At 39.7% G+C, this 72,089-nt stretch overlaps 1 protein-coding gene and 1 non-coding gene across 2 annotated transcripts; both read left to right on the top strand.

Moving 5' to 3' along the window:
- The first annotated feature begins 8,972 nt into the window (after nt 1-8,972).
- LOC133828133 (small nucleolar RNA R71) lies at nt 8,973-9,079 on the top strand. Its single transcript, XR_009890772.1, has one exon. It is a non-coding gene; the product is annotated as a small nucleolar RNA R71 (small nucleolar RNA).
- Nucleotides 9,080-21,126: 12,047 nt separating this feature from the next.
- On the top strand, nt 21,127-40,096 carry LOC133825121 (calmodulin-binding protein 60 D-like). The gene is made up of 8 exons (XM_062258109.1): nt 21,127-21,207; nt 21,705-21,781; nt 36,621-36,674; nt 36,822-37,315; nt 37,411-37,643; nt 38,202-38,643; nt 39,806-39,898; nt 39,997-40,096. The coding sequence occupies exons 1-5, from the start codon at nt 21,127-21,129 to the stop codon at nt 37,455-37,457; spliced, it is 753 nt and encodes a 250-aa protein (XP_062114093.1). The 3' UTR covers nt 37,458-37,643; nt 38,202-38,643; nt 39,806-39,898; nt 39,997-40,096.
- Nucleotides 40,097-72,089: the final 31,993 nt, after the last annotated feature.

Raw genomic sequence — 72,089 nt, forward strand, 5'->3', positions numbered from 1 at the left:
TGATTGCGATCTTCCTTCTCCTCCAAAGCTCTCTCTGAGTTTCTCTCTCTAAAAACGTAAAATAAAACCTAATTTCCGATTCTCCTCTTAATCCCCTTGTATATCTCTCTTAAAATAATCAGAAAAATCTAAAAGAATTCAAAATTTTAACTCGTGCCGCGGCAAGCATTTTCCCTTGCCGCGGCAAGAATTACGAATGGCAACTTCTGGGTTCTCGTGCCGCGGCAAGCATTTTCCTTTGCCGCGGTAAGAATCTCTCTGTTTTACTCGTAGCGGCAAGGATTTTTCCTTGTAGCGGCGAGTTCTCTGCTTGATTATGCTTTCATTCTTTTCGAATTTTTTCTCCTCTTTAACTTTACTCCAATGATTAGAACCCTACAATATTATCATCAAACCAAAAACTCATTAAAATATATACATTATCCTCAAAAATGACGATTCAGTTTAAATGAAACAAATTAGCAAAACGATTCTAACCATCCTCAAACACACTACTTATTAACATAAAACCCTAAAGAATAAGAAATAAACTTTATACAAAAATAGACTTATCAAATTCCCACACACTTAAACTTTGCTAGTCCCATAGGAAACAACTAAACTTTGAACGAAATTGAAAATTAACACAACAGACGGTCTTATTGAATACGATGATTGTCTCAGAGAATTACACTAAAACATTATGCTATAATGACTTTGAATTTCATAACCATCAGATTTTCAACTCCTAAATTGATGAACTACTCGAAATTTATCTTAAACCACGAGTTATAACAATCATACTTACCAGCTCACTTGAATCAAGAATAATCCATACATGTCGTTTTATTCATTCATCATCATCATTTTTTTTCTTTCAAACTTGCCCCTCATCAGAAAAAGAGTATATATATATATATAAAGAACAACCACTCCATAGACATTAACCAATTACTCTCCACTAATATAAACACACAGAATCAAGAATCAAAAGGTCTTTATCAGCTTGTAATGTATGGCTAAGGTGCAGGGTAGATGAGAAGGATACATTTAGGCTCATTTTGCACCATAGCATACCTAATATATACTTTTTTCTATTTCTACTTTGGATCTTCCTTAACAATTCCCGCATACTTTTCATACATTATTGATCTCTCTATTTTCCCCCACACTTATTTTTATGCAAGAAATTTTTCTTTCTTTTTCTCTTTTTCTTTTAACATATTTCTCGGGGATAAATAGGAGATCTTTACACTTATCACCACATCATGTACAGAAACTCTTACTACACTTCTCTTTTTTCTTTCTTTCTTCTCTTTTTTTTTTCACATATAACCTCTCATCCCATAGTAGAAATTTAACTAGCTAGGCCATGGTGCAATGGGTTATCAACACATATAAAGAAAAATAAAGAAGTTTAGGGTTAAGTAATGAGTTCTCAATGAAAAAAAAATATATGGTCAATAAGGCTCAAAAACAGGGAACTAAGGATACATTATTAATATGGTAGGCTTGAATGGCTCAAACGATCCAAAGAAAATTGCCTTTATCATTTCCCTAATTCTGTGCACTTATGATTTCGCCTCAAGCAATCAACCAATGTGTTCTAGAGTGGCGGGGACTAAGTTTGTATATATCTTTTTTTTTTTTTTTCCGACATGCATAAATCATTCCTAAAACAAGTAAGTAGCCAATCTAACTGTAATAAATCGCTATTTAAATCACAAATTCAAGTAATCATCAAAACAAGAGTCAAGCACACGAATCATAATCTATCCATCATCTTCTAGCATTCAAGTTTAGTGTCACTCATAAACTCATCATCGACCATTGCATTCAATAAGACCAGCACAAGACACAAGACCAAACACACAATTATAAACAAACACAGACCAAACAAACAATTTGTTACCCATCCCCCACACTTGAATTAAACATTGTCCTCAATGGTGATAAGTACAAATTGACACAAGAAAATAAAATAAAAGAAATAAAAAGAAAGCAAAAGAAAATAAAAAAAAACAAATGACAAGAAAAATAGGAAAATAAGAAAACTCCCTCATTAATTTCGACTAAAGGTGTCATCCGCATCATATTGGAACTCTTCTGTGTTACCCGCTCCATCATCATCATCATAGTCATTGGTATGGCTAGGCGGCACCGGAACAGATGGAGGGTAAGGTGGCAACCACATTGGGGCCGGTGGATATCCAGACATATCCGCCCCTAAATTGGTTTGCTGCATCCTGAAGCACAAGTCTTGATTGCTAGCAAACTCCATCATTCTTTGATTTTGGGCCACCATCTCTTCATGATATGTTCGAATGTCAAGACGAGCATGATAGAGTTCATTCTCCATAGTGGCAACCCGATCAGTAAGTGTCCTGTTACGGCCAGTGTGAGGCTGAACAGGTGCATGTGAAGAAGATGCAGGTTGCGCAGAAGATGTGGCTGTAGGTTTGTCAAACCGCTGAATAGTATTCCTGTCGATGATATGCATTGGGTTTATTACTTCCTCATTATCATTCCATCGTACACTGGCCTTCTTGCATAGGTCTGTGATTAATGAAGGATGGTAGAACCCATTCTGTGTACTGGACATACTCTTCAGGATTGATGCATGAATGATCTTGCCAACGTCTATAGACTTGTTTGTTACGATGGCGTACAACAAGTTCCCACAAGCCAAGTCCACTGTTCCAAAATGTTTTGTGGGGAACATTTTTGCCCCAACAAAACGGTGCCACGCCTTGAGTTCATAGTCCATATATTTGGACTCCAGTTTATGAGCAGTTTCATTCTCAGTCGTCCTCCACCGCGCCCCTCTAATGCCAATGGCTTGGATAATGGCATTAGGATCCAGATTTGATTCAGAAGCATTGAACTCGTCATTTGGAATATCTGGCAGTCCGTAGTAACGGTTAATGGCAGAGGCAGAATAGGTAACGGGAACACCCCTAACCATTACCTGTAAATTCTTGCGGTCGATTGCATTAGCATAGAACTCACGAACAATCGATACAACCGCGGGCTGTGGTTGGGCACACAGTCTTTGCCAACCCCTCTGCTCGATGATACTCATCAACCTTGGATAAGGATGATGCATGTCTAGATCAAAGCCCCGTTCTGCCACCCATGCCTTCTTCTTATCAATGGCATCCTTGTAGCTTTCAAACGCTTCTTTTGAAGTGAATTTCTTTGCATCATACTTGACTTTGGCTGTGGTAGACGGGCCTGCATGGTCAGTGCGTGATCTCTTGCTCGACATTATATCACAGGCAATAATTAAGGATTAACGCCTTCAAAGTGGTAATGATTAATAATTAATGGCACAGCACAGAGCAGAAGATGTAACACGCTCAAATTTGACTATTCAACTCACTGTGGCCTTTCATCGAACATGTAGAGTGCACAGTTTAAAATTCAGAGATCACAAGGTTATGGCTTGATCAACTACCCCCAAGATGTAAATACACTCAATATACAAGCATTTTCACCACAGAAATCAAAATCAAAGAAGGAGATCCAACAAAACCCGTCCACTCTCAGAGGAATTAGAAGTTGATAAACCTCAATCAAAGCTTGCAAATAGAGAAAAATACCTTGATTCCAACCCAAAGATGATGCAAATGTGCTTGATGATGCTTGATCCCGAGCAAAGCCTACCCAATGAGCATTAGTCGGTAATGAAAGTAATGGGTGGCTAATGATGGTGATTTTGAGGAATGGGTATAGTGGAGGATGGGTATAATGGAGGATGGGTAGATGGGTATGATTGATTGATGAGGAAGATGAGGGATTTAGGAATGGGGTTATTATTTCTAAGGATTGAGAGGAGAGGAATGAAGATGGAGAATAGGGATGGCAAAATCGGTGGGTAGTGTTTAGAAGGTAAGAGGGAGAGTGATGGGTGAGAAAAGGGGAAGAAAAAGGGTATTTAGGCATTTTCTGGGAGTCGTGCCACGGCAGGGACTTTTCCTTGCCGCGGCACAAACCTCTCGGGTTTGGCCTTTCTCTTGCGTGCCGCGGCAAGGCTTTTTCTGTACCGCGGCAAGAATGCCTTTTTTTTTTTCACGTTTTGCACGGTTCAACTAAATACATAAAATTTAAATAAACTAAATGTTCAACTAAAAAAATAATAATAAAAATAAAATGACTAAAACTGAAAAAATAATTAAGATGGCTACATTTAACATCGCTAGCTCGACTTAGAACTTCAATCTTCATCGACATAAACTGGGTCTTCAAGGTACAACATATGAACTTGCTCATCCGCCGCCATTGACTCATAGTAGGGCTTCAATCTCTGACCATTCACCTTAAATAACTTTCCGGTACTTGGACTTACAACTTCGACCGCTCCATGAGGAAAAACCTTGGTAACAATGAACGGACCTAACCAGCGAGACTTCAACTTCCCAGGAAAAAGTTTAAGGCGAGAGTGATACATGAGAACTTTCTGACCTTCCACAAAGCTCTTCTGAAGAATATGTTTGTCATGAAAAGCTTTGGTTTTCTCCTTGTAGATTTTCGAACTCTCATATGCTTCATTGCGTATTTCTTCTAACTCATGCAATTGAAGCATTCTTTGTTGTCCTACAGCAACCATGTCCATGTTACACTTCTTTACAGCCCACCACGCCTTATGCTCTAGCTCAACCGGTAGATGGCAAGGTTTTCCATACACCAACCGATAAGGTGACATACCGATAGGTGTTTTATATGCCGTTCGATACGCCCACAAGGCATCATCAAGCCTTGTACTCCAATCTTTCCGGTTTGGATTTACAGTTTTCTCAAGGATCAATTTGATTTCACGATTAGAAACCTCTGCTTGCCCGTTGGCTTGAGGATGGTACGCAACTGTCACCTTGTGAGTTACACTATAGTGTTGAAACAATGCTTCTATACTCTTGTTACAAAAATGAGTGCCTCGATCACTAAGTATAGCCTTAGGTGTACCAAAACGCACAAAAATGTTGGAGCAAATGAAATCCACTACTGTTTTTGAATTTTCCGTTCTAGTTGCAATCGCTTCCACCCATTTAGACACGTAGTCTACCGCCAATAAAATATATTCATAGCCGAAAGAGGATGGGAATGGTCCCATGAAATCCATACCCCAAACATCAAAGATCGCAAGAATTAAAATAGGAGTTTGGGGCATTTGATCCTTGGCCGTTATGTTACCAACTCGTTGACAACGATCACATGCCTTACAATAAGCATAAGCATCTTTGAAAATTGTGGGCCAATAGAAACCGCTGTCAAATATCTTACGAGCTGTCCTCTTAGGTCCAAAGTGTCCACCACAAGCATAAGCATGACAAAAAGCAAGGATGGAGTGAAATTCAGATTCAGGTACACACCTTCGAATGATTTGATCAGTACAATGCTTCCAAAGATAAGGTTCATCCCATATGTAGTGGCGAGCATCATGCTTGATCTTGTTCCGTTGTGCTTGTGTGAGATCACTTGGTAACTCCTTTGAAGCAAGGTAGTTTACAATGTCGGCATACCAAGGAATAACTTCTTGCATGGCGAGGAGTTGCTCATCCGGAAATTTTTCTTCTATGGGCAAATTATCTTCATCCCGAATAAGACGACTCAAGTGATCTGCCACCGTATTCTCAGAACCCTTTTGATCTTTTATCTCCAAATCGAACTCTTGAAGAAGTAGAATCCACCGGATCAGCCGAGGCTTGGCTTCTTTCTTTGCCAATAGATAGCGAAGAGCAGCATGGTCGGTATAAACAATCACTTTAGTTCCAATCAAGTATGACCGAAACTTTTCCAATGCAAAAATGACCGCCAAGTGCTCTTTTTTAGTGGTGGAATAATTAAGTTGAGCATCATTAAGAGTGCGAGAAGCATAATATATAACATGAGGAAGCTTGTTAACTCGCTGCCCAAGAACAGCGCCCACGACATAGTCACTTGTATCACACATGAGTTCAAATGGTAACTCCCAATTCGATGGCTGAATTATAGGAGCTGTAGTTAGAGACTCTTTTAATAGGTTGAAAGCCACGAAACACTTGTCATTAAATTCGAACTTTACATCTTCTTGGAGAAGGTTTCATAGAGGTGTGGAAATTCTAGAGAAATCCTTTATAAATCTCCGATAAAACCCTGCATGCCCAAGGAATGATCTTACTTCTTTCACACTAGTCGGAGATGGTAGAGAACGAATTAAATCAATCTTTGCCTTATCAACCTCTATTCCCTTGACTGAAATCACATGACCCAAAACTATACCTTGGCTTACCATAAAATGGCATTTTTCCCAGTTGAGCACAAGGTTAGTTTCAATACACCGCTGGAGTACCAAAGTGAGATTATGAAGGCAGCGATCAAATGAGTCACCATAAACACTAAAATCATCCATAAAAACCTCGATGATGTTTTCAATATATTCTGAAAAAATGCTCATCATACATCGCTGAAATGTGGCCGGAGCATTACATAACCCAAACGGCATTTGTCGAAAAGCGAATGTACCAAAAGGGCATGTAAAGGTTGTCTTCTCTTGATCTTCAGGAGCTATAACAATCTGATTATATCCCGAATAACCGTCAAGAAAACAATAATAAGGATGACCCGCTAACCTCTCAAGCATCTGATCAATGAACGGTAATGGAAAGTGATCCTTACGGGTTGTCGCATTCAACTTTCGGTAATCTATACAAACTCGCCACCCGGTTTGCATTCTTTTTGGTACCAGCTCGTTTTCATCATTCTTTACCACTGTGATTCCAGACTTCTTTGGCACTACCTGAACAGGACTCACCCATTGACTGTCTGAAATTGGGTAAATAATACCCACACTAAGGAGCTTCAGTATCTCCTTTTTCACAACCTCTATCATAGGTGGATTCAATCTCCGTTGCGCCTCACGTGTTGGTTTAGACCCTTCTTCAAGTAAAATTCGGTGCATGCACATGGAAGGGCTAATCCCCTTAATATCCGCAATAGACCAACCAATGGCTGTTTTATACTCTCGGAGTACTCTCATTAATTTTTCTTCTTGACCTTGGTTAAGATTTCTTGCAATTATAACAGGAAGTGTCTCGTTCTTCCCCAAGTAAACATATTTGAGATGCTCCGGAAGAGGCTTCAATTCAAGTGTAGGAGCTTGAATAATTGATGGCTGCAATTTCTCATTAGAAATCGGCAAATTAAGAAATGCAACCTTCTTAAAAGTCTTGTCAAAACCACTATTGAGTGTGGTTATGAAATCCATGATCTCATGAGACAAATCTTCATCGGTCAACACAAGATGCTCTCTCAACGCAACCTCCAAATCATCTTCACTATGCAAATCTGAAACTCGTTGAGAAAGAATATCCAACACATCAAGAGAGTAAACAGCATGTACATCACTTGGATACCTCATAGCCTCAAAAATATTAAATCGAATTGTCTCCCCATCAAATTCCATGGTCAACGTACCGTCATGCACATCAATCTTAGTTCTCGCAGTCTTCATGAATGGTCTCCCCAACAAAATTGGAGTGGAGCATGGAATAGATTCATCTTCCATATCAAGAACATAAAAATCAGCCGGAAACACCAATTCATTTACTTGAACTAAAACATCTTCTATTACACCCCTGGGATAAGCATTCGACCGATCAGCAAGTTGAATAATCACCCCTGTCTCTTCAAGTGGACCGAGATTCAATGAAGCATAAATGGAGAATGGCATGACATTGATAGAGGCTCCCAAATCCAACATACACCGCTCAATTCTTTTATTACCAATAGTGCAAGGGATAGTAAAAGTACCAGGATCCTTACACTTTGGTGGAAGCTTCTTTTGTAGAACTGCGGAAACATTCTCCCCCACACTAACTTTTTCATTAGCCCTCAACTTACGCTTATTAGTGCACAACTCTTTCAAAAACTTGGCATAGCGCGGCACTTGTTTAATAGCGTCAAGAAGAGGAATATTCACTTCTACCTTTCGGAATGTATCAAGAATCTCCTTGTCAACCTCTTCCTTTTTAGTCTTTTTCAGTCTGCTTGGGAATGGAGTTGGAATGACAATAGTAGGCTTAGGGCTGAGTTGTGTAGGGGTGGTTGGCTTTGGAGAAACATATTCATTAACTGAGCAATCAACTTGTGGCTTGGATGACAATTTACTGGGAATTGGAGGACTAGGTGGATCATATTGCGTCCCACTGTGCAAAGTTACTGCACTAGCATTCTCCTTGGGATTCATCTCAGGTTGTGAAGGCAATTTATTTGACAGATGAGCCTCCAACCGGTTATATGATGCTGCTAATTGTCCCACCTGATTCTCCAAACTTTTGATGGACGCTTGGGTGGTTTGCTGAAATTGAAGAGTATTTGTAGCAAGTGCATTGATTAAATCCTCAGTAGAAGTTTTGGCACTTGGTTGTGGAGCAGCCTGCGGTGGTTGTGATGGTCTAGGTACATAATTATTTTGAGACCTCTGTTGTGTAGTGAAACCAGGTGGTCTTGCTGCTGTTGGTTGTTGAGCTATTTGTTGATGATTCCCATATCGAAGGTTTGGATGATCACGCCAGCCAGGATTATAAGTTTGTGAAAATGGTTCATAATACATCTGACGTAATTGACCAGGAAAATTTCCCACAGCATTAACACCCTCAGTTTCTCCCTCTACTAGAGTGGGGCACGTATCAGTAGGGTGCCCCACTACTTGACAGATTCCACATGGCCGCACCTGTTGGCCCAAAGCTAGTTGTTGTACCACTGCAGTTAATTGAGCCAATTGTTGACCCAGCTGATTAGCATTAGAGGTGCTCACTTCATTAGCTGATTTGGGCGGTGGAACAGGATCTTGACGAATGCCAAACTGTTGTGAGTTAGCAGCCATATTAGAAATCAAGCTCCTGGCTGCAGCAGGAGTCTTATCAACTAGTGCACCCCCACTGGCTGCATCGATCATACTCCTATCCAGTGATTGTAATCCTTCATAAAAGTACTGAATGAGGAGCTGTTCACTTATCTGATGATGAGGGCAGCTAGCACGCAACCTCTTAAATCTCTCCCAATACTCATACAAAGACTCTCCTGTATACTGCCTTATACCACAGATCTCCTTCCTGATGCTTCCAACTTTAGATGCCGGAAAGTATCGTTCTAGGAACATAGTCTTCATACCATTCCAAGTTTCAACAGTACCAGGTGGAAGATAGTACAACCACTCTTTAGCTGCATCCTTTAGAGAAAAAGGAAAAGCTCGCAGCTTAATCTATTCCTCAGTCACTGCAGCGGGTTTCATACTAGAACAGACAATATGAAACTCCTTCAAATGTTTATTCGGATCCTCACCAGGCAGCCCATGGAAAGAAGGCAATAAGCGGATGAGGCCCGACTTCAGCTCAAAGTTTACATCCAACGGTGGATATTGGATGCATAGTGGTTGTTGGTCAAGATTTGGCGCTGCCAACTCTTTCAATGTCCTTTGCTGAGCCATTGTTCTATAGGATCGAACTGAATCGTCAGAATCAGATTCGTTGTCAGACGGTAATGGCACTTTAACAGGATTTTCTTGCGGAGCAAGACGTTGAAAGAGCGGATTATTAGTAATAATTCTTGAAGATCGAGAAGCTGACGATGACTCAAGATACTGCTTGATTGCTTCCAACCTGTTCTGAGTGTCTTCGTCAGACATATAACTCTGAGATACCAAGAGAAATCAAGTTAGTAAAAGTAAACCAATATGAATAATAAAAAGAATTAAATAGTTCCCCGGCAACGGCTCCAAAAATTTGATGTGTGTCGTATGGTGTACCAAATTTAATAAAGATTTTGATTACACTATCACCAATTAATTTAGTACAATGGCAAATAGAGGTCGAACCCAAGGGAACTATATTCAATTTATTATTCACAAAGTTTAACAAAGTTAAAAGGAAAAGGGGATTTTGAAATTTAAAACTAATAAGACGATTAACAAATAAGGATTTATAACGATTTTTAAAGAACAATTAAGAATTATTCTCCACCTCAAACAATCATGCATGAATATCAATATTGAATATTATTCCGATTCCCAATTAAACTATTAACCCCGTAGATAAAGCTTAAGCAGTCAATTATCCCAATCTCCCTATTACAATCAATCACGGCGAAGCGCTCAATAATTAACTCTTTTTACCAAATAACAAACCTATGAAGCATATGATTCATTTAATTTAGTAAAAGCATTAAGAACAATGGAGATAGGTTAATCTAGGAAATAAATCAATTTAGCATATAATTCATTTAACCTAGGTTCTATCCTTCATCACAATCAACAACATATTTGGCCATATCATCAATTGCAATTTATCACCAATACTTAGAACCCTAAACTATTAGGTGAATAGAAATTCTAAGATGATAATGAAATAATGTAAACCCTAATTAGTTGTACACCCTAACAAGGAATCACAAAATTCATAAGATAAGCATAGAAGAATAGAATCAATTTAATATGAAGGAAATCAAGAAATAATACTCATAACTGAAGTTAAACAATCATGTCTGGGTTTTGAATAACCCTTAACCTAAAAGAAACTAGCCAATAATCTTCATCATGATTAAAAACATAAACATAGATAAAGAATAATAGAGTAGGGGAAGAAGAAAACTATTGAGATGTTGATTGCGATCTTCCTTCTCCTCCAAAGCTCTCTCTGAGTTTCTCTCTCTAAAAACGTAAAATAAAACCTAATTTCCGATTCTTCTCTTAATCCCCTTGTATATCTCTCTTAAAATAATCAGAAAAATCTAAAAGAATTCAAAATTTAAACTCGTGCCGCGGCAAGCATTTTCCCTTGCCGCGGCAAGAATTATGAATGGCAACTTCTGGGTTCTCGTGCCGCGGCAAGCATTTTCCTTTGCCGCGGCAATAATCTCTTTGTTTTACTCGTAGCGGCAAGGATTTTTCCTTGTAGCGGCAAGTACTCTGCTGCCTTGTCTCGTAGCGGCAAGGATTTTTCCTTGTAGCGGTGAGTTCTCTGCTTGATTATGCTTTCATTCTTTTTCGATTTTTTTCTCCTCTTTAACTTTACTCCAATGATTAGAACCCTACAATATTATCATCAAACCAAAAACTCATTAAAATATATACATTATCCTCAAAAATGACGATTCAGTTTAAATGAAACAAATTAGCAAAACGATTCTAACCATCCTCAAACACACTACTTATTAACATAAAACCCTAAAGAATAAGAAATAAACTTTATACAAAAATAGACTTATCATAGATCCTGATACATCTTCGTTGTACCTGGATGAAGTGAGTATGGGATAGTGTGAGACTCATCCAATATCTCACGCCTAATCCTCTCATCTGCTGGAACACATATCCGTCCCTGATATCGGAGCAAACCTGTCTCAGATACTGAATAATCCTTAGCTGTCCTCGCTAAGGCATGCTGCCTAGCTTCCTGCAACTGCACATCTGCCAACTGACCCTCCTTGACCCGCTTTAACAGGGTCGACTGCAAGGTATATTGGCTAACTGGCCCACTACCAGTTCTATCCTTGCCCTGACCATCTCATCAGCCAATTCTCTCGAGATCTGAGTAGAACTATACAACTGCCTTGGGTCCCTCCGGCTCAATGCATCTGCCACCACGTTGGCTTTTCCAAGGTGGTAAAGGATATCCCAATCATAATCTTTAACCAACTCCAACCAACGTCTCTGCCTCATATTCAGATCCTTCTGAGTAAAGAAATACTTCAGACTCTTATGGTCAGTGTATATCTCGCACTTTTCCCCATACAGATAATGTCACCACACCTTTAGTGCGAATACCACTACTGCTAACTCCAAATCGTGAGTCCATACTCCTTCAGCTATCGAGATGCATAGGCTATAACTTTCTCGTTCTGCATTAATACACAGCCTAAACCCATCCTCAACGCGTCACAGTAGACCACAAACTTCCCTTCCTCCGAAGGAAGACTCGACACAGGCGCAGAAATAAGCCGTCGCTTTAACTCCTGAAAGCTGTTCTCACACTTCTCTGACCAGATGAACTTCTGATTCTTCCTTGTCAACTCTGTCATCGGTGAAGAAATCTTCGAGAACCCCTCTACAAACCGCCTATAGTAGCCAGCCAACCCAAGGAAACTCCGCACCTCCGAGGCATTCCTCGGCCTCGGCCAATCCCTAACTGCATCTACCTTGGACGGATCCACCTTAATCCCTTCTGCCCCAACTATATGCCCAACGGAACTCACCTCTAGTAGCCAGAACTCACACTTCTTAAACTTGGCATATAACTGATGCTCCCTCAACCTCTGCAAAACCTGTCGGAGATGCTGCTCGTGTTCTGCCTCTGAACTGGAATATACCAAAATGTCGTCGATGAAGACAATGATGAACTGATCCAAGAAGTCCTTGAACACCCTGTTCATCAGATCCATGAAAGCTGCTGGGGCATTGGTCAGACCAAAAGACATGACCAAGAACTCATAATGCCCAAACCGTGTCCAGAAGGCCGTCTTGGGTATATCCTCATCTTTGATCCTCAGCTGGTGATAACCAGATCGAAGGTCAATCTTTGAGAACACCGTCTTACCTTGCAACTGATCGAACAAGTCATCAATCCTTGGTAGAGGGTACTTATTCTTGATGGTTAACTTGTTCAATTCTCTGTAATCTATGTACATCCTCAAAGTCCCGTCCTTTTTCTTAACAAACAACACTGGAGCGCCCCATGGAGAGTAGCTAGGCCTGATAAATCCCAATTCCAAAAGTTCTTGCAACTGTATCTTCAATTCTTTCAATTTTTCAGGTGCCATTCTGTATGGTGCCCTTGATACTAGTTCGGTCCCCGGTGCCAACTCAATCTCAAACTGAATCTCCCTACGCGGTGGCAACCCTGGTAGATCCTCAGGGAATACATCTAAAAACTCACACACCAATCTGGTCTCTCCCGGCCCTTCCGACATAACTCTAGCGGTATCCACTACACTAGCCAGAAAACCTATGCATCCCCCCTGCAACAAGTCTCTGGCTCTCAATGCTGAAATCATGGGTATGCGGGGTCCAGACACCGCACCCACAAAGACAAAAGGGTTTCTCCCTTAGGCTCAAAAGTAACCATCTTCTTCCTGCAATCAATCGTAGCCCCATATCTAGCCAACCAATCCATCCCTAGAATCATGTCAAAATCCTCCATATCTAGCTCAATCAGATCCACTGAGAGTTCCCTACTATCAACCATCACTAGCAGTGCCCTAACCCATTACCTAGAGACTACCAGTTCTCCTGTAGGCAACAAAGTTCCAAACCCTGCGGTTCGATACTCACTAGGTCTACACAATCTATCAATCACTCTACTAGAAACAAAAGAATGTGTAGCACCAGAATCAATCAATACTGTAAAAGGAAAGCCAGCACTAGAAAGCTGACCTGTCACCACTGAGGGACTAGCCTCAGCCTTTGCCTGAGTCAAGGTGAATACTCGAGCTAGAGTCAAGCTCTCCACCTTTCCCGCTTCACCTTTCTTCACCGTTGGGCAGTCTTTCCTGAGATGCTCTACTGCCCCACACAAAAAGCATGCCTTGGCCCGACACTCGCCCAGATGGCGTCTTCTACACCTCGGGCACTCTGGATAGGTCCGCCATGCCTTACCGCCACCCTGACGGCCACCCTGACCACCCAGACCCCTCCTATCAGGACCAGGAGCGGTCGAAGTGTCAGGAGTCTTTCTCTTGAAGTCACTGGGGCCTCCGCCCCTACCTGTTCCTGAATAACGAGGCACCGCTCTGCTGCCCTCATGCCTCACCGCGCTCTCCTTCCATATCTTGTTCTCCGCTTCCTCAGTGATAAGAGCCTTCTCAACAGCCTGGGCATAAGTTGTCCCTCCAGGTACCGTTGTGATCCTGACATCCCGGGCTATCATAGGATTAAGCCCCCTGATAAAACAATCTTGCCTAGCAGCATCAGTAGGCACAAGATCTAGTGTAAACTTTGCAAGCCTATCAAATTTCAAGGCATACTCAGTAACAGTCATATTGCCCTGAACCAAACTCACAAACTCATTAACCTTTCCAGCTCTGACAGCAACATTATAATACTTCTGGCCAAACAAATCTTTGAAACCTTCCCAAGACAAGGTAGTAACATCCCTGGTCTGCGATGCCACTTCCCACCAGATACGGGCATCCTCCCTCAACATATAAGTGGTGCAGGCCACCCTATCATGCCATTCAATCCTCATGAAATCCAAAATTGTAGTGATCATAGTTAGCCACTGCTCGGCTTTTAACGAATCCGGTCCACCCTCAAAGATTGGGGGTTGCTGCTTCCTGAACCGCTCATACAACGGTTCCCACTTGTTAACAACCTCCCTAGGTTGCATAACCGGTACCATTGTAGGTGGTACAATAGGGGCAGCACTCCCTGATGGAACCTGCTGTTGCAGAATACGGATCTGCTCGTCGTGACTCTGTAGTCGAGCCTGCATATCAGCCATTAACTGCTACCAGTTCTCAGGGACTGTCGGAGGGTTCTGGCCCTGGTCATCATTCTCGACCCCAGACCTAGTGCTGGCTAGTCGTGTAGACTTTCTTGGACGCATAACTATCCAAGTCAATCTGCAAATAACGACTCGGTAGTTAGACCATGATGACAGGGTAAAAGCTTCTCTAAGATTCACCAATGGAGCATAACCAATCACAAATATTTAACATATAAGCATCCATCCACATGCACTGGCTGGTAATAAGCACGCCTCCAATCTCACTACACAATAACTGTAAAACAAGCATTCATCCCTACACTATATACAACTAATCATCCATATATTCATTTACATGCACGGCGATGTTAATAAACATGCCCCAATATTTTCATACAACAGTCAAGGGCCAGGCCCTATCAGTACCCCATGCTTCCTAATAATCCAGTAAATAACAACATTCATAGCTCATCACAAGCACAAAAGCACATAAGCACATATACACATTACCGAACCCTGATTTGAGCTTGTCCCTAGCAGCGAATGTACAAGTCCAGCCTGTCTTCAGGAACCCTTAAACCTAGGACGCTCTGATACCAAGTTGTAATGCTCTGGATAGCCAGGACCGCTACACTGTGTACTTATAAAGTGCAAGACTTGCTAATCAAGTCATCAATTTAAAAATGTGTCATTAGTTTAAGTGACCACGCTGCACCCGTGAGCCAAGGCTCAACAAGAAAACAACATACACAATATATACAGCAATCTCACACAGATATTCTAGTAAGCATGTACAGTTATCAAATCCATGGCATATAAGCATATTTCAAGGTACAAACAACTTCAACCACACTTAGATTATTCAACAATATCATCTGTAGCCAAGTACTGCATTCAATTTACACAAATACTAGGGTTGACGCCTTAGGCCGCACCCTCTGTTTGACCCACTAACTCCGGCCCGCTTAAGCCGAGCTTAGTGCATAATAAGCTGTCCTCGGATACCAGTGTCCGAGCCGTGCCAATTGCACAAGTTAACCGTGGCTCGCTCAGGCCGTTGGTTACAATTTACATGGCATAATACCGCTCTTTCAATCATTTATATTAGGGAGCCCTTAGTCCAGTTCAAATATTCAACCGGGTGTAGTTTCCTTACCTTTAGTCTGTACGGTTATTGAATTACGAGCAATGCCCCTCAAGCACGATCCGTTCCTAAGCCTAAGCCTCTATCACCTAGTCACAACCAAAGTATAAGGTTCCATTAATACTCGAATATAGGTTTCTGGTTACAAAGCTGACTCCCAGGACTCCAAATTCCACCAAGCACGGTGGTGAAATCAATCCCGAGCATACTAGACCACTTTCCCGTGCCTAAAACCCTCAAAAGCTCATGTGTGCAACCAAGGGCTGCGGCCCCTAAAACATAGCCGTGGCCCTTGCCTCAAAATAGAACAAACGCCATCTTAAACAAAACACGCGCCGCGGCCCTTGCTTTGGGCGCTGCGGCGCCCTCCCATGGCCGAGCCTCCTTGGCCCTTTTTCATCCCAGGGCCGCAGCACTCTAGAACAAAGCCGCGACCCTTCCCTTAGTGCCCAGAAAACCCATCATTTTAAAGCCTAAAACCTCAACCAAAACCACCCCTAAGCTTCCTACTTCAACACCCAACATATCCCCAACTCATGCCACACAATTTCAACAGAAATTCAGCTCAATAAACCATAGAAGATTCACCTCCAACCCTTGAGACTCTAAGAACACAAACACCCTGTTATAACCAGTCAAAACTCAAACTCAAATGATTAATTCATGAAACAAAGCCTACCTTCTTGATTGAACTCCTCCCTTAGCAAAAACTCAGCTGATTCCAAGGATTTCCCCTGCTCACTTCCACCTTAATCATCAATTGAACAACACCCTCAATAATCCAGCTGAAGCTTAAGGTTGAATTTTAGAAAAACAGATGGATGAAACCCTTACCTTAGTCTTGATTCAGTCCTGGTTTATTCACTGAGCTAAGCCTCAAGATTTACTCTTGAATCTCACTAGACTTCCAACATTTCTTCAGCTCCAATCCCTAATTCCCTTGACTGCTTCTAATTTAGTTCCTTTTTTTTTTCTTGAGAGTGAGAGTGAGAGTAACCAGCTGAGTAAGAGATTAGGTCGGTTTATTTTTCCCTAAAGGCTTCCTAACTCTTGTTTTACTTGTTAAGCTAATCCCAAGGTTCGGGGTGCCAGAACTGTCCCCGAGGCCAAAACGGTAAAATCCCCCAATATTCCCGCCTAGACATCCTAACCTCAAATATATCTCCATATATTATTTTCATGACCCGATAGTTCAAATCACTACCCGATACCTAAAATACCCCTGACTTGTCTAAAGTCATATCTTAAGTCCCGTTGTGACTTTCCTCGCTATCTGACCCTAGGATTGTCTCGAGTTGCGCTCTATGAACCTGGCCACATAATAATGTGGTTCTCACATATATCACATAAATATTCATATTATCACATAATATCATTAATCACATATGCGCGCATTTAAGTCAATTCACTGTAATCCCAGTTATGCCCTCCTGGCATACTAATCAAGGCCCTTAAGCCTTATTAGAGAATTTGGGTCGTTACATGCGACCATGGTTTCACCCATATCTAGCCCCAAATACTTTCTCTCACCCATCTCATCCTAGTTAATGGGCGATCTGCACTTTCTTCCATATAACTTCTCATAAGGAGCCACTCCAATCGTGGACTGATAACTGTTGTTATATGAAAACTCGATCAATGGGAGATACTTACTCCACGAACCTTCGAAATCAATCACACATGCCCTAAGCATGTCCTCCAATACCTGAATCGTCCTCTCAGACTATCCATCAGTCTGAGGATGAAAAGTTGTGCTAATCTTCAGCTGAGTCCCCATGGCTCTCTGCAGAGCTCCCCAGAACTTAGAGGTAAAGATAGGGTCTCGATCAGATACAATAGACTTTGGAAACCCCATGGAGACGAACTATCTCCCTCACATACAGCTCTGCATACTGCTCCACTGTAAAAGTCGACCTCACTCAAAGAAAATGAGCTGACTTGGTGTATCTATCCACTATCATCCACACTGAGTCATGAAGTCGAACTGTCTTGGGTAATCCTTCCACAAAATCCATCGTAATATCCTCCCATTTCCACTCTAGGATACCCAAAGGCTGAAGCAATCCCACTGATCGCTGATGCTCAGCCTTAACCTGCTGACATGTCAAACACCTGGACACATACTCAACTACATCCTTCTTCATCCCGGGCCACCAATATAATGTCCGTAGATCCTGATACATCTTTTTGGTACCCGAATGAAGTGAGTATGGCATAGTGTGAGACTCATCCAATATCTCACGCTTAATCCTCTCATCTGTCGGAACACATTTCCGTCCCTGATATCGGAGCAAACCTGTCTCAGAAACTGAATAATCCTTAGCTGTCCCCGCTAAGGCATGCTGCCTAGCTTCCTGCAACTGCACATCTGCCAACTGACCCTCCTTGACCCGCTCTAACAGGGTCGACTGCAAGGTGATATTGACTAACTGGCCCACTACCAGTTCTATCCTTGCCCTGACCATCTCATCAGCCAATTCTCTCGAGATCTGAGTAGAACTATACAACTGCCCTGGGCCCCTTCGGCTCAATGCATCTGCCACCACGTTGGCTTTTCCAGGGTGGTAAAGGATATTCCAATCATAATCTTTAACCAACTCCAACCAACGTCTCTGCCTCATATTCAGATCCTTCTGAGTAAAGAAATACTTCAAACTCTTATGCTCAGTGTATATCTCGCACTTTTCCCCATACAGATAATGTCACCACACCTTTAGTGCGAATACCACTACTTCTAACTCCAAATCGTGAGTCGGATACCTCTACTCATACTCCTTCAGCTGTCGAGATGCATAGGCTATAACTTTCTCGTTCTGCATTAATACACAGCCTAAACCCATCCTCGACGCGTCACAGTAGACCATAAACTTCCTTTCCTTCGAAGGAAGACTCAACACAGGCACAGAAATAAGCCGTCACTTCAACTCCTGAAAGTTGTTCTAACACTTCTCTGACCAGATGAACTTCTGATTCTTCCTTGTCAACTCTGTCATCGGTGAACAAATCTTTGAGAACCCCTCTACAAACCGCCTATAGTAGCCAGCCAACCCAAGGAAACTCCACACCTCTGAGGCATTCCTCGGCCTCGGCCAATCCCTAACTGCATCTACCTTAGACAGATCCACCTTAATCCCTTCTGCCCCAACTATATGCCCAAGGAAAGTCACCTCTGGTAGCCAGAACTCACACTTCTTAAACTTGGCGTATAACTGATGCTCCCTCAACCTCTGCAAAACCTGTCAGAGATGCTGCTCGTGTTCTGCCTCTGAATTGGAATATACCAAAATGTCATCGATGAATACAATGAAGAACTGATCCAAGAAGTCCTTGAACACCCTGTTCATCAGATCCATGAAAGCTGCTGGGGCATTAGTCAGACCAAAAGAGATGACCAAGAACTCATAATGCCCATACCATGTCCGGAAGGCCGTCTTCGGTATATCCTCATCTTTGATCGTCAACTTGTGATAACCAGATCGAAGATCAATCTTTGAGAACACCGTCTTACCTTGTAGCTGATCGAACAGGTCATCAATCCTTGGTAGAGGGTACTTATTCTTGATGTAGTGGAGTACGTGGCACTCTGTTTGATGTGTCAACAAACCAAGACGGAGCATCAGCAACCCGCAAGGTTATTGCTACCGCTAGAGATCCCTGAGTGGAAATCGGAAATGGTCACCATGGACTTTGTTATCAGGTTACCACACACTCCGAAGAGGCACGATGCAATTTGGCTTATCTTGGATAGATTGACAAACTCCACTCATTTCCTACCAATTAAGAAACAGACGGTGCAAATAATTTGTCCTACTTGTACATTGCTGATATAGTGCGATTACATGGGCTACCCATTTCTATAGTGTCTGATCGTGATGGATGATTTACCTCCCCGTTTTGGAGAAGAATGCAAATGGGATTGGGAACTAAACTCAAGTTTAGTACGGCCTTTCATCGACAGGCAGATGGCCAGAGCGAACGAACAATTTATACCTTGGAAGATATGTTAAGGGCTTGCGTGCTAGATTTTCATGGTTCCTAGAGTGTAAAACTTCCATTAATTGAGTTCGCCTACAACTATAGCTATCATGACTCGATAAAAATTTCTCCGTATGAGGCACTATATGGAAGAAAGTGTCGATCTCTATTCCACTGGCATGAGACTGGTGAGAGGAAATTCTTTCTTGGGATCAGAAGAGGTAGACCAAGCTACGAAAGACATTAGATCAATCCGTCAAAGGTTGTAGACCTCTATAGATCGACAATGCAAATATGCTGATCATCGTCGAAGACCATTAGAATTTGAAGTTGGGTACAAGTTACTATTAAAAATAGCTCCACTGAGAGGAGTTATGAGGTTCGGGAAAAAGGGCAAGTTGAACCCTAGGTACATAGGATCGCTTGACGTTCTAGAACGCATTAGAAATGTAGCTTACAAACTAGCCCTTCCAACCATGTTCTCTAGAGTTCACAATGTATTCCATGTGTCAACATTATTGAAGTCCGTGAACGACCCCACTCATGTGCTAAGTTATGATGAACTTAGCATAGATCCTCAACTAAGCTATGAGGAAAAACTAGTCGCAATTCTAGATTGGAAAAATAGGGTGCTAAGGAACAAAACAATACCTTTGGTAAAGGTGTAGTGGTGTAACCACGGCATTGAAGAGGCAACCTAGGAGATGGAAGTCGAGATACGGGAGCGGTACTCCCATTTGTTTTGAGTTTCGGGGATGAAACATCTATAAATTGTAGGTATTGTAACATCTCATATTTTGAACACCGTTACTAGCCGGTTGGAGCCGGTGAAGAATTTTGTGAAATATTATTTCGATAAATAATATTATGTGAAATTATTTCACTACACCAAATACCTCTTTCCATAACACAAGAAGATAAGACTATTTAAAAAGTATTATAGTAAGGATGGTTAAAAAGTGGTAAAGTCCAAAACCAAATAAAAAAAAGGCGGCACCTTTAGTAACTCCCGCTAAATTGAAATAGCAAGCATTTTGGTCTCTACTTTTTTCACATGTAAAATAAAATAAAATAAAGAATAAAGAAACCCTTTCTCCCACCCGATCCTTATACTTTCCTTTCTCCCTCTCTCTATCGAATTTTTTTTGCTAGGCCCGAACGACGACGGCAGGGGCTCGGGGAATGGTGGTCGACGGCGGCAAGGGGGTCGGGGTCGGGCTGTTCGGCGGCAGGGGGCTCGGGGCTGGGGTCGACAGCAACGACTGGTGGCTCGGGGCTGGGCTCGACAGCAACGACTGGTGGCTCGAGGCTGGGCTCGACAGCAACGACTGGTGGCTCGAGGGCTGGGCTTGACGGCGGGTGGGGGGGGGGGGGGGGGGGGTCTCGGATCTTGGCTCAACGGCGTAGGGGCTGGGCAGGATGTGGAGGCTTGGGGGCTCGTTGGGGCTGGACGGCGCAGAGGCTTGGTGGCTCGTTGGGGCTGGACGACTCAGAGGCTTGATAGGTATGCGTGCTTCTTTTTCTCATTTGTATTTATATATGGCCTCACTCTCTTTTTGCAATTAACACAAGATGCTTCCCGGAAAAGATGTAGCAGCACTCATGAATGTGAAGACTAGAAGGCTTGCTTGTAGTAGTCGAAATGTGAATGGGGTAAGACTGCTAAACAACTCACATATGTATCTTTTCAGTCATCCCTGTCCATACTTTTTGTACTATGCATTTGTTATTACTTTTAGGATCTCTAAAGCTCTGTTTGATAATTGGATTCTATTGAGAGAGCAGGCAAATCATTTTTTGTTAAATCTTAAACTTTGTGGTAGGAAAATGTAATGTATATTGATAGTATTTAGAATGATTATATTGACTATGAAAGATACAAATTTAGAAATAAAGTTTTATATGGTTAGCTTTCTCTTTCTTTAACTTTAGTTGTTGTTGTTGTCATTGTTTTTTTATTTTTATTTTTGGTTCTGATTGAATTAGTCTTGGGCTTGGTAACTGGACAAGTTGTAATTTAAGATATTTTGTAGCTTAACATAGTTCAGAGTTCGTTCAGCTTAAATATGGGCTTGTTCGGTTCCCTTTGTTATTTATACTTTCTTTTAATGTAGACTCATTTCATTTGACTGAAAATAAATGCCATGCAGTGTTATTGTCGAGGCTCTAAAAGTGGACAGTCTGCAGAAGCTCTGCTCATCTCTGGAACTTTAATCTTCGGAGAGTTGTAAGAATTATGCCTTAATGATTTCCCTTTCTATGTGGTCTAGTTCTTGGAGTGGCTGCTACTATGTTCAATTCCTGTTCCTCACCCTGTACTTGAGTCACATAATAAACTCATAATCATTGTTATCATTGTACTATTTGGCTATTGAGATTCTAGTAATTTATGTAACATTTATTGGAATGTAATGAAAAATATATCTAATCTCACTGACTGATGAGTATAAATGGTACTTATTGTGCAGAAGTCACTAATACCTAGTTGTTATCCAGATTTCCGGATAGCGTTTAGATTGATGACCTCGGGGAAGCAGAATTATCGATGTCTTTCACGGAGGGTGACCAGAGCTCGCGGATGGACAGAAAGGCTTCGCCTCTCCTGTCTAGTATCCGGATTACTCTTCCAAACAAGCACAACACGGAAACTCGTCTACTCTCCCGGACTCCCGAAGGATACCCCTCGGGGAGGCCCCTTCCAGGAGGGGCTCTTCGAGTGGTCTCCGCGGAAACAGTTCCGTGCCCCGCACAGAACAAAACCGAACGGTCGAGTCCGGGAGAAGGCATGTTTGGAATGATATCCGTCTGACACAGGATCCCGCCTGACACGCCCGTCAGGTCAAAGCCGCACACATCTCAGCACGCCTAAGGGTACCTTTTCGCCTACTGTTCCGCTGACAACTTGGAAAAGACGGCTGACTTTGTGTGTTCCCCATACTTTCACGTAAATATACCCACATAGAGTCTGGTAGCCATGCGACTATAGTAATTGTATCCCCTATTTATGGCTGGTGTAATTAAGACTCATGTACGTAGAGAAAAACCCTAATCCGAAACCCTAGCTATAAAGACTCCTTCCTTTTACAAGAAGGGGGAGGGAGATCGGATAGCAAGAGACTCTACCAAAATCTCTCTAGCTTCATCTTCTTTAAGAGAACCCGAGAGAAACATTGTGAGTGGGTGAAGTTCTTATGCACCAGCCATCTTACTGTAATCTTTTCCAAGTATAATAACATCGACTCGTGGACTAGGGCTCGTTAACGCCTGAACCACGTAAAAACACTGTTTGTTTAGTTACATTTCAGTATTTCTACGGTTCTTATCTTTTTATTATTCTGTTAGTTATTCGTTTCCGAAAAACTCGGTAAACATTTTGGTGCTTTCATTGAGAGCTGTAGGAAGTTGTTAGTCAGCTCTTTTTCTGTGTACGTTTTTTGTATTCACTTCGTACTAAAGAGATGGTGACTACGCGAAAATCCGCTGTTGACAAAAATGCTACGGTCAACCCCGATACCGTGATGGAAGATGTGGTGCAGAGCGAACCCTTAGACTACCGAGGTGAAGACCCGACATCCCGCCAGGATCAGGTCAGTACCGAAGATACAACATACTTAGAAGACGAAGAAGAGTATGTCCAAGACGGTTATTACAAGGACGGCTGCTACTATGAGAAGGACCCAGAACTGGTCCAAGTAGCCGAAGAACTGGTGGCCACTAAGGCCAAGCTTGCTAAGCAGGAGCGCGTCTCCGAAAGAATGCAACGCATGATGGAACGCCTCCAAAGTAAGTTCGGAGATCTAGGCGACTCGGACGAGGATACCTCTGTTCGGGGTGGTGCTGATGCCCCCATGCCGGATCCAGCCGCTGCTGGACCATCCAAATCCGCCCCTAACAAGGGCAAAGAAAAAGTTGGAGAGCCTGTGCGCGCTGACGCCCCTGCACCTCCTAAAGGCGTGAATCACCAGGCCGACTGCCCCCCCCGCGCGCAGAAGGTCTCTGGCGCTCCTAAGCCCAGACGCCCTTGAGCCCCAAGGGGGCACTCTGTGCCTAAAGGGCCCGGTGCTAAGGCACCCAGGCCTAGGGGAAGGAACAACCGCCCCAGTGATTCCGTCAATCAGGACGGTCGGGCTGCGAACTCGCACTCCGAAGATAGCTGGTCCACGGTGGACCTAAGAAGAAGGTTGGAGGCCAAGTATGAGAAGGCCAAAGGGGAAAAAGCCCGGCCCCGCGGAGATGACCTCCGAAATCATATTAATGACAAGCTCCGGGGACGTGACCTCCCGGAAAGTGATACGAAGAGGCTCGAGGAACAGATTGCTGCCTTGACCAAGCTGGTCCGGAAGCAAAGTGGGGCCCTGTCAGATTCTGAGGAGGAAGACCCGGAACCATGTATTAGGAGAATCGCGGAAACTTCCCTCCCGGATAACTTCAAAATGCCTCACATAGAATTATATGATGGGAGGACAGACCCGCGTACCCACCTAGCTAAATACAATAAAATGATGCAAGTGGCGCGCGTCAGTGAGGACGCCAAATGCATGTGCTTCTCACTCACCCTTACCAAGTCTGCGGAGGACTGGTGGAAAAGATTAGCTCCCGGATCAATCCACAGTTGGAAGGAGCTACAGTCCGCATTTAGGAGGCAGTTTATTGCTGCCCGCGACCACGACATGGAGGTTGGTTCCCTAACCAACATCAAACAGCAACCCACAGAGAACCTCAAAGCTTTCATTCAGAGAATGATGGAAGCTGCTGCAAAAACCAAGGTCAGCGATGACATGAAGCTGATCGCCCTTCAATCGGGCCTTACTGTCGGCTCCCTGCTATGGGGGGAAATGCAAAGGAGACGGGCAGAAACCCTGTCCGAATTCATGTCAAAAGCTCAGGGAATCATCAACCTTGAGGATGCCTACCAGCAAGCCTTTGGAGTTCCCCCGGCTCCAACCCCTTCCGTGACTGCGCCGAGCTTTGCTTCGCAAGCTCCCGCACCAGTCCTCACGCCTCCAGGAGCCCGATTCACTCCGAGTGTGTATGGGCCTTCAGCGTCTGCTCAGACGCCGGGTCAAACCCATTTCTCTGGGTATGGAGCGGTACAAACCGGATGTAGTATCGCTCCTAGCATGCCGCAGCCGCAAGCGGAAGCCCCGGAACGAAGTTTGAGCCAATCGCGGAGCAAGCGAAGCGGAAGAAACTCCAACCGGGGAGACCATTCAAAGAAACCCCGAAAGGATTATGAGCCCAAGTTCACGGAATATACCAGTTTGATAGACTCGCGAGAGAATGTCTATCGGGCAACCTGTAATATGGTCAACTACAGGAAGCCCCCGAAAGTGTCTCACGGAGGAAGGCGTCCGCGAGACTCCAATAAGAGGTGTGAGTTCCACGGAGACGTGGGGCACACCACGAATGAGTGCCTTCAGCTGAAGGATGAGATCGAGTCCCTGGCAAGAGCGGGACACCTCGGTCAGTGGGTGAGAATACCCATAATCTATCCCGGACAGGGGGTAGTTCACGGAGCTGCATATTCACCGGGACAGAGGGGGGCCGTTAGCGCTCCTGGAGCCGGTCACCCCCAAGCTCCCGGGTCTCAGTTCCCAGCACTTCCTCCTCCACCTGCTCCGGCGCCCATTGCCTTGTTGGCTCCAGGGCCAGGCAACCCATATCCGCCCGGCCTTGCTCCGCCACCCGTTGACGGACACGTCGCCACCATTTCCGGAGGACCACACCTTGCCGGAAGCACCCGCAATTCCCAGAAGAGGTACTTGAAGGAGTTAGAGCACGCCGAGGAGATGTGCGCCTTGGTCCAATCACCTGCTCAACGTCCCCGAATGATGGATCTTCCCATCACCTTCACGGAGGACGATGCTCGACATGTGCACTTCCCCCACAACGATCCCCTCGTGGTGGAAGCCCAGATTGCCAATAAGAAGGTCTCATGGGTCTTGATCGATGACGGAAGCTCCGTGAACATCCTCTTCAAAGCGGCCTTCCACGCGATCGGACTGACCGAGACGGACCTGGCCCCATGCCCCATCCAGCTTCAAGGTTTCAATGGGGACGCACTCATGCCATTAGGCAAAATTCAACTTCCGGTCACCCTCAGAGGAGAAAGCGACGCTTGTGCCTTCAAGCATAGCACATTCGTGGTGGTCGACTGCCCCACGGCGTATAATGCCATCTTAGGCCGACCGGTCCTGATCGATTGTGGAGCCATAACCTCGATACGTCACTTATGCTTGAAGTTTCCCTGCGACGATGGGCGTATTGGCACCCTCCGAGGAGACCAGAGAAGTGCACGGAGCTGTTATAACGTCTCCGTCCGAGCTGTCTACACGGTCCGAGAGACGTTTGCTGCCATTCCTTTGGCGGAAGTATTGCCAGAAACTAGGGATGCTCAGGAGGCATACTTTGACGAACTCGACCCAAGAGTGGGAATCGAGAAAGCAATAGAGCCGATGGAGGAAGTCGAAGAGGTGATCCTCAATCCGGGAGAACCCACCAAGGTCATTCAGGTGGGAAAAAACCTGCCGTCGGCCGTTCGAGATAAGATCGTGGCCACTGTGAAGGATAATCAGGATATCCTGGCATGGTGCCACGCTGATATGACGGGGATTAATCCCAATGTTGCGTGCCACGCACTCAACGTAGACCCAGCTACAACCCCAATTCGCCAAAAGAGGAGGCCGCTGGACCCAGTGAGAGCCGAAGCCGTCAAAGCTGAAGTGGAAAAATTGATGTCCATAGGCTTTCTCCAGGAGTCGCACTATCCCGTGTGGTTGGCCAACCCAGTTCTGGTCCCGAAACCCGATGGGTCCTGGAGAATGTGCATTGACTTCACGGACCTAAACAAGGCCTGCCCGAAATATTGTTTCCCACTCCCGCGAATCGATCAGATGGTGGACGCTACTTCCGGGTACGAACTCTTATCCTTCATGGATGCGTACTCCGGATACAACCAGATCAAGATGCATGTCGCGGACCAGGAACACACCAGCTTCCTCACGGATAAGGGTGTCTACTGTTACGTGGTCATGCCTTTCGGTTTGAAGAATGCTGGGGCGACTTACCAGCGTCTGGTAAACAGAATGTTCAAGGACCAACTGGGGAGGAACATGGAGGTGTACGTGGACGACATGTTGGTAAAGTCCAAGACCTCCGGGGACCACAGTAACGACCTTGAGGAAGCTTTCGCCGTGATCCGAAAGTACGGGATGAAACTAAATCCAAAGAAATGTACTTTCGGGGTCTCGTCTGGGAAGTTCCTCGGTTTTATTGTCAGCTCCCGCGGCGTGGAAGCCAACCCTGAGAAAATAAAGGCGTTCATAGATATGCCTTCCCCCCGGAAGCATAAGGATGTTCAAAGCGTCACCGGAAGGATAGCTGCTCTCAGTCGCTTCGTATCCAAGGCCACCGACAAGTGTATCCCCTTCTTCAATGTTCTGCGAGGGAACAAGAAGTTCGAGTGGACCCCCGAATGCGAAGCGGCCTTCCAACACCTCAAAGAACATCTAACCCGAGCCCCTATTCTGTCCAAGCCGGTCGAAGGAGAGGCGTTGTTCTTATACCTAGCTGTGACTGAGCACGCAGTAAGTGCCGCTCTCGTCCGGGAAGATGGCCGTATCCAACTCCCTGTGTATTACGTAAGCAAGAGGTTATTGGACGCCGAGTCCAGATATTCGATGATCGAGAAACTCTCCCTCTGCTTGCTGATCGCTTCACGGAAGCTGAGGCCATATTTCCAGGCGCACACCATCAAAGTACTCACCAACCACCCTCTCCGACAAGTCCTGCAGAAGCCCGAGTCTTCTGGCAGATTGCTTAAGTGGGCCATGGAACTAAGCCAGTTCGACGTCCACTACCAACCGCGTGTTTCCATAAAAGGTCAAGCTCTCGCGGACTTTATTGTGGAGTGCTCGGGAATGAATGACCTCCCAGAATATCCTGTCCCGGAACATCCCACCTGGAAGGTCTACGTAGACGGAGCCTCAAATGAAAAAGGAGCTGGAGCGGGGGTTATCCTAATATCTCCGCAAGGGCATCAGCTCCAGAGCGCCATCCGTTTCGCATTCCCAGCATCCAACAACGAGGCAGAACACGAAGCCATGTTAGCTGGGTTACGACTGGCCAGAGAAGTCGGAGCCCAAAAAATCGAAGTGTACAGCGACTCCCTACTTGTAGTAAACCAAATATCCGGGGAATACCAGACGAAAGGCGAAAGGATGGCTGCCTACGTGTCTCTCTCCCGCGACCTACTGCAGCATTTCAAAGGCTACAACATCCGCCAGGTCCCCCGGGACCAGAACTCACTTGCGGACACGCTGGCCAAGCTTGCAACGGACCCGGAGATTGAACAGTATGGCTTAGTCCCCATCAGGCACTTAGAAGCCCCCAGTACTGAGACGCGAAGGATAAACGCCATCATCGACCATTCCCACTCCTGGATAGGACCCATCCTCAGATTTCTCACCACCGGAGAACTCCCCACCGATAGAGCTGACGCAAGGAAGCTCCAATATCAAGCTCCCCGCTACGTGGTTATGGATGGAAAGCTTTACCGCAGGGGGTTGTCCATACCCTTCCTTAGGTGTGTTGCCGGAACCGAAGTCAGCACCATCATCCATGAGATTCACGGAGGCTTCTGTGGCGATCATACCTCCGGGCTGAGCCTCTCCAAAAAAATCCTTCGACAAGGATACTTCTGGCCCACCATGAAGAAGGATTGTGTGGATTATGTCAGGAAGTGTGAGCAGTGCCAGAGGTACGCCAAGGTTCCGCGAGCGCCGCCTACAGAAATTACCCTAATGACCAGCCCCTGGCCGTTCGCCGTTTGGGGCATTGACCTAGTAGGTTCCCTCCCCACTGGAAAGGGTGGAGTGAAGTACGCCATAGTCGCGGTAGACTACTTCACCAAATGGGCTGAAGCTGAACCTATGAACACGGTCACATCTAAAAAAGCACTGGATTTTGTCATCAGGAATATAGTGTGTCGTTTTGGGCTTCCGCGGAAAATTGTGTCCGACAACGGAAAGCAGTTTGACAGTGAACACTTCACGAACTTCTATGCTTCGCATGGAATTATCAAAAGCTTTTCCGCAGTCGCCAGACCCCAGGCTAATGGACAAGTGGAAGCTGTAAACAAAATATTAAAGACCACGTTGAAGAAAAAACTCCAAGCATGCAAGGCTCACTGGCCGGAAGAACTTCCGCGAGTACTTTGGGCTTATCGCACGACAGAGAGAACTTCGACGGGGCACACGCCTTATTCCATGACCTTCGGTTGCGAGGCCGTCATCCCAGTAGAAACTATGATCCCCTCTCACAGGCAAGACACCTACGATCCTACCCGGAACCATGCCCTCCTCCAGGAGTCCTTAGACATGATCGAAGAGCTCCGGGAGCAGTCGCAGGTCCAACTGAAAATGTACCAAGGCAAGATAGCCCGACACTTTAACACGAGAGTCCAGAGCCGTGCATTCGAAGTTGGGGACCTTGTCCTACGGAGAGTATTTCCTGCTACGCAGGATCCGGGAGTAGGAGTCCTCGGACCCAACTGGGAAGGCCCCTACGAAGTCCAAGAAAAAGTGGGCCATGGGACGTATCACTTAAAGAAACTCGACGGATCTAAAGTCCCGCGCGCCTGGAACGCGGAGCACCTCCGCCGTTACTACCAGTAGGCCCCGGACCATCCAGTCGGAAGTCCTTGGTGAAAATAACAAAAGTGAAAAATGTGGAAATAATCCTCCCTGATGTAAAACTAACGCCTAGCAGGCTATTTTAACGAAACACGGAGGGATTCACTCCGCTTTTACCGCACTTTTTATCCCTATGTTCAAAGCTGCGTTTTAACAAGTGACCACACGGTCCGGAGACGTCCGGACCCCACGCTCACTTGGGGGGTATACATGGCTAAGGCTTAGCCATACGCCCCTTGAACAAAACGTACACAGAACACCACTTATGTGCTAGCATTGTGTTTGAAGTTTTTAAATTGTTTTGCTCTAATTGTTAAGCTTAGGTTTATTTGTTGCCATGAACATGCTTGCATTACGTGTCATATGTGCATTATGTGCTTAAGTGAAAATTGCCACAGAAATGCCTGCCATTATGTATCATGAGAATTATCTCTTGTGTAGCCCAGCGATGGACAGGACTGGGGGTTGAGGCACGTTCATAGAGCTACGCCAAAACACCCCCAGCTCCTTGACAAGTCCTTTGCAGAATTCTCCGCGAGCTCTGTAGAGCTTTGCTTCGCAAGCTCCAGCTCCGGGTCCCGTAAGGCGAAAGATGGCAAGATCCGCGAGCGCTGAAGAGCTTTGCTTTGCAAGCTCCAGCTCCGGGTCCCGCAAGACAAAAAGATGGCAAGATCCGCGAGCGCTGAAGAGCTTTGCTTCGCAAACTCCAGCTCCGGGTCCCGCAAGACAAAAGATGGCAAGATCCGCGAGCGCTGAAAAGCTTTGCTTCGCATGCTCCAGCTCCGGATCCCACAAGGCAAAAGATGGCAAGATCCGCGAGCGCTCTAAAGCTCTGCTTCGCGCGGATCTAGCCTCGCAGGGCTCCATGCCAGGTCCCTGAAGCCAGCCACCATGAGGTTCGCAACAACAGTTAGTTTTGCTTCGCAAAGATCTAACCTTAAGTCTAGCGACGCTCACCAAAAGAACTCCCGTTCCAAACAATAGAACGACTCACCTTAGCAATCCCAGCGAACAGTATAACTACAAGTCCCGGGATTGTCTATTTGCCTCAGGAAAGATGAAGTACGGTGAAAGGAGCCTGGCCGTTGGAACCAGAAAACCTTCGTAGCCTAGAAACTACGTGGGGAGAGACATCATCCGTTAAAGCTTCAACTGGGAAGTGCATAAGTCTTGGCCGTTGGAACCAAAACCCCATACGCCCCTACAACAGTTTCTACCGTATAAATGTCTACCCTAAGCGCAAAGATAAATAAAGAACTCGGCAGAAAAAGAAAGGAGAATGCTATGATTATGGCAAAATTGTCCGCAATGAAAAACTCAAAATGAAAAACAATTAAAGATAAAACCCCTTCAAGCATTGGGGGTAACTACAGCGTCCACGACCACAGCTTCGGGGGCATCTGTTTCAGCTGAGGCTGGCGGAGTCGGCTCATTGGAAGGAGGGATTTGGTCATGAGAAGGTTCAGAGGTCCCCGCCTCTCCGGGATCTCCCGCCTCAGGAGCTTCAGCACGTTCGTCAATGTTATAAGTTTGGACGTACGCCTCTGGGCCCTGATCCCACACGAGTAGCTTCTCCCTCATGGCTTCGGCATCATCTCCCAGATAGCCTAACACCTCCGGGTTCACTTTCCAGAGTTGATGCATGAGGACCACATGCGATATATTAATAGTTCTGTTCAGTATCACCTCAGCATCCTCCTTCTCCTTCAACCGCTCCGCCTCGGAGGTTGCCAGTTGTTCTTCCGCAACAGTTAGTTGGGCCCTCAATTTTTCCATTTCGGCCTTGGAGGCATCCCGCTCCCCCTTAAGAGAATCAATCGCCTTGCGCTGCTCCCTATTTTGGTTCAGCACGGATTGCTTCTCGGTCACATGCCCCCTGGCAGTGAATTGCAAAGCCCCGATCTCTTTTTCCTTCTCGGCGAGCCCCAACTGAAGCATAGACACGAGATCCCTGCTCCTCTTATGAAGTTGCTCCTCGTCGTGCAGCTTACTCTGAAGAGTGGAATATTCCTCTTGCCGCTTAAGGAGGAGATCGTTCTTTGATTGCAAGCGGGCTTCCAGGGTATCTTTCTCCACCTTGGCTTGGGACAGCTCTTCCCGGAGCTTGGAGTTTTCGGTCTTAATTCCATCCGACCGCTGTCTAAACTCATTCTCTGCCTTGGCCCGGTACTCTTGATATTTGGCAAGATATTTTTTCTCCGCCTCTTCTTCAGCCGTGCGCCGGGCCTGATCAATCTTCTCCGAAGCCCCCAAGGCCTGTTGGGTCAGTTTCTGTTTCTCCGCTTCCAAGGCCTGGCGAGCCAGTTGGCTCTCCTCCAGCTGAACCAGAGCTGCACCAACCTCCCGGAACGAGCGTTCCGCGATCATAGAGGCCTGCAAGGAAAGACAACAGAGTGAGCTAAAGCAGGACCAAAAGACAGGTGGTCCCAAAAAAAAAAAATAAATAAAAAAAAATAAAAAAAAAATAATAAAAAAAAAACTACAACTGACGACTTACCCCGGACAGTTGCTGCTTCACAGCGTGTGTCAGCAACAGCGGATCCTTGCTGCTGCTGATGGCCCATTTCTCAGAATTGAGCTCGCATAAGCTCAGGGCCATATCCTCCATCATCTCAGCTCCGAACGGCGCCAATGCAAGTCCGAGCCTAGGCACCAGCCTCTTCTCCAAGGCTGGACCATCCAGAACCGCTCCGGCCGGGTGAGGAGATCTCACCCCCTCGGCCAGCTCAGCCCTCTTCACGGCAGACAAGTTATCTGCCCTTCCCTGAGTAACGGCCTTCTCCGCCTCTAGCCGCCTCTTCAAAAAACTATCGGCCCGTCTTACACCCTCCAGGAGGGCAGCGGGAAAACTGGTCGGCTTCCGCGGAAAGTGGAACTTCAGGCCAGGCAGGGGAAGATTGGTTGTCTGAGAAGACGGAGACCCCGGAAGGGTGGCCCCCCTTTGGGCTGGAGGAGGAGGCAGCCGGGGTATTAAGGCCCCGGTCTGTTGCTTTTGCTGCTGCGGTAGCAGAAGTAATTGCCCTTGTTGCTGCTGCTGGTTTGGATGTTGCTGTTGCTGCTGCTGCGGCGTTGGTGATTGTGTCTCTTGTTCCTGTTGCTGCTGTTGTTTTAGTTGTGATTGCTGTCGTTGCTGTTGTTGTTGCCTTCGACCGGGAGAAGAGTGTCTAAGGCGTTTGTTCTTTGCACCCTCAGCATCTTCTCCGGGACGCTTGCTCACCCCTGTTGTCCTCACGGGGAACACAAGCCCTTCCCCGTCGCTACTGCTACTCGAGACCATCATAGTCTCGGAAGGCCCTTCAGCAGGGGACTTCTCTACCCTCGGAGACGCTTGCGCCTCGCCGCTTGTCTTCTTGGGGGAAGCAGCCTTACCTCCCCTACCAGCCTTGGTCTTCCTTCCTTTTCCCGTGGGCGGGTCTTGGCTGGTGGCAGCCTTCTTAATAAGCAAAGTAACCCTCCCCAACATCTTGGCTTCGGGATACTCTGCAAGAAACGTACAAAGCAAGGTTAACGAACCAACAAGAAATGAGAAAGAAGATAAGCGGAAGACAAGACAATCAGCAACATAAAAGTACAAGCAAGCCCGCCAGCAGGGAACAAGAAACAAGGAAAAGAAAAGTTTGAAAGGGACGACCATGCACGAGAAACGTGGATGGCCTTCCCCGAGCAAAACAAAACATCGCTTCCTGCTCCAGGAAGCTCCCGTACTCCTTGAAGTCCGGGAAGAACATGCTGAGAGAAGAAGGGTCAACCATGATGACACCTTCTGGCAGACTACCATCACTCAGACACCAGAGGAGCTCATCTACCCTATCACAGTACCTGTCGAAAGGTATCCTACGCGGATCTAGCCTAAGGAAACGAGGATCAAACCCCATCTGAGAGGTTTGGGAAACTTCAGACAGGCTGGGGGTGTGGATCAATCGAAAACTAGTCTTACCTCTCCCGGAGGAACTAGCCCCCGGAGCCCCTTCGTTAGGATAAGCCGCGGCGTGGCGAGCCTCGATCTCCTCTCCCTCCGGCTGGGGGTCGGGGAACCTCTCCGCCCAACTAGGAGATAGAGTATTTTCGTCCCGAGCGGCTTGGGTGATTACCTTAGACAGCTCCAGGGCAATCTGCTCCCGGATGTCAGCCGACACCTGAGTCTGCCCCCTACCACTTACTGGCTCGATATTTTGGAAGGAGGCGAGTAACCCATACTCCCTCAACGATTCGGAGGTCACAAGTCCCTCCACTCTCAACTCTTCCTCAGAAAGCCCTTCGTAGAACTTGGACCTCCTTATCATCTCCGCGCAGCGAGGTGTCCGCGGAACGACTTCTGCAAAAATCAAATACAAGCGTTAGAGATCCTCCCAAAAGGCAAATCAAACACAAAGAAACAAAGTTGAAAAGGAAAAGAGGAAACACTTACCAGGGATTTTGATGTCCAAAGATAGAGCTGGCACCCTCTTCAGCGGGAAGCCAGTCGTCAGGAACCAGTATTCCCGGAGGTCTGGAACCCTCGCGGTATGACAAGTGGGGCACATCACATCCGGGTGCCTTTCGAGCCTGTAAAACCCCACCTTGTCTGAGTGACCCCTCATAGGCTGAGACTTCAACCCATAAAAGTACAGCACCTCCTCCGGGGTAGGAGCTTCCAGTCTCCGGGACTTGCAAAAGATGAACCACCCCGCTAAGAGCTTGTAGCTGGGAGGAATTAACTGGAAGGGGGCAATCCCCGCCTTCACACAGAAATTGGCGAAGTAACTCCTTAGGGGCAAGTGCGCTCCGCACACTATGTGTGCCCAGCTCCAGGCACCAAAGCCCTCGTGGCTCTGGCTAGCTGACTCGCCCAGCACCGACAGACGGTGCCACATCAGACCTGGGATGTTCTTCAGGCCTGCCTCAGAGGAATACAGCTCCAGCATGCCATAATTCCTGAAAAGGTTCGGTTTTTGGTCCATGTCCCAGATGGAACTATTGGAAGTTGGTGGGCTAGCCGCGACCGCTTTCGCCTTTCCTTTCCCCTTTCCACCAGCGATAGGAGAGCCCTTCTCTTGGGCAGATTCAGCCTCCCCCGCAGCAAGGAGTTGTTCCTTCGAGATGTTCGTCACTGGACAAAAGAAAAGAAAGAAGAAAACACTCTAAGCAGTCAGCACCCTTGTCATACCCTAGTGGTATCAAAGGCGTCGGGGAGACCCTCCCCGAAATCTGCTTGGAGAGGCTCCCACCGAGCTTGCCGAGGGATTGGCACCATGCCACCCGAAGGACAGCAAGGAACCAGATTCAGACCCCGAGCCTAAGCCCACCAAAAGAAGTGTTTTCCCAGAGAAAGACACCCTAAAGGCGTTCATGCTTATGCCCTAAAACAACAAAACAAGGGACGACTTTCCAAACGCAAATCGCCAAAACACGCAGAAAAGGCTACTTATCGACTCACAATCAATCACATGCCTACCAAAGCCCTATTCACACATGCACATAAGCAATAATGGCATAAACCTCTACTCTAACAACTACCAACAACCTAAGGATTGGGAGGAAAGAGCAAAGTAGAAATACTTACTGATATTCGGGTAGGTAGAGGTTGAAGGAGTAACTGGATCACTGCACAGCACGACCGCGAGAAGTAAAAGCTGCAAAGATGAACGGCGATTCAAACCAGGAACTTCGGGGAATAAACCCACTGCCAAATCAAAAAGAAAAGTTTCCAGATACTTACCAAAAGAAATGGCAAGTTCGGAGGAACGTAAGCTGGGAAGCCTGAGAGTTCGAAGGTTTGGAAATCTGAAAATCCTAAAGATGGAGAATCTGAAAGCGTAAAGAGGAAGAAAGGTCCTTTCCCTCGTTTTTATAGCAGGGAAGAAGCCGTTTCGAATTCCTCGAGTGGACGGTCCCGATCTTCCCATTCCATGTGCGTCAGATCCTACGGCTGGAGAGGAAGCGACGATCCTATTTATGACTCCTCGGATGGGAATAAAGTATTTATTTCCCATCATTACACCACCTCGGGCCCTGAGTACCATTAAAAACCGTCAAATAGTCAGATGACTGACGCACGCATCCTCAACCAGTCGCCTCACGCGCACGTCTTGGTCGCAGAACCATTCCCAGAATGACACGTGATCCTTGCCGCACTTGAGTACTTGATCTCAAACAGAAGAAATTCCTTTTTCTCTTTCATACTAATACTCAGGCGGGAAAAAGGAACCCTTCCGGGAACACAGAAGGTGCCCCCTCGCCTAATCTAAGAAACCGATTGAACAAGCTCCCGGATCTCTCAAAGCTCCGCGACCTTGGGGGGTAAATGTTATCCAGATTTCCGGATAGCGTTTAGATTGATGACCTCGGGGAAGCAGAATTATCAATGTCTTTCACGGAGGGTGACCAGAGCTCGCGGATGGACAGAAAGGCTTCGCCTCTCCTGTCTAGTATCCGGATTACTCTTCCAAACAAGCACAACACGGAAACTCGTCTACTCTCCCGGACTCCCGAAGGATACCCCTCGGGGAGGCCCCTTCCAGGAGGGGCTCTTCGAGTGGTCTCCGCGGAAACAGTTCCGTGCCCCGCACAGAACAAAACCGAACGGTCGAGTCCGGGAGAAGGCATGTTTGGAATGATATCCGTCTGACACAGGATCCCGCCTGACACGCCCGTCAGGTCAAAGCCGCACACATCCCAGCACGCCTAAGGGTACCTTTTCACCTACTGTTCCGCTGACAACTTGGAAAAGACGGCTGACTTTGTGTGTTCCCCATACTTTCACGTAAATATACCCACATAGAGTCTGGTAGCCATGCGACTATAGTAATTGTATCCCCTATTTATGGCTGGTGTAATAAAGACTCATGTACGTAGAGAAAAACCCTAATCCGAAACCCTAGCTATAAAGACTCCTTCCTTTTACAAGAAGGGGGAGGGAGATCGGATAGCAAGAGACTCTACCAAAATCTCTCTAGCTTCATCTTCTTTAAGAGAACCCGAGAGAAACATTGTGAGTGGGTGAAGTTCTTATGCACCAGCCATCTTACTGTAATCTTTTCCAAGTATAATAACATCGACTCGTGGACTAGGGCTCGTTAACGCCTGAACCACGTAAAAACACTGTTTGTTTAGTTACATTTCAGTATTTCTACGGTTCTTATCTTTTTATTATTCTGTTAGTTATTCGTTTCCGAAAAACTCGGTAAACACTAGTCTTACATTATCCGTGGCTGAACTTTTTCTGATAATTTTACTGATATGTTTCCTGTTTCTTAAAAATCAACATATATGGGAATATGAAATAGGAGAAATATATAATTTTTATGTGAATATGCTGATTATCATTTTTCTTTTGTGTATTAGTCAGCACCTTTGTTTTACACTTCTTTTTGCTTGTGATGTTTAACGGGTCAGTGAGGAGGTTGAACGTGCTTTAGCGAAGATAGGCCCTGCGATGCTTAATGGAAGGTCTGAGAAGTTGTTGTCTGTTGTGTAGCCAGTTTAAAATTTATGGAAATATATAATCTGTTTCTAAATTTTATATTAGTTTTACTTTTTGAGATAAGATGTTTAAGGTTGGTGCTGTTTCCTAAATTCTAATACTGAAGATTTCAGGTCTTCCCCAAAACGAATTGAAGGTCCAGATGGTCGAAACTTGCAGCTGCACTTCAGGTCTAGGTTATCACTTCCTCTCTTCACGGGTGGCAAAGTGGAAGGAAAGCAGGGTGCTGCAATTCATGTTGTTTTGGTTGATGGAAGCACTGGCCAACTTGTAATATCTGGACCTGAAGCCTCTGTGAAACTTGATGTTGTTGTGCTTGAAGTTGATTTTAACAATGAAGATGAAGAAGGTTGGACCCAAGAAGAATTTGAAAGTCATGTAGTGAAGGAACGTGAAGGGAAAAGACCTTTGTTGCATGGAGATCTTCAGTTGACCCTCAAGGATGGGGTAGGAACATTAGGGGACCTTATATTTACTGATAACTCTAGTTGGATAAGAACTAGGAAATTCAGACTTGGATTAAAGGTTCCCTCGGGTTTTTGTGAGGGTATACGCATACGTGAAGCAAAGACTGAAGCTTTTACTGTTAAAGATCACAGAGGGGAATGTATGTTTCTGTCATTCTGTGTCCTATCTTATTGTTCTTTTTTCCCCAATTATGTTTATTTTTTTTTTTTACTTTTTGTATCATCCCTTCAACAGTATACAAGAAACACTATCCACCAGCATTGAACGATGAGGTGTGGTGATTGGAGAAGATTGGCAAGGATGGATCATTCCACAAGAGGCTTACTAAAGCAGGAATACTCACAGTTGAAGACTTTATCACCTATTATAATGTCATACTTTATCTTTATTAGAAAATAATTAAAAAGTACAACTTAAGAGAGAAGGGACACTCACAACATCAGACTTATGCTTTGGGAATTAAAGAGGTGATCTACTTTCAATAAATGTTTACTTGAATTTCGTAGAAACTCTAGCATAAAAATAAATAAATAAAGAAAGAAAGAAAGAAAGAAGAAAAAAAATGCTTCAAGCACTAGCATCAAATACATTATGTCCCTGTTAACTCTATTAATTATATGTATCTTAAGGTAGAACAGAAACTAGATTGACGCATAAGCCTTCCAATTGAGAACAATAAAATAAAGATGAAAAAAATTGTAAAACTCCTTAGTGTTGAGGCCCAAAGAACCGAAATCCATTTCCTTCAACTTCCAACCAAATTACATAAAGTACTGCTATTGTTTATGTAGAATTATGCTATAAACATTGAAATCTATATTTATTGAGAAACCAATTGGCATGGGAAAAGTACAAAACGAGTGTGCTTTTGCGAAAGTGTATCAATAGTATTCTATGTAATTTAGTTGGAAGGTAAAGGAAATGGATTTGGATTCTCTATGGGAAAGCTTGACAGTTTCACCTGCATGATTGATACCATAAGGTTTATAAAGTTTTCATAAATTGTGCTACTTTTCCATTGCTAGGTCTGGGAAATTGATGAGAGCAAACATCATCCTGGTTTTGTGCTTCACACATTGGGTTGGCCTTTGGATCAAAAGACATATGGAGGATTGTTTATGTACCACATGAATGATAGATAGGTTAGAAAGTGCTTTTTTTTTTTGCTTCGTCTAATTCATTCTTGACTACTCCAGAAGAAAAAAATGACTGACCTTATGAGAACTCAAAATAAAACATTTAATTACTATAAGTTTCTTTTTTGATGAGATCGTTGAGCATTGTTTATTGTCTGTGCCACAAGTCTAATTGTTTTGTTGTATGTGTGTGTGTTTTCTTTTTTGTTGTAAACTCATGAAGCGTTAAGTCTTATTTTTTTTATTTTTTTTAATCTTTCAGGTTTCCATTGGTCTAGTAGTAGCTTTGAATTATCGCAATCCATTTTTGAACCCTTATGAGGAGTTCCAGGTAATCTAGATCTCTAATTTCATGATGTAAATGTGGTGATTTATTTATTTTTTGCTATCTCTTTTATGACTCTTGGGTATGAGAAGTTATTGGGAAATGAAAGGCTAATTTTAAAATTTTGTTTGGAGGGTATTGTTTCTTTCATCTTTGTTGGGAACATGATAGACCCCCAATATGATTCACGCACAATAGGATTACGAGGGGTAAAACTGTGACTTATTAGAAGGAGAAAGAATTAGGGGTATATTGGTCTTTGTACTTGGTATGATGCAGTGAACTTGTATGGGTTGTTTCCTGAGTTTGTTATGCTTAGATAGTTTGGGTTATATGGGGGGAAGCTAGGAGGGACATGCTGAGTCTTATTTTGTTATGAGCTATTGTTCTTGGGAGGGTTCTAGGTCTCTCGAATACCTGAGTATGTTCATCATTTCCAATCAATAATAGTCCATCAATATCATTTCGATTTTTCTGTTGTTATAGTTTCCTACCTTCTATAGTGGAATCCGACAGGGTTCTATCAGAACATTCTTGATGTAGACTCTGAAATACATAAAAACAAACATACTATAAGTGGTCATTTAATACATGCATATGTTTTTTAAAACAGGGGTGCCAGTGCATATGAAGAATATTACTTGGCTGGTCAAAGTTAACTAAAGAAAGATTTCTTTTCCCTGTCTTCATCTATAAGATTTGCATCTGTCTTGAACGAATACCCTATTGACTTTCTTTCAGGATAATGACTTGGTTATCCATCCTTTTTATGTGCGTAGGAGCTACTACTTAGATCACAAAACACCACTTCTTCTAAGGTTTTACCACGGAAGACTTTAAATAAGTGGTGTGTGGGTTTTATGTACCACTGATTGTTTGGTTGTATGTGGTGTTAAATGTTCATACACTAAAAGAGGGTAGAAGAAACACAAATTACATAAAGTCTACTAAAACCAGTCAAGAAATCTGGAATGAAAACTTTCCCAATATCTTATGGTTTAACATATGTAAATTTGGTATATTTCATAGAGATCTTCACTATATTTCTATCTCAGTAGATTCTAAATCTGCCTCTTGTGCGTGTTTGTGTGTGGAGGAAAGATTGGTGAATTTCAAGTATTAATTTTGGACTTCCACTTGAGTTATTTTATTGTTTTCCTGGTGATAGAAACTTAAACATCATCCTGCAATCAAACCAATGCTGGAAGGTGGGACAGTTCTCCAGTATGGAGCTCGCACTTTGAATGAAGGTGGTTTTCAGGTATGTTATCTTTATGTTATCTGGAATATGTACTACAAATAACATTTTCTGGCTGGTTTTTCTGTACAAATACAAATATGATGCTAGTTAAATTTCAGTCTATCCCATACCCAGTTTTCCCTGGAGGAGCAATTATTGGATGTTCGGCTGGCTTCTTAAATGTTCCTAAAATCAAGGGAACACATACAGCAATGAAATCAGGTACCATCACCTAATCCTTTTAACTAATTCAATTTGCAATCAATAGATACACAAAGATCGAATTAGATAAATTTTGGATTTCAAAGGCTGTTTTAATATCTATTGACAAATTTTAATTTTCTATTAATCTTTTAAGTATTGATTATATTCTTTAGGTTGGGGATGGAATTGGCAAGGAGCATTGCAAAGGTAATTTGCAAGAGGTACGAAATTTGTTCTTTTAACTCTTATTATTAATATCTTAAAAATGTTAGAGGAGTTTGAATATCTTAAATATTCATCCATAGTGAAGTAGGTTCTGAGATTAAAATTGTGTGTTGCGGTGATAACGGAAGGTTGAAAACTTGTGTGTATTAGAGAAGTAGGTTCTGGAAAATTTGTTTGTGTGGTGCGGTGATATAAGGAAGAAAACTTATTGTGTGTTGTTTGAATTTTTGGACTTGGTATTGATAGATGGTTAGGTAAGCTTTTATATGTATAGATTAGATTTTTCATTATATGTATAGATTAAAATTTTCATTTAGTCATATTGTTTTCATTATTTCCATATGTATAGATTAGATTTAATTGCCACAACCCAAGCTAAAATCTTGTCTTTGATCCAAATCCAATTAGTTAGTGGCTACCATTTTAGAATCTGATTTTTAAATTAAAAACAACACTATAATCTCTTGAACTAGAGACTATTAAATGGATAGAAAATACCAGCAGAATTAACAAAAAATAGTGGTCAAGATTTGTGTTTAGATAAGCCTCCAATAAGATAACTAGATAATCATTTAGATAAGCCTCCAATAAGAAAGACTTGTGTTAGAAGTTGTCTGGGCTGTTAGGTTGGGAAGATATTGTAGATAGAGAGTGAGATTTACTTAGAGAATAATTTGGCAATCTTTGGGAAAGTGGAGCCTCTCAATCTAACTCAACCTTGGGAAAGGAATCGTAATATGATTAATCTTGTGTCGGTGCAGGTCAATTACCTGAAAAAATAAAAAAGACAAGAACGTAGCAAAGATGCAATTCGAAAATCTACCAACAGAAAAGAAAGACAACAAATTTCCAAAAAAATATCGATGCAAAGTAACATATAATGAAAACTTACTCCACCCTAGAAGATATTAAGATGAATGATAAAAGGATAACACGGAAAACACATGCACATGGACATGGAGGTATAAACCATGGACATGAGCATATATTTGTCTAATTTTAACATTTAATAAAGTTGAATTAAAAAAATAAGTAATCATATATATTCATATGTGTGCAAGGGAAAGAGAAGCTCAAAACTTGTTGATGAAGCATCATTGTAGACTTCATAAACATAAGTTAAGTAAAAATATAAGGTACTAGTCAATTAAATTTTGGTAGCAATAATTGTTAACCCTTCACAAACTTCCTGAGCCACAATGATAAATACTTTAACATTTCACCAATCCTTATCAGCACCAAAGAATTCTCCAGTTAAACATTACTTACCTCCCATATTACCAAAATAGTCCATACCACTTTGAAGGAAAAATTTTCGAAAAATAAGAAAATATCAAGGGACTAATCAATAATGAGAGAGAAAGAACAGACCAATCATTTGCTTGTATGTTGCATTGTCTCCTACTTCAACCATCACATATAAAGTTTTACATAATCATCTGATACAAATATTATCAGTTGGTCAAGAGAACCACTACAGCACCAACATAGCAAACTAACATAGAAGCCAAAGTATCAGTAAAGATGATAGACCGTGGAAGAGAATTACAGTACTTGAAAGAATTCCTTGTAAAGTATATATCTTATTGATATCAATCGACCAAGCTTTCGAGTCCTTAGTTATCTATCTCTGTGAAAGCAACTTTACTACAATTAGAAATTACCTAAACATTCACCACCCTAACAAAAGTACAACTTAGTAATAGCATATATTGTAGAAGATGAACAAGAGAAGTAGTTTACTTGTTTCAGATCAAATAATCAGGTCCTACGTCCAAGGCAGCAGAGTCAACAAGGTCCCTATATAGTCACTCAATCAAACACCACACCTACCTCTCTTTAGTACACATCTTCTAGACTTCAATCTAACCTGCAATAGACAATGCATACAACCAAGAAAACAAAACTGACAGCACTTGTTCAAACCAGAAATTCGAACAGTAAGTAACAAATATTAATTGAACTAGAGAATATTAGAACAATAATAGAATGTGAACACCAAGATATATATAGAGTTGGTTCTTCTCCTCTGCACTAATCTGTAATGGTAGTACAAAACAATGGTGTCACCCTCTTCTATAATATTCTTACTTCCCTGTACAAAGATATCCCAGAACTCACAACAATATAATCTCTCTTGTCTTCACACTCCAAGTTTTCTTGCTTTTGATTACAAAATGATCAGTTAACAAAGAGAGGTGACACCCTTTTATACACGCTTAACAAAAGTAAGTTAAGAAAACAGAAGTAACAAGACCTTTTATTTGGTAACTGATTTCAACAAGCTTCCTTCAAAGCATTCAATTCTAATGATCTTGCACAAATAGTTCCACTCTTAGAGTCTCAGTATACATAAAGCCTGTCAAAACAAAGTGAGCCATATTAACCATAATAAACCATACACATTAACACCATTTTGCAAAAGAAAAAAATTGGACTGAGTTCAATTTATAATAAAGTTGAATTAAGAAAATAAGTAATCATATATATTCATATGTGTGCAAGAGAAAGAGAAGCTCAAAACTTGTTGATGAAGCATCATTGTAGACTTCATAAACATAAGTTAATTAAAAATATAGGGTACTAGTCAATCAAGAACATAACTGACCACAATTCTATATGAAGAAAACACAAAACTCCAATTTTCTTTTGGTAGATCATAGCATATCAGCAACATAATGTTGTTCCACTTGTCCGGATAAGTTGAAAAATGAGATGAAATCATAGGATATGTGACAGATTGATCAATTTCAATTGCATACATAATAGTCTATAAGTAATAAAATCCAAGAAAGAATATTAACATGATTTTGTTCTTTATCAGTAAAAAGAAATACAGAGTAATTATGTAAGACAATGCTGAAAAGAAAGGAATTTCTGCGCACAAAAAAGTTGATTATTTGTTCACTAGACTACAATTTTTGGAGAAGTCATGCTTTCACTAGCATTACCACAAGTATAATCATATGAAATCTCGCAATGTACCGCAGTCAAACAATATTCAGTCCCCTAAGGTAAATTATAAAAGTTGTTATTGTTTTAAATTTTCATTTTAGAAGAACAATTACAAAAACTAATATATTGACTTTAAAAGACATAACTTTACAGAAGGGAAGAATGCTTGCTACTTGCTTGACTGGGCAGATGTAATTGTTGCTGAAGGTCGTTGGGATTCTAGTGATCCAAAGATAACTGTACATGGAAAGCCTCTTGGACCAGACATTATGCGAGTATGGGTTGATGTTGCTATTGTACCAGAATCTTACTTATTTCATCCTAATCATGCGATGCTTACAATACAAGAAGCAGTTGGTTCCACAGTTGCATGGCCTTCTAAAAAAGTTATTCCAAGAGGTACATTTTCATACTCAAAAAATAACTAATGTCTTATAATTTAGTGTTTGGTTTCTTTGTTTGCTTTGGTGTAGTTGTGAATCCATTATTTTGTATGTGGTGTCCTTTCTTGGATATAATTTCCATAGAATTTTTCTTGAAGTAATTTGTGATGCTAGATAATAACAATAAAATATTTCTTTGTTTATTTTGCAGATGTGACAAGCGAAGTATAAAAGGATACTTAAGACTCCTTGAAAGTAGTAACTTTGTTAATTTCTTTGTGTTGAAAGTAGTAACTTTTAGACTCCTTGAATACTTAAATAATATTTTGTTGTTGATGACAGTGTTGAATGTTTTAAACTAAATTGTGGATTGTTAATTCAATGTAGAATGTTCTTACTTTTTGTTATTTGAAAATCAAGTTCATTTGATGATGCTAGTATATATTAGAAAGCTAATTTTAATTATATAAAAAAATTAAAATATAATAGAATAAATTAGTGTTATATAAATAAAATATATAATGAGAATTTAAACATATCTAAATATAACAATAATACGAAAATTGAGTTATAATATCTATTACGATAACACTTTTTATGCAAAGAATTATGTTATGCAAACTTCATTATATAACACAAATAATGTGTTATACTAAAGTGTAGTATAACACAAAAAATGTGTTATACTAAAGTATAGTATAACACAAAAAATGTGTTATACTAAAGTGTAGTATAACACAAAACAAATGTTATACTAAAGTGTAGTATAACACAAAAAAAAGTGTTGTATAATCGACTATAAATAACATAATTCAACACTTATCTATATATTAAAATAACACAGAAATTGTGTTATCGTTGATAGTACAATAACACATCTGTATAACAGTGATAAAGTGTTATGTAAAGTACCCTGACCTACGATAACATAGTCGGTCTTAACACATCAGAAAGTGTTATCGTATGTTTTGATAACACATTTTCGGTGTTATTAAAAGCATTTTTTCTTGTAGTGTTTTGTTTTGTGAATTTTATAGCCGTTGTCCTAATTTGATAAAGGATTTAGGCCTATGCAAAGAAAATTGGTCTTGGACCGAGGCGCAAACCCTAATAACGGAAAAATTTAGAATTAGGTAAAAATGAAGAATACTATGGCATAAAAATATTTTTCAACTATGACTGTATAGTCGAGCAAGTAAATTTAAGAAAAATGGATTGATGATTTAATTCCAATCTACCGGGTTTAAGAATGGAAATTCTTGCCCGAGCCTCTAAGGACATTTTGGTAAATTTGAGTAAAATTACCAAAAGTATGTATCATATGAAAAAAAATTGTTTTGTCACATTTATTTTACTTTAGCTTGGAGATATTTAAAAAGTATAGGGTAAAAATTTGGTTAAATTTGTAGAGTGAAATTACCAAAGGGCTCTTTAGTGCATTAGAAGTGAGTTAAAAGGGGCAAGGGCATTTTAGTCATTTCCAAAGGAGGAGAGAGGTTGTGATGGGCAGCTAGGCTATGCCCTAGTATACTCAAGTGTTTATGACACCTATCGTAGGAAGAGTAAGAGGCTACCTCACCCATTGGCTATCCATCCAATCATTCCTCTTACACACCCAATCATTATTTTTTTATTCCTTCTTTTTCCTCAAGAAAACAAAAAGGAAACTCTCTTCATTTCCCTCCCCAAAACCGAAGAGGCCTCTCTCTTCCCTCTCCATTGCTGCCATATTCTCTCCAAGGAGCAAGGGCACTCACTCTCCATTGAAGGAAGGAAGAAAACCGAAGAGCACACTAGGCAAGTGTAAGTTTCAAACCTTGTACATTCTTTCCTTCTTTTTATCTTTCAAACCCCAAATCCTAAGGGGTTTTACTATGCATGCATGTGATTCTAATGGCCATGCATGGCATGGTTCTTATATTCTAGGGTTAAAGAGAGGTGGTTCTAGGAGGATCTCAAAGATTTGAAGATTGTTGATGTTTCAGTGACAACAAAGGTAAAGATTTTAGAGTTTTGGTAATTTTCCACTCATCTGCATCTTCTACCCTAACATTCCTTTTTAAAAATCTGCATGTGGAACCTTGGGGCTTCATTTGAGTGTATAAAACACAAGGAATAAGTTTGAAAGGCTAAGGGAACCTTATCTCCAAGCTAGTAGTGCTACAAATATAGGTTTTCTCAGCGCTTTTGTTCAACCTTAAAGAAAAAGCGCAGAGAAAAGGTTTGAATGAGCCTAAAATATCATATTTAATACCCACGCCCTATTTTATTGCGGTTTGAAAAAAAAAATGCAGTGTAAAGGTTTAAGGCTGTGGGAGGCGGGGACTTTTCTCTGCGGTTTTTGCTATATAACTGCAGAGAAAAATCCTTTTCCCCTCCAAAACCACCCGAGACCCTAACTTCCCTCACTTCATTCCCACATTTGACACACGAAGTAGCGGCTCCACCTTCGTCCCTAGCCATGGGTAAGCCCCATTTTCACCATTTTAGTTTGTTTTTTTTTCTTCATTTTCTTGCATATTAAAGCATTAAATCATGTAAATATACCTAATATTGATTTATTTTGAAGTTTTAGGGAAAAATGAAGAAATATTGAGTGAGTTTAATGGGGTTCCAATGTATGTTTATGGGGTAATTTTCAAGTATTTTTCTAACGTTTTTGAAAGCTTATATAGGATTTGAAGACATTTTTATTGTTCAAAACATGTATTGATCACTAAAACTTGAATTTTTTAATATATATTTCAGTTTTGGGGTATTTTTTATATTATTGACCTAATTTATTGGTTTTTTATTAAATTTAATATTAATTACGTTAAATCTTTAGAATGTATTGTATTTTACATAATTTTTTATATTATAATAATGTTATTTACATAATTTTTATGTTATAATATTATTTCTTACATAATTTTTTATATTGTTTACATAATGATTTTTTTTAAGTTTAGTTTTATTAATTAGATTATTTTAGGATCAATTCAATTACCATATATTTACTAACCAATGTTTAAACTTTTATTGTAGGAAATATTCGTTTGAATTTGAGGTGTGTTGAAATTGTTGAAGATTAATTTTGAAGGTGAGTAACAATTACTACTTAATATTTTATTTTTATTTTTGATATTAACAAACTATTGATAGAGGAGTTTGAATATATAAGATATTCATCTATAGTGAAGTAGGTTCTGAGATAAAATTGTGTGCTACGAAGATAACAGAAGGTTGAGAACATGTGTGTCTTAGTGAAGTAGGTTCTGCGAATTCTGTGTGTGCTGCAGTGGCTTATGGTTGAGAACATGCATGTTGTTTGTTATATGTTTTGTTTGATGTAAATTTATAGGTATTAATAACTTGGGATATGCTATAAAAATAGAGGAAACTCTGCCCATTTTTTTAAGATTAATATATTAATTGAAAATTGTTTATAGGTTAATATATGTAATAATTATGTTTGTTTATGTTGAAATTGTAAATACATGTGAATTTTGGATATGTTATCAAAATAGAGGAAACTCTGTCCATTTCATTTTTGAATTTATTAATTGAACATAATTTTGTTCAATTACAATATTAATTTTCTTTTCATTATTGACTTAGGAATTAGGTAGATATTATCATTATGGATAAATCATGGATTCTTGAGAATAGACAAACACAACAATTTCAAGATTGATTCAACTAATTTTTAGAATTTTATCAAAAAAATTGTAGTGATGCGGAAAGAATTCATTGTCCATGTATAGATTGTGGTAATGGATCAAAAGGAAATATTACCATGATAAAGAATCATGTATTTTGTCGGGGATTCGATACAAGTTATCGTACATGGTATTGGCATGGGGAATCATTGAAAAATAATAATCCATATCCATTCGGGAGGCGAAGGGTTGATGATTTGGGTTATAGTTAATTTGACGATCATCCTATGGAATTTCTCGATGAAGCACAAGAAGAGTTTGTTGATGATCCTTCAAAATTCGATAAATCGGTTAGAGATGATGATAAACCATTATTCAATAGTTGTCTGAAACAAAGATTACCAACAATGGTAAAATTTTACACCATAAAAGCAGAAAATGGAGTTAGCGATAAATGTTTTAGTCAATTTTTAGCTGCTTTTAAGGAGATTTTTCCGTCAGATAATTACTTCCCTGAGTCTATGTATGCAGTGAAGAAAACTTTAAATTGCAGAGGGTTGAAGTATGAGAAGATCCATGCATGTCCGAACAATTATGTGTTATATCGTAAAGAGTATGCAGACATGGACACTTGCCCAGAATGTGATTTACCCCGCTACAAACCTAACAAGAGTAAGGAGATTAGGAAACTTATTCATCAAAAAGTGATGTGGTACGTGCCTTTGATTTCGCGGCTTAAGCGGTTATATCGAAGTGCAGAACACGCTGAAAGCTTAATATGGCATGAGACTAGTCGAGTGAAAGATTGTAAACTTTGACATCTTGCAGAGTCACAGGCTTGGAAAAAAGTTAATAACTTAAATCTAGAATTTAAAACTGAAGCAAAACATATTCGTCTAGGTCTAGATGTTGATGGTGTAAATCCACATAAATATCTAAGTAGTAGGCATAGTTCATGGCCTGTCTTCCTTGTTATGTACAATCTTCCTCCGTGGTTAGTGATGATAAGAAAGTTTTGATGCTCACGTTAATGATTTCAGGCCCAAAACAACCAGGGCACGATATATATGTTTATTTGGCACCATTAATTGATGATTTGAAAGATTTGTATGAAAATGGTGTTGAGGCATATGACGGTTTAAAGAAAGAATTCTTCAACTTAAAAGTTGTTTTGTTGTGGACCGTTAATGATTTCTTGGATTATGGTAATCTATCAGGGTTAAGCACAAAAGGTTACCAGGGATGTCAAATATGTTTCACTAATATAAGGGTTCTTCGTCTGTCGAATGGACACAAAATGTGTTATATGGGTCATAGACGATACTTGCCCCTAAATCATCAATATAGGAAAAAAAAAAGCATTTGACGGTGATAAAGAACAAGGTGTTTCTCCTTTGCCACTTTCAGGGCAACAAAATCTTAAAGAAGTAGAGAAAATTGATTTCAAATATGAAAAAATGAAGAAAAATAAGAAAGTAAGTGGATGTTTCCAAAGGAAATCAATTTTTTTTCGTCTCCCTTACTGGAAAGATTTACTTGTTCTATGTTGTTTGGATGTCATACATTACTTGATATAGGTACATTACTTGATATTCCTGGTAAAACTAAGGATTGTTTAACTAGTCGTTTAGATCTTGTTGAAATGGGTATACGAACTGATTTAGCACCTGAACAGAAAGGTAAACACACATATTTACCTCCTGCTTGTTTCACGTTGTCCATAGAAGAGAAAAAAGTTGTATGTAAATCATTTGTAGAGATGAAAGTGCCTGATGGTTATTCATCCAACATTCGAAACTTGGAATTCATGGGGGATTTGAAGCTAATGGGTATGAAATCACATCATAATGCAACAATTACTTCTGATTGCTATTTGGTCAGTCTTACCGAAAAAAGTTTGAGATTGTTTGACAAATGTTTTCATATTCTTCAATCATTTATGTGGAAAATAATTAGAAATGAACCTTGAAATTGTGAGATAGTGGAAACTCTATGCAACCTTGAAATGTTTTTCTGCCATCTTTCTTTGACATTATGATACATTTAATGGTTCATCTTGTAAGGGAAGCCACATTGTGTGGACCAGTTTGGGCGAGATGGATGTATCCATTTGAAAGGAGTATGAGGGTGTTGAAAAGTTATGTGCGTAACCATTATCGTTCTGAAGATAGTATGGTTGGATGTTATATATCAGAAGAGGTAGTAGAATTTTTCTCATAATACATGAGTGGGATTGAGGCAATCGGAATGAGCAAACGATGAAATAACTCAGATGGAGTTGATAAAGGACTACGAGAGAATGAAACAGTGATCACCGTATCTAGGGCAGAATTAAATTTATCTCAATTAGTTGTGATGCGAAATAATCCTGAGATTCAATCATATATAATGTAAGTAGATAATATATCTCAATCATATATATTAGAGTAGTGATTTTTTTTTTGTTGTTTAAACTTTTTTGTACTTTTTTTTGTGATCACATGGGTTATTACCATCGATGATTCCAAACAAGGTAAAAAATAAACAGAAATGGGTTATAGATGAGCATAATAAAACGTTTTGCCGGTGGCTAAAGAATACAATTTTGTTGAAGTTGGGAGAACAAAATAATTGAGTGTCGACTGAGGTTAAGTTCATATCTTTTGGAGCAAGCATTGATGTAATAAAGCATCAAGCTTACATTGTCAGAGGGAAACGATTTCATACTAAGTCAAGAGATGATGCTTGACTGGTTCAAAATAGTGGAGTAAGTATAGTTATAGTAGCTATACATTTTGCCACTACAAAAGATAATAATCTAATTTCAGGCACAATGACATCCTACGGGATGGTTGAAGAAATATGGGAGGTAGATTATTCCTTATTCTGTATTCCTCTTCTTAAATGTTCTCGGGTAGACAACAATACTGGAGTTAAAAATGGTGAACATGGATTCACTCTTGTTGATTTAAGTAAGAAAGGAAGCAAGAACGATCCTTTTATCATGGCTACCCAAGCAAAACAAGTGTTTTATATAACTGATCCAGTTAATGCTAAATGGTTTATCATTTTATTAGTTCCCAAGAGGAAGTTCTCAAAAAAAGAAGATGTCGATGAAAATTATGATTTATATCATGACGGTATCATTGTTGGACAACAGATACATGAACAAGTTGAGAATATTCAGGATAATGATAATGATAGCGATAGCGAAACCGATGATCATGATTATCGTAGAAACAACATCGAATAAGGAATATGGGTCGATTATGAATCAACCAAAAAGAAAAAAAAACATGTTTAGTAAGTCATATAATACTTGTGTTTATTTATTTGTGTAATTCATTAGTACTTGTGATTATTTATTTGTGTAATGCATTAAGACTTGTGATTATTTAATTGTGTAATTCATTAACACTTGTGATTATTTGTGTAATGCATTAATTTATAATAATTCTAATTGATATATGTGTGGCAGATGGCAGATAAAAGAAATGACAATGAGAAACATCAAGATCGTGGTAAAACAAGAATGAGTTACATGACCTAACAAAAAGCCAAAGGAATCAAGAAAGATCTTGAATTGAAAAATTTGGGACAATCAATAGGTGATGTGTATAAAAATATGATATCATATATTGGAGATAGAGTACGAGCCACGATTTATATCAACTTAGGTGATTGGAGGAAGGTCCCACAAGATCTGAAGGATAGTCTATTGGAGGATATCATTGTAAGAAATTATCATTATGATATTTATCTATTTCTGTGTGATATCCAAATTTAATAATTAATTTTCTTGATTGTATTCTCAGGGTGGTCATAACATTCCTCAAACCTTCAAACGTGAGATTTTGAAAAACGCTGGTCATATAATGAGGGATTTTAAAAGTGAAATCACTGCCGAGTACATCAAACCCTTGGCTGATTTCCTCCAAAGAAGTATAGCGATATACTTGATGAAAGAGAATGGTTAAATTTTGTATCTAGCCATCTAAGTTCAGAGTTTCAAAACGTGCATCAAGAACAAAAAGCGCGAGTATTACAAATGAAGTCAAGGCATCCAACATCTCTTAGAGGAATGGCTAATATAAAAGAAGATTTGATAAGTATAATTGATATTAAAGTTTAAATAATTTTTGATATTATCGCAACATATAACTATAATTGTCTTGTACATTGTAGAAAATATAACAAAATATTCAAAATCTAGAGATGTATCAAGTTTGGCTTAGATTGCGTGAAAAAAAAATTAAAGTTCTCATGACAGAGTTGGACTGGCAGATTGCCGATAAGATATTAAGTTTTCGATGGTCATATAATTAACATATTAATTTTATTTATATAAACTAATTTGACCAAACAATATCTTGAGTAGGAGGAGGTTAAAGAAAAATTGAGTCATGGTGAAATTACAGCTCAAGGTCGAGATGACATATTGACTTAAGCATTAGGGACACCGGAACACCCAGGTCGTGTTTGAGCTGGCGGGATACTTTATAATAGTTGTTTTCTTTTAAGAATTATTTAGCTTGATTTATTGATTGACTTGGTTGATTATTATCTAGGTTCACTGCGACCGTGTCCAAAATGTTTGGAAAAACCCAAAAAAAATTACTACAAAAGAGGAGATTGCTAGGCTAAAAGCTGAGATTGAAGACTAAAAAGACATAAATCTACAACTGAAGAGGAATTAGCTCAAAATGAGGAAAATGATGAGTGGAGATACTATGATGAAGGAAAATTTGAGAATCCAAATGATTAAGGAAAAAATTTTGAGAATCCAAAAGATGAGTGACAATGCTATGAGAATCCAAATAATGAAGTCTATCGACCTGCCTCCTACACAGATGATCGTTTTCATCAAACTGAAGACTATCCTATTGGTGAATTTTACCAAACCACAGCGAATCCTTTTGATGAAGATGATCGATCATCAATTTATGAGTCCCCGCCATCGCTGAGCTATGAAGTGCAATTGTGTTCTGATAATATTGACAATGTAGTGGCTAAGGGTGTAATCATTGTACCTTCCATGGAATTGTACTTGATGATTCAGTTGGGAGGGTTGGTGTATAGATGTCTTACAAGAATAAGTTGAGATCCCCATTCCCTTTGGTAACATATGATATGTTGGGGACACACGAGACACATCCCTGCCTTGGCCAAAAAATTTAATCGTGAATTGTCAGGTATAAAATTATTTTCTCAAATATTTAAATTTTATTTTTAAATGGGTACACTATATTGATATGTTAAATCATATTATGTAGGGTCCATCGACATCTAAACACAAATCCCTATCACCAAGCCCACATTTATCATCAGCTGGATCTCACGTAGTCGTCCCTGCTGAAATAACTCAATCAAAACCTTCAATTTGGTTAACTGATGACCTATGGGACAAAATTGATCTTAGTCTAAAATTTATAGTGAAGGAATACTATTCCATTAAAGGAATAGATGGGGTTGTACAAGTTCCCGTTGACCCAGAGTTTATAGGAGATCGCAAGGCTGTCTTCATCCCTTCGGAAGACGTTTATCAAGCAGCCTCCATGGATAATATTGGATCCTCAACTATGTATTTTGGTATGAGGTATGTATAAATTCAAATTGAACTCAATCTGTTATGTCATAAAAAAATATTAGAGGAGTTTAAATATATTCAATATTCATCTGTTGTGAAGTAGGTTCTGAGATGAAATTGTGTGCTGCGGAGATAACAGAAGGTTGAGAACATGTGTACCTTAGTGAAGTAGGTTCTACGAATTATGTGTGATGTGGTGGCTTATGGTTGAGAACATGCATGTTGTTTGTTGTATGTTTTGTTTGAATTGAATTTATAGGTACTAATAATTTTGGATATGTTATAGAAACAGAGGAAACGCTGCCCATTTTTTTTATGATATTAATTTATTAATTGAAAATTTAATATGCATGATTGATTCTACATATGCATTTGGGAAAGTATCACTCAAATTAACGACAGCTATACAAATATTTTGACACCGAACATCTTTCTATTGGCAATTATGAGAGTAAAAATTATACAGTGGATGTTATAGCCAAATGGATGATGACTATGGATAGAAGAGGCCAGATATATTTAATTCCTTGGATTGTTGAGTAAGAACGAACTACTTAAATATGATCACTACTATGGTTGGATTTTAATCTTATAATAACTATAATTTATTATTGTTTTAGTCGACATTGGATGTTGGTGCTCATGATGATGTGAGGGATGACCATAATTTTGGACCCTTTGAAAAATCATAAATCTCCAACAATAATTAAGGAGGTTATGGAAAAGTAAGTTCTTCGATTTTAATATATGCATTGTTAATTTTTAAGAGTTGAGAGTATAATATATATATAATTAATTTTAATTTTTGTAGAGCATATGCACAATGTTCAGAAAATTATTACATTGGCACATTTACAAAAATGTTGAGAGGTCCTTGTCCAAAACAAATCGAAAGTCATGAATGTGGTTATAATGTACTAAGATACATTTGTGAACTTGTAAATACACTGAATCCAGTAGAAGTTATCAAGAAGAAAGTATGTTATATTTTATACTCTTTTTTTCTTAAGAAAAACTAGATATAGTATTTAATCATCTAATCTATATTAACTTTTCAATTTTGCAGTGGTTTGACAAAAATAAATAAAATGTCAAAGACGATCTACTACCACTACAAACCAATTGGTTAGCAAGATTAATGTCATTTATTTATGAAGTCTAATTTTTCATATGTATATAACTTGATAACTTATTGACTTATATGTTAAAAGATATTTGTATGTTCTTATTATGATATGTGAATGTATATAATAATATGTTATATTTTAATTAGATAAAAATTTATCAAATTAGATATTTTATATTATTATATAAAATTTGGGTATATAAACGGAAATGAAAATTAGGTAATAAATAAAATTAGGTAATTAATAAAATTAGGTAATATAAACGGAATTGAAAATATAATAATATTTGAGTATATAATAATAATTAATAAAATTAGGTAATATAAAAAAATAGAATATATATAAGGGATATTTGCGGCATAAATACCCAATGTTTGGGTTTTGTACGCGGCATAGACCCAATGTTTATTTTTAGTGGCAAAAGTACCCAAAGTCAGTAAAACTGTAATTCCGTCAGCCTCCTCCGTTAGGTTCCGTTTCGTGAGGATTGGACCAACACGTGTCACTTCGTGATTGGTCCAACTCAATAATATTTTAAAAATAATTATGATTTGGACCAATAAAAACATGACACGTGTCTGCCTAACAGAGGAGACTGACGGAAATACAGTTTTACTGACTTTGGGTACTTTTGCCACTAAAAATAAACATTGGGTCTATGCCGCGTACAAAACCCAAACATTGGGTACTTATGCTGCAATTATCCCTATATATAAAGAAGCACGTCCAAAAAAAAAACAAATGCTTTCTCTGCAGTTTTGTTAACTAAACTGCGGAGAAAGAATTTCGTTCTCAGCGGTTTTGTTGTTAACAAACAACAAAACCGCAGAGAAAAAGAACACTTTTCTCTTCGACTTGTTTATAACTTTTCTCTAGTGGTCTCAAACACTGTGGTTCTTGGTACTCCCAAAAACTGTAGTGTATTAAGGAAAAAACCGCAGATAAAAACCTTTTTTGTAGTAGTGTAGAACCATCAAAGGTAGATTTTTAGTTGTTCTTGAGTATTTTTGGTTATTGATATAGATCTGGTTTGTAGAGTCCAAGAATTTTACTTAGCTAGTTAGATAGTAGTATTATAGTATTTATAGCATTATCTTTGTAACTGTGGATTTTTGGTTCAGACCGGGAATTATTTGGACACTCATAGTAGTACTTATAGATTTTCTAAGTTTGACCTATAGTTTAAGAATATTAATGTTAACCTAAGGTTTGATTATATGACTGATATTTAGGATAATATTTATTATACTATAAGGTTTAGATAAAGACCAATAGGATTTTAAGCACATGTTATGTATGGATGATTAAGGATTAAGTATTTTGAGGATTAAATTTAATAAGGGTAAAAGTTTGAATGCTATAAGGTCAGTCAACAACTTTGAATACGTTGAGGGCTTAGTCAAGGCTGTTTACTCCATTCAAACTTAGATAAAAATGTGTAATTTCGTGTTTAATTAATCAGCGTGTGCCGATATATCGCAGCTATAGGGGGCGATATATCGCAGCACGTAGATACGGAAAACACGAGATGATGCACGACAGCCTCGGGCATACTGACCCAGGCGATATATCGCCTCCTTCAGTATATTTCAAAAGTTTTTGAATTCTTTTTCCTTTCAGCCATTCAACCTCTTGAAAAGTCCGGCACCTTTTTGAATGAGTCTTCAGCCTCTGCTGAACGATTATTCAAATTATTTTCACCTAAAAATCTATTATTTTTATTCAAGTAAAATTTAGATCCTTTCATTCCTAAACTCTATAAATAGGACCTAGTACCCAGTCATTATTCATCTTTTGCTCTAAGTTCAGAAGCTGCAAGTGCTAAGTGAGTGTGAGAGTGTAAACACCTGGGTTGGGGAATCATAAGCTTGATCATCATAAGCTTATCAAACACTTTGGGAAGTAAGGTTCTATAGTATTTCGGTTCGAGGTTTAGATTGGTCTACAAGTCTTCAAGGTATTTCCACACTCTAGTTCATTGGCTTTATGTTATTTTCTTTCTCATAGTCTTCTACTCAGTCTTCTAACCTCATTCTTATTTTTATTAGGAAATCTAAGAACTTGCTCATAAGTTTTTGGTAAGAATGTTTCTCAAAGGTTTAGTCATTCCATTCCTTCCATTCTTTTCATTACTTTTTCTTCAATCTACTCACCCTGTTAATACATGGTTTTAGGAGTCTTCCAAAAGTCCCAACGCTGTCCTCTTATCCCGGTAACTTTGGTAAGGAAAATAGGATAGAAATGCATATGTTATATGTTCTATATGTTATCTTATGTTTCTTATGTTATGATAAGTGTTATGATATATATATATGTTTGTAGGCTTGGGCATATGACCCATATGACTAACAAGACCCCAAATAGATTATGGGCATATGACCTACTTAGCTAGTAGGACCCCACTAATCTCATGGGCATATGACTTGTTTAGTCTATGGGACCCCAAGTAATAATGGCCATTATAGTATGTGTATGTAATAAGTGTTATGTTATGTCTTTATGTTTATTATGAAATTTATGTACATGATGTATGTGTTAGATTTTCCTTGCTGGGCATTAGGCTCATTCCTTTTTGTTTTATGTGCAGGAAAATAGCTTTAGTGGCGGTAAGGTTCGTGGATGCTTGGGATTGTGTATCGGTGGTGAATGGATTCAAGGAGTCGAGAGTTCGATTTTCGAGGATGTAGTCTCATTTTTTTTATGATCTTTACATGTATTTTCCACACTTCTTATGTAATTCCTTTCATTCTAAATCATGTTTTGTTTTTAAAGACAATGGGATCCCATATCCTACTTATTTTATGAGATTAACTTTTATTTCTACAAGTTTCTAATAAATTTATGGTATTTTCGCAAATGTAAGTTTTATTAAGGATTTGTATGTATAGTTTCGTTAATGGTCCAAAAGTCTAGAATAGTGGGTCATTACAGTTGGTATCAGAGAAACGATTCCTTCGCATGAAGTTCTCCTCGATACACACACTCAAAAGCTCTGAATCTGACCGCCAAGTAAGTATTTAAGTTATGGTTATTTTGCTTATATGTATAGCTAACAACTTTAGTGTTTATGTTTTCAGTTAAGTATGAAGGGAGCATTAAGCAATGAGGATATTCGAGCCATTAAGGCTTTAAAAAGAATAAGGGAACCAAGGAACACCGTAGGAACACTAGAGAAAATCACTCGGAGGTTGATCTTGTTCCACAAAGAGATAGGTCACCTTCAAGAGTCTAAGCAAATCATGATGAGAGCTGCAGAACAATATGTCCTAGTAATTAGGCTTTTAAAGGATTTTCCTTCAGTAATTTTAACTTTAGAAGAATTATGGGAGACTATAAATAATGATGATGACTTGCAAGTAGCCCTAAGATATTATTCTCTCATACTTAAGTTCACCTATGATTTAGAGTTTCAATTCACTAATGAGCAACAACATAGGATCTTCTTGAATCTTCCCCGAGGAAATTTTGAGGCTCAAGACAATGATGATTATGAGGAGATAGATGAAAATATGCTAGATGAGGGATTGGATGTAGAAGATCCCGATTTTTAGATTAGTAGTTTTTACTGTTTGTTTTATTATTATTATTTTTTTATTTATGATTGTAATAAGTGAAAATCTTTTTCCAAATGAATAACATTCTATTTTATTATCATGTATGAGTTTGATTTTTTTCGCAATCATAATAAGTAATAAATAAAATGAATAATGACTAAGTTCGGTGAGGGTGGATACAAATCAAGGAACCAAGTTTCCTTATTGAGAGTTAGGGGCTCATAGTAGTGGGAACGATTTTACTGATCCCAACCCTCCCTCAATATGGTTAACTTTGGAACAAAGATAAGTTTCGAGCCTGAGAATTTAGTCATATAGGATGATTAGAAACACACTTAGAAAATAAAGATGACTTGTTTTTCTAAGTATAGAAACCCACTCTAAATATAAATAAAGACTTGTATAATTTTTCATAAGAAGTCATAATAAATAGGTCCGAGATATGTTTGTTTTAGAATAAGTTTTGCCTTAGAGCCTATTAGGTAAAGTTCTAACATGTTTCTTTCAACTGTTAGAACTCTGCTACGATGTCGCTCCGAAGATCTGCACGCACCAACAGAAACGCCTCCAACGATGTTCCAGCAACCAATGAAGTCCCTCCAGTTCGCCGAAGGGGAGTGCGTGCTACTGCTCGCCGCAACGCGCCGGCACCGCCAGCTAACAACACTGCGGAGATCGCCAGACTGCGACAGCAAGTCGAGGAACTTTTGCAGCAACAACGCCAAGAGGCTCAAACTCAGCCTCAGCCTCCGCCGCAGCTGCAACCACAGCCAATGGCCACAACACCCCAACAAGTTGGTCCATATGGGGGATGGCCAATGACGAACTACGCGCCGTATCCAATATAGCACATGGAGCCAGTGTATGAGAGGTTCCGCAAACAGCACGCTCCAAACTTCGAAGGGACTACAGACCCCTTTGAGGCAGAAGAGTGGCTAAGGAATGTGGAGCCAATTCTGGCCCATATGAATCTCAGTAATGCGGACCGCATATCCTGCGTCTCATCTTTGCTCAAGAAAGACGCTAGGATATGGTGGGATTTGGTCCAGCAATCCCATGATGCTGCCACCATGACATGGACCCGATTTGTGGAGCTCTTGTTATATTATTTTATAATATAATGTAAAATTATATTATATTATAATATAATGTTTTAGATTAAATAAATATGACATAGAGTGTCACATATTGTAACATATAATAGAGAGTTACATTATTTGGATATATGTGAAATATCCAAACATGTAACATATTTGGTGTTACAAATTCATCACAAATTTGTAACTCCTAAATATCACCCATTATTGTGTAGATTTGTTGTTACACAATATTGAGATGAATTTCTTAAATCCATATGAGAAATGGCTGATAGAGATGTGATTTTAACTCTCATAATGTGTATGGAAGTTACAAAATCAAGTGGGAATGAATTTGGAACGTTTTAGAAAAGTTGGAAAATTGGTTGCTGAAAAAACGTCTTAGGCCGCGGCCTGAGTTTTTCAGGCCGCGGCTCAAGAGGAAAAATAGGCAAAAAATAAACCGTAGGCCGCGGCTCGTATTTTTCAGGCCACGGCTTGAGCGAGTGACAGCATTTTCCAACTTCGGTTTTTATCCAATTTTGAACGTTTCCAACAGCCAAGTAACTCCCAATTCTCTATTTTAATTCCATAAAACACCCAATTAATCATTGGTAATAGCCATGGGGGTTGGTGGAATTTGAAATTCAAAGGGTGTCTCTAAACTCTATAAATAGGAGCCTAATGCTCACTTGTAAGACACACCACTTCTATCCACTAGAGCACTTGGCTAGAAACACCTTGAGGCTTGATTATTCCAGAAAGCATTTCCAAAATCTGTGAGAGATCCCTTAGTGCTTGAGTTAGGGGGAAATAAGCTTTTGGACAAAGGTTTCAAACCTTGTTCAAGTTGGTGATCCCCAATACTCTTCACTTTGGTTGTGTGAGTGAGAGTTCTTTGTTCATTGTTCCTATTCTTGTTCTTTTATTATATTGCTTTTCTTTTCTTCTATTATTCACTCTTTTACATGTATCTTTTGTTTTAGAGTTGTAATCTCATCTATATCTTTTCATTATACTACTTCTAGTTTATTTGTATATTTTGTCTTAGAGTTGTATTTTCTATTTCTATCATCTTCTACCTCTTTCTCTATATTTACATGTACCTTTTGTCATAGAGTTGTAACACTTTTAATCAACCAATATTTATTTGTAATATATTGTCTAGAGTTGTAATATTATCTTACCATTTCCATTGAGGCAATATTATTTTTCCTAACAACTCTTCCACAAGAAGTACTACAACTCGGCTGTACTCGCGTCAAGAGTTGAAGAGTTTGCCAACGTGAAGCAAGGAAATTTAACAGTGGCGGAATATGCTCGTCAGTTTGACCGCTTAGCCAAGTTCGCCTCTGAGATGGTTCCAACCAATTTTCTGAGGGTGAACAAGTTTGTTAGAGGACTTCGACCGAAGATCGAGATGGGGGTTAAGCTAGCAAACCCAGGAAACACTACATATGCCGACGTTCTTGAGACGGCAATCGAAGTAGAAAGGTTTCAGGCCAATGTAAGCAAAGAAGAAGCCAGCAAGCCGGAACCTAGACAGCAGAGCCAACCTCAGGCCAGTCGGACCAACAACCATAATGGCAACAATCAGTCTAGCAATAATGGAAACAATCAATCAGGAAACAATGGTAACGGCCAGAAAAGACGGCATCCTGATAACAAGAAGTTCGACAGTGATAAAAGGGCACGTACGAATAATGGGGGAAATAGGTCGGGCTACGTGGAATACCCGCCATGTTCTAAGTGTCAGAAAAAGCATCCTAGAGAATGTCGCGCCAACACCAAGGAGTGTTTCAACTGTGGTCAAGAAGGGCATCGTAAAAGAGACTGTCCTTAGCAAAAGCCAGAAGGGAAGAAGGACGAAAAGATGGTTCCTGCTAGGGTTTTTGCTTTAACCCAAGGAGAGGCTGATGCTAGCAACAAGGTGGTCACAGGTCAGGTTTCTATCCTCAATAACTTATGTCATGTATTATTTGATTCGGGAGCCAATCACTCGTATATCTCGTTAGGAATGATAGAAAAACTAGACAAACCTAGTGAAAGATTTAGAACTAGGTTTGTAACCGAGTTGCCTTCGGGCAAAGTAGTTCTATCATCACGAATAGTACGAGGCGTACCGATCAAGATTGAGGACATAGAACTAGAAGGAGACCTGATAGAGCTAGTGATCAAGGACTTCGACGTAATACTAGGCATGGATTGGCTAGCACAGCATGGCGCAACGATCAACTGCAAACGCAAGAAGGTGATGTTCGAGACTCCTGACGGCCAGAGACGATGCTTCATGGGACAAGCTTCAGGATTGCGCACCCCGTTAGTGTCATCTCTCAAAGCTCAGAGAATGATGGAGAAAGGATGTCAAGCATTCTTAGCCAGCATCACGAACGTGGAAAGGGAGACGCCGCTTAAGGTTGGAGATGTCCGAGTTATACAAGAATTTCCAGAGGTATTTCCCGATGACTTGCCAGGATTGCCGCCAAATCGAGAAATAGACTTCACGATAGAATTAGTACCAGGCACCGAGCCTATCTCTAAGGCACCATACCGGATGGCACCGACGGAACTCAAGGAGTTAAAGACGCAGCTATAAGAACTCCTAGACTTGGGTTTTATTAGGCCAAGCCATTCACCATGGGGAGCTCCGGTACTATTCGTGAAGAAGAAGGACGAAAGTATGCGGATGTGCATAGACTATCGTGAGCTGAACAAAGTAACGATTAAGAACAAATACCCGCTACCTCGGATTGATGATTTGTTTGATCAACTCCGAGGCGCGACTGTATTTTCTAAGATCGATTTACGGTCCGGGTATCATCAACTCAAGGTAAAGGGAGAAGATATTCCTAAGACAGCCTTTAGGACTCGTTATGGACATTACGAGTTCTTGGTTATGTCTTTTGGTCTTACTAACGCACCAGCCGCGTTTATGGACTTAATGAATAGGGTCTTCAAGGATTACTTAGATAAATTCATCGTTGTATTCATCGACGATATCTTAGTATACTTTAAGGATGAAGTAGAGCATGAGGAACATTTGAGGATGATTTTGACGCAATTGAAGGAGCATCAACTCTACGCAAAGTTCAAGAAATGCGAGTTTTGGCTTTCGCAAGTGGCGTTCCTCGGGCACATTATATCGAAAGATGGAGTTGCAGTAGATCCATCAAAGGTAGAGGCCGTGAAGGATTGGCCCACACCAAAGAACGCATCAGAAGTAAGAAGCTTCTTAGGGCTAGCAGGATATTATAGGAAGTTTGTAGAGGGCTTTTCAAAGATAGCCACTCCGCTCACTAACCTGACCCGCAAGCAGCAAAAGTTTAACTGGAATGATAAGTGTGAAGAAAGCTTCCAGTTGCTTAAAGATAAGCTTTGCTCAACACCAGTACTCAGTGTACCGACACCCAACGATAAGTTCGTTGTCTACTGCGATGCATCGAAGCAAGGATTGGGTTGCGTGCTGATGCAAAATGACAAGGTGATAGCAGCAGTGGAGTACGAACAGCGCTATCCAACTCACGATATGGAGTTGGCAGCAGTGGTCTTTGCATTAAAAATCTGGCGCCATTATCTTTACGGAGAACGGTGCGAGATTTATACGGACCACAAGAGTTTAAAATACTTCTTTACGCAGAAGGAGCTCAACATGAGGCAGCGCAGGTGGTTAGAGTTAGTAAAGGATTACGACTGCGAAATCCTATACCACCCAGGAAAGGCGAACGTAGTTGCCGATGCGCTTAGTAGGAAAAGCTATGGGAACTTAGCAGCCTTATCCGGAATAGAAAAGCCGCTACAGCAGGAGCTTATCAGTGCCGGAATAGAAGTGGTTGTAGGCAAGCTGGCTAACTTGTCTATCCAATCGAATCTGCTAGAGGACATACGGATTGGTCAGAGACATGATGAATCGTTAGGAGCACATATGGAAGCAGTCAGAGAAGGCAAGAATACCGATTTCTCAATATCTAGCCAAGGCTTATTGAGATATAAGGATCAGGTATGCGTGCCAAATGATCAAAGTATTAAGAAGACGATTCTGGAAGAAGCGCACAACACCCCGTACTCAGTTCATCCAGGGTCTGCCAAGATGACTCATGACATCAAGGCAATCTATTGGTGGCCAGAGATGAAGAAGGACATAGCGGAGTATGTATCTAAGTGTTTGGTATGCCAGCAAGTGAAAGCGGAGCATCAGCGCCCTGCAGGTTTATTGCAACCGCTTAGTGTACCAGAATGGAAGTGGGACGACATAGCCATGGACTTCGTGACGGGTCTGCCAAAGACGATTAAGCAGCATGATTCCGCTTGGATAGTAATAGATAGACTAACCAAGTCGGCTCATTTCCTGCCTGTTAAGACTTCATACACGGCAGACCAATATGCAGACATCTACATCCAAGAGATTGTACGGTTGCATGGAATCCCCAAGACGATAGTGTCAGATAGAGGATCAGTGTTTACGTCGAGATTTTGGGGAAGTTTACAGCAAGCTATGGGTACTAAGTTAAGTCTTAGTACAGCTTTTCATCCTCAAACAGATGGGCAGTCCGAGCGTACGATTCAGATTTTAGAGGATATGCTACGCTCGTGTGTACTTGATTTCAGAGGATCATGGAATAAGTACTTGCCGCTGATCGAGTTCTCGTACAATAACAGCTACCAGTCAACGATCGGGATGGCACCTTATGAGTTGCTTTATGGAAGAAGGTGTCGATCACCATTGCACTGGGACGAGGTAGGAGAAAGGCAGCTTCTAGGGCCCGAAGCTGTTAGACAAGATCAAGAAGCAGAAGCGCTTATTAGACAGCGTATGCTTGCTGCTCAAAGCCGTCAGAAAAGCTATGCGGATACCAAGCGGCGCGATGTGAAGTTCCAAGTTGGAGATCAAGTCTTCCTGAAGATATCTCCTATGAAAGGTGTCAAGCGGTTCGGGAAGAAAGGCAAGCTTAGTCCCCGATTCATAGGTCCTTCTGAGATACTGGACAAAGTGGGACCAGTTGCGTATAGACTAGCCCTACCGCCAGCACTAGCCGATAGTCACAACGTCTTCCACATCTCGATGTTATGCAAGTATGTGTCAGACCCATCTCACGTCCTCAAGTACGATACGATAGCGCTCCAGAAAGACTTAAGTTACGAGGAACGACCGGTTAGCATCCTAGATAGAGGGATGAAGCAGTTACGGTCCAAGAGCTTTCCTATAGTCAAAGTCCTATGGAGTAATAGTTCTGAACGAGAGGCAACGTGGGAGTTGGAGGAGGACATGCAAGGCCGGTATCCGGAGTTATTTGGTAAGTAAATTTCGAGGACGAAATTCTTTTTAGTAGGGGAGAATTGTAGAGTCTAAGAACTTTACTTAGCTAGTTAGATAGTAGTATTATAGTATTTATAGCATTATCTTTGTAACTGTGGATTTTTGGTTCAGACCGGAAATTATTTGGACACTCATAGTAGTACTTATAGATTTTCTAAATTTAACCTATAGTTTAAGAATATTAATGTTAACCTAAGGTTTGATTATATGACTGATATTAAGGATAATATTTATTATACTATAAGGTTTAGATAAGGACCAATAGGATTTTAAGCACATGTTATGTATGGATGATTAAGGATTAAGTATTTTGAGGATTAAATTTAATAAGGGTAAAAGTTTGAATGCTATAAGGTCAGTCAGCAGCTTTGAATACGTTGAGGGCTTAGTCAAGGTTGTTTACTCCATTCAAACTTAGCTAAAAATGTGTAATTTCGTGTTTAATTAATCAGCGTGTGCCGATATATCGCAGCACGTAGATACGGAAAACACGAGACGATGCACGACAACCTCGGGCATACTAGCCCAGGCGATATATCGCCTACAGGGGGCGATATATCGCCTCCTTCAGTATATTTCAAAAGCTTTTGAATTCTTTTTCCTTTCAGCCATTCAACCTCTTGATAAGTCCAGCACCTTTTTGAACGAGTCTTCAGCCTCTGCTGAACGATTATTCAAATTATTTTCACCTAAAAAGCTATTATTTTTATTCAAGTAAAATTTAGATCCTTTCATTCCTAAACTCTATAAATAGGACCTAGTACCCAGACATTATTCATCTTTTGCTCTAAGTTCAGAAGCTGCAAGTGCTAAGTGAGTGTGAAAGTGTAAACACCTGGGTTGGGGAGTCATAAGCTTGATCATCATAAGCTTATCAAACACTTTGGGAAGTAAGGTTCTATAGTATTTTGGTTCGAGGTTTAGATTGGTCTACAAGTCTTCAAGGTATTTCCACACTCTAGTTCATTGGTTTTATGTTATTTTCTTTCTCATAGTCTTCTACTCAGTCTTCTAACCTCATTCTTATTTTGGTTAGGAAATCTAAGAACTTGCTCATAAGTTTTTGGTAAGAATGTTTCTCAAAGGTTTAGTCATTCCATTCCTTCCATTCTTTTCATTACTTTTTCTTCAATCTACTCACCCTGTTAATACATGGTTTTAGGAGTGTTCCAAAATTCCCAACGCTGCCCTCTTATCCCGGTAACTTTGGTAAGGAAAATAGGATAGAAATGCATATGTTATATGTTCTATATGTTATCTTATGTTTCTTATGTTACTTATGTTATGATAAGTGTTATGATATATATAAGTTTGTAGGCTTGGGCATATGACCCATATGACTAACAAGACCCCAAATAGATTTTGGGCATATGACCTACTTAGCTAGTAGGACCCCACTAATCTCATGGGCATATGACTTGTTTAGTCTATGGGACCCCAAGTAATAATGGCCATTATAGTATGTGTATGTAATAAGTGTTATGTTATGTCTTTATGTTTATTATGAAATTTATGTACATGATGTATGTGTTAGATTTTCCTTGCTGGGCATTAGGCTCATTCCTTTTTGTTTTATGTGCAGGAAAATAGCTTTAGTGGCGGTAAGGTTCGTGGATGCTTGGGATTGTGTATCGGTGGTGAATGGATTCAAGGAGTCGAGAGTTCGATTTTCGAGGATGTAGTCTCATTTTTTTTATGATCTTTACATGTATTTTCCGCACTTCTTATGTAATTCCTTTCATTCTAAATCATGTTTTGTTTTTAAAGACAATGGGATCCCATATCCTACTTATTTTATGAGAGTAACTTTTATTTCTACAAGTTTCTAATAAATTTATGGTATTTTCGCAAATGTGAGTTTTATTAAGGATTTGTATGTATAGTTTCGTTAATGGTCCAAAAGTCTAGAATAGTGGGTCATTACATGGTTGTATAGGTTGTTCTATTGGTTTTTGGAGTTTATTTTATGCTTGAAGGTTAGATTGGTTGATTTGTTGATTTGCTTGCATGCATGTGGCTAGGGTTTTGCTAGTTGTGTTTATTTTTGCTAGAATGTGTAGAAATGCATGCTGCCAGGTTTTCATGGTCTGACTTCCAATGGGTCAGATTGTACCTTACTACTTCTGTTTGTTGAAATAATATGTGTTGTTGCATATTTCTAATTGAGTACTTGAGTTTAGGCTCTCGAAAATCGAAAAAAGATGTTTTCAAACCTAAGTTGTGAACTTTTTGGCATCTTGATGCAATCTGGAAAATTTCTGGGCAGCATGCACTGCCCAAATTGTTTTAAATATTGAACACGTTTTACTGATCCAAAATCATGAAATTTGGTAAGCCGTTAGTTTAAATATGTATAAGGATCATAGAAAAGTTTTAGAGGAAAATGCAAAAATGGTTCAAGAATAGTGGATTTTCAACGTTTTCCCAAATAATCTGAAAATGAAATTTCTAGGCATCAAACATTGCCCAGATTGTCTTACATTTTTGAATGGGTTCCCCTATCCTAAAAATTATAAAATTTTGAGAAAAAATAAATTTGATATGATTCCAGATCTTCATATATTTTTAGGAAAAATTGGGCTACGGTGTAAGAGAAATAATTTTTCAAAGAACAATCAAAATCTAAAAAAAAAAAAAAAAACTCTTGGGCAACAGGCACAGCCCATATTTCTTTAAATGGTTGAATGGTTTTTCCTTCCCAAAAATTATGAAAGTTGGTGAGAAAGGTTTTAAGATAGGTATTAAGGCCCTGGTAAAATTTTAGATTAAAATATGTCACGGTTTAAGATTAGTACTTTTTCTAAGTTACCTAAAAACGGAGAAAAATAGTAATTTCGAACCTTAACAAAAAATGAGTTTTGGGAGGTTAGTTCTCCTAACCTAAATTGAATTTTTTGACATGAGCTTTCGCCTCCTTCCTACCTCCTTCCCGTCATTAGGACACATAATATCTGAATGGGATTTTAAAGGATTTTGGTTAGAGAACCTAACATTGATTATGTGCATAAAAGCATGGTTTTTATCATGTTAAAATGAATAGTGAAAAAGTTAGGTTCGAAATTGGAAATGAAGTTGTTTTAAAAAATAGCTAAAGTGTTGGATGTCTAACAAATCCCAAATTAGTTTAAGGTTGTTCAAAATCCACTTTTACCATTTTCTAAACACGGGGTCCAATTTCCCATTCTTTTCGAAAATGATGTAATAGAGATCCTAGATTATGGATTAAAGATTGTAAGAATGAGAGTTAGGTTTTATAAAACCGTAAATTGAAAAGTATTATCGATAACGAATAATAAATTTTAAAAGGTTGAAACGCGCTATTTTTTGGTAAATAATGGAAAACGGTAAACTCCGTACTTGAGTAGAAAGTGGTGGTTTTCTATGATTAAGAGTTGTTTAAAACTCCTTTTATAAGTAACCAAAACAATTGTAACACAATTGAGAGAGTCTTCTAGAGATAGAATATTAAAATGCACAGCACAGAGAGCATGTTGCGGTAAGGACGATTTTCTCAGGAAACCGTAAATTGATTTAAAGCGAAATCTGGTCTTATACACTATAAAGTGTATAAAAGAAATGTTAGTATAGAGTCTCTAAGAGAACTTTATTGAATGTAGCTATCATAGAATATTAGCTATACGAGTATGCCATAGTTTAATCTGAGTACATTATATTAATTACAGTAATCACAAAAAGGGAAAAGGAATAGTGGAGTTAAAAGATCTTATTGGGAACTAAGGACTCCAAGTAAGTTAGCATTTCTCTTTATTTGTTACTACATGAATATACTAGTGTGTGGCTGTAGTAGTAGATTACACTAGTTTTGTTTGGGTCATTAAGACTAGGGTACGCTTAATGCCAACTTTTGCAATGTTTATGCATTCTACGACTTAATGGTAAGTGAGTTCAGGTTGGAGCCAGAACCTTATTATAATACTGTCCGGGTTGGAGCCAGGACATATGGTGAAATTATAGTCCGGGTTGGAGCCAGGACATGGTAATATAGTCCAGGTTGGAGCCAGGACGCTAAGAGCCAATCCGGGTTGGATCCATAATCCTTTGTGCTTGTTTGAATTGATTTGAATTGTATAATTATATATCTTGAGTGTTCTAGGATTTTTTGAGTGCAGGTTTCTATGATATGTATGAAATGGGTTATTGGGTGCAACCAATGTGCTTGATTTCTGTATGAATATTATTAAGAATTGTATGGTAGGGTTGGAATTTATTCAAATACCTAGTGATCGTTAGTGATATCTACCTTAGGGCAACCCGTTACTGGGTTTAGCATATTAGTGTGCAAAGGCTATTCTTACTAAGTGTTTTCACTTACCTAGTTGTTTCATGTTGTAGGTAAGTGCAAAAGCAAAGTGGAGCAGTGAGCATCGGAGTTTTCTTATGGATATGTACATGTGGCCTGACCTGAGGAGGTTTTGATGGACCACCATTTTGAAAAGAAACATTGGAAACTTGTTATCTCTTTTATGACATTCGTTTTGCTTTAACTCTGAAATAGAGAAGTTGTAATTCTATTTGCTAAAACGAAAAGTGTGTGCACACGATCTTTTTAAAAGTTTTTTTTAAAATTGATTTTCAGTACAATGAATTAAAGTAAAAGTTTAGATTTTTGCATGTTTTGGTCTTGTATGTTTTGAGGGTCATGACTGTAATTTAGAAAATAACCAATGTAATTGTAAATTATCAGGATCATGTAAAAAATTTGTAAAAGAAAATATAGAAGAAAATGAATTAGTAGACCTAATAAAAGAAATAAAACTAGGTTGATAAATAATAACATGAAAAGAATTATACGACTTAATATTTAGTAATGATATTGAACATTTCATATATAAACTAGAAAAATAAGGAAATATCAGAGATAGTTTAAAAAACCTAGGTCAAAATAATAATCCAATATGTAAATTATTAAGAAAAAATCTAGATTAAAAAATAATTGGTGAAGCCATAAAATTTAATTCTATAGATACAAAAGATTTTAAGGATCATATTGATGAATTATTAAAAAATAAATATATTAGGCACAGTGACTCACCACATAGGAGTCCTTCCTTTTTAGTAGGAAACCAGAGCGAAACAATTAGAATAAAAAGTAGAATGGTAATAAATTATAAAAGATAAAATGATAATATTGAGACTCTTATAATATTCCTGATAAATATATTTTAATAAATAAAATACAAGGTTGTAGAGTATTTAGTAAATTTGATTTAAAATCTGGTTTTTACCAAATAAAAATGGCAGTCACTAGCCGAGACAGTAGATAATTTTAATAATGCCCTTTGGAAAGGCCAAGTAAATTATGAAAAAGCTACTAAAGCTGCTATTATGTATTGGGTCTCAATTATTATGATGTGACAAAAGATAAGGCAAAAGAAAAAGTAACCGAATTAAATTGCCCCAACTGTATTTACTATAATAAAACAATAATAGAAAAATATTTATTAAATAGAAAATTAAGAGAAAAAAATAAAGTCTGCTGGGAACAAATAACAAGCCTTAAACTTCAAGTGGATGCCTTTCGCCATAAGCTTCAGCAACAGAGCACTCCACCTATAGCCAATCAAGTAACCACATCTACTAAAGACATCTGGCTTCTTATCAATAAAGTTGTTGAAGAAAAAACCTATGATGTAGAGGACTCCATCGATCGACTAAGACCTGAGGGCCCTACTATGGGAAGTACTACTATTTGAAATCTGATTTAAAGATAAGATGCTCTTTTCCAAAGACCAAATGTAGTCGCCCATATGCTACGCATCTTATCCTTTCAGAAAAAAGAAAAGACCAGAAGTAATGAATCGTATCCTCACTTTAACAGAATTATAGAGAATAACTTTTTGTTTTTGTACGGAGTCTGGCTTGTAGACTCACTTCTTTCTTTTTAATTCTTATTCTTTATACCCAGAGAAACTTCTAAGTCTTGAAACCATCAAACTTAGCTTTCTCTTCTCTTGTATCATTATAAAAGATTTATAAGTTTATTAATAAAATGGGTTGCTAAAACACCTTGTGATAGTAGAAGGGGATCGTAAATCTTTTTTTTTCTTCAGAAATACCATCTTTGTTAGAAATCTTCGATTAGTTAATTAAATTATTTCAAAATGATAGAAGCATTGGTTGTTGCATATAATAGGATCTAGACATTGCTTCTTTAAACTTGTTTTCTCCATTGATAGGGTGGTTAAAGTTGTATTGAAGTTTACTCTAGACATGAATATGCATAGATACGTCACCTTATATATGAGAAAATAATAAGTTTACATGAGAAGAATATTTTTTAGAAGGATTGATGTTTTAGTAAAAAGAGGATTGACCCACAATATACTATCATATGAATATAAAATTTATTCGCATAACCCAAGTCTTTTTTATATCTATAAAGACAACTATTTTTATAATTAATTATAAACTATATATAAGAAGTTCTTATTTACTAAAAATACTAGTAATATATGAAAGTACCTAGAAACATAAAAAAAATATACCAATAAACTTTGTTAAATCAGTATAGATAGTAATAATATAGATTTATTAATAAATGAACTAAAAGAAAGTCTAGATAATAAGTTTAATAATTTATCACATAACATAGTAAATGCTCTTCACGAACATCATATCCAGTTATTAAACGAGGAATATAATATTAGCTATAAGTTTATATCTAGTCAAATAACTTTATTAGAAAATATTAAAAGTGATATTTACAAAAACAGAAATAAGACAGTCATAGATACAACTTATTATTATCTCCAATAATATATATTTATATATATTACATTAATATACCTTAGTCAAGCCTACTACATTTTCTTCATTTAGTGTCACCAATTTTCAAGCTTATAATTATTAAAAAAAAAAAGAAGTCAAGTTTTTATTAATATAAAATAAATTTATGAAAATAGATACAAATAATATAATTAAAAAATATTGCTTATAAGATAAAAACAAATAGATTCTTCTAATTACAATCATACCTATCATATTTCTAGTAATGATTGTGAGATAAATAAGTTAGTCAAATCTCAAAATCTTATCCAAGATAAGATCTATATATTATAAGAATAGTAAAAATAAAATTTATAAAGCTTAATAAAATAATTAAACCTAGTCTTAAAGATTAAGAGTTTAAAAATAAAATAATATATAATATAGACTATATAAAAAAAAAACTAATACAAATTATAAAATAGAATTTTTTTAATAAATATTGAAAAAATTTATAGTAAGAAAGAAATAAAAGACTTAATAGAATACATTAACAAACAACCTAAAATAGTAGTAATAGAGACCAAATAATCAATAACAAACCAATATCTATTATTTAATAAAGATATAGAAGAATTAAAGTTACACGTAGAAAATATTCGTGATATAGTTCTTTCTTGATTACTACTTTATTTATGTCTTTTAATAACTATGATTATATTATTGCAAATAATATAGTTAAAGATTTTTATGATAATGGAAATCTAGACGGTTTCAGTTCTTCAGCTACATCTGGTCAAGATAAGATTAGAAATCATTCACTAAATACTATAATAAAATTAATAATAAAATTACATGAAAAAATAGATAAGATAAGTGAAAAAAATAAATAAATACAAACCAGCAAAAAATAATAAAATGAAAACTGACATAGATCATCTAGTAAAACAAATTAGTAATGAAAAATTGAAGAAAACGGAGTAATAAAAACTAAAAAAGAATTTTGTAATGAATTTGAAAGATATGTCGAATAGACCAGGGCAGCCAAGCCAAACACAAGTAAATAGTCATTTTAGTAATCTAAGAAATAATAGAACTTTAAGTAGAAAAATTTACTGGCATTTTAGATAGAATAACTAATAATAATAACCAAGACATATTATCTTTACATGAAGTAGTAGATACTAATGAATCTTAAGATAGATTTACTCAAGAAACATTATTATTAAATATTGCGTGACAAATATACCATACTGGAAGAAGGCAACATAATAAAGGTCTTTTCATTCATCAAAGTGAAACACCAATAATAGTTAATGATAATAACTATCAAGATTTATAAATAATTCCTAATGAAACTATTAGAAACTTAATAAAAGAAGACAAATATAAATATATTCATCAAGGTTTATATATAATAAGGATAAAAAGACTAGTCGGG

This window comes from Humulus lupulus, chromosome 3 (assembly GCF_963169125.1).
Source record: "Humulus lupulus chromosome 3, drHumLupu1.1, whole genome shotgun sequence".
In the NCBI taxonomy this organism is placed as follows: domain Eukaryota; kingdom Viridiplantae; phylum Streptophyta; class Magnoliopsida; order Rosales; family Cannabaceae; genus Humulus; species Humulus lupulus.

Coding starts and splice junctions, on each gene's coding strand:
- LOC133825121 (XM_062258109.1), top strand. CDS start 21,127: ATGCTTCCCGGAAAAGATGTAGCAGCACTCATGAATGTGAAGACTAGA. Junction 21,208..21,704: donor GTAGTCGAAATGTGAATGGG/GTAAGACTGCTA, acceptor AATGCCATGCAG/TGTTATTGTCGAGGCTCTAA. Junction 37,316..37,410: donor TAAAGATCACAGAGGGGAAT/GTATGTTTCTGT, acceptor TCCCTTCAACAG/TATACAAGAAACACTATCCA.